This window comes from Anser cygnoides, chromosome 31 (genome assembly GCF_040182565.1).
Source record: "Anser cygnoides isolate HZ-2024a breed goose chromosome 31, Taihu_goose_T2T_genome, whole genome shotgun sequence".
NCBI classification, from domain to species: Eukaryota; Metazoa; Chordata; class Aves; order Anseriformes; family Anatidae; genus Anser; species Anser cygnoides.
The window spans coordinates 1,095,049-1,164,778 of record NC_089903.1 but is presented as its reverse complement, the minus strand read 5'-3'; the positions used below and the strand labels follow the sequence as shown (position 1 = coordinate 1,164,778).

Sequence of the window (69,730 nt, the reverse complement as noted above, 5' to 3'; positions counted from 1 at the left end):
CCCTATACAAAAATAATTCTAGAAATGCCTCATTTTGTCATTTTGTACCAGGATGCAAATAATCTCTTCTTGCTTTCCCAGGTCCTAGCAATGTGTTTGCTTGCAGAAGGTCAGCAGCTGTACCTGCACTGGAGTCACAAGGTGGGGAGAGGGTTTTCTGGTAACCCTAACCATGCTTTAAACCATCAGCCTGTGGTGTTTCCCTGCGTGCAAAACAGCTTAGATCATAGGAGAGAGGGAGGAGGTTAATCTTAGGAGGCTTTAAATATCCATACTAATGATATCTCCAAGTGAGCTAATCACCCCAAGCTCCCTGCGCGGTCAGATGAGGGAAATGAACCCTCTGAGGATGCAAATCATCCAGCTGGTCATAGACACTTAAATTGAGATGAGATGAATCACACCTAAAGTACCTTTTTTCCCCACTGGCTCTAAAAGGAGCCCGTGGTGACTCACTGAGGTGAGGATGTCTGCATTTAACATGTCTACATGTGGTTGCATGTAGACAAAGGCAAAGTTTCCATGAGGAGCACAGCGTAAGTCCCTGTAGCAGGACCCAACAGCTTTAAAAACAGTGGCCGCTTCCTCTGCAGAACAGAAACCTGGCTTTTCCAAGGCATTCTGGTGCCCCGTGTCTTTTGGTCTTGGGGTGGTTTTGGAAAAGCCACGTGGAGTTTGGAAGGCATAGAAACAACTCCTCAGAGAGCTGTTGCTGCAAAATGATGCTTTAGAAACCACCTTTCTTAAGAACTTCTTGAAAGCCAGGTGAGGCTTTTAAAAAAAGAGCCATGAAGCTTAGGGGAAAGCGTAATAAGATTGCAAATCTTGCAGTGGAGTGGAATAGTTGAATGTCAAAATACTCGATCCTCTGTTTCTTCATTTACACAGTGGAAACGATCAATTTTACTATCAAAAATGGGCTTCCAGAAGATCCAGAAAGCTGTAGAGCAATTTGTGGAAAACACCAACGCTGCATCCCTATGTGGAAGAGATTAGGGACTGATTATTAGGATGCTGATCTGTAGGATCTCCCTGAAGACTGGTTAGGGCCTTGGTCCAATTTCTACTCGTGTTTAGTTCTCAGCAGGCAAATAAGGTTCCAAGAAGAGCCTGCCATCATAACTGCTTGGTACCAACCTGGGCAAGAAGCCACAGCACGGAATGAGCTACCCCTTCGCTTTTTTTTAGTTAAAGATTAAATTCTTATTTCTGAACTACAGAAATGTTTGCAGTTGCTGAAGCCTCTTCCAAAGCAACTCAGCATAAGGAAGCTGTGCTGATGTCTCTTTTGGGTTTAACTTGGTGTTTCTGAGTTCAGCCAACTACAGAATTTAACGATAGTTGTTCATCTAGGCTCCATCTGCATCAACAGACAGAGAGAGGCATCCCTTATCATAAAGCAAGTGGAAATGGATCACCTCTGTAAATTCCTCTCTTTCTCCCGTGACTAGAGAGGGAGCCTTGAGGGCTGACTCAGGTTAGGTACTTAACTTGTAAAATCAGTTTTGCCATGCAGAAAATCCAATTTATAGCACTGTGGGTCTGGTTTTAGTCCCATTAGATCTCTTTGTCTATGAAGTGGCACAGCCAAGCTTGTGCATCCCGAATGTATTGAGTCCAAGCTGATTAAAGAAGCCTGTTAGGCAACTAGATTGCACACCCTATGCAGAAATGCCAAAGCTTATTAATGTCCTTTGTATCTCCCCAGATTGGGACTTTTCTTGTCCTGGGCTTCTCTATCACAGCCCTCTTCATATTACCTGTACTCTGGGGAGATCAGTGGAAAACAGTCCGCCTCTCGTTCCAGGTAAGAGGCTTGTTTGAAAGGAGGTTCTTTGAAAAAAACAACTGGTTTCTTGAAGTATTGTGTGGCAATCAGTGGAAAATATTCCATACGTGAAATGGTTTTCACATGGGTTTTCCTGGCAGTCTGTGCAGTTTTGTATAAACTTTTATTAAGACTTAACATTTCCCGTAGGGAGGAAGGAAGCCAAGACCTGAGGTTTGGTATCAAGCTATCTGTTTGATGTAACATGTCTCCTTTGGGGAAGTTGTATCTTTTTTTTCCCTTTTTTTTTGGCAAACTTGTTGTAAGTGCACTGTTAATTAGCAGGTGCTGAGGGCAAGTAAATCAGATCCCTTTGGCTGGTGGGGTTACTGGAGTGAGAATTCAATCCCTACTCAGCTCATGCCAGCTCAGCAGCTTTTAGCATTAGTCCAATTTCAGTCTCCTACAACCCAGAAGAGCTTCATCCCCTGAGGATGGGAATCAGGGCTAATGCACTGGCAAAGGTTAAGAGAAAGTGTCAGCTTCTCCTCCCTTTTGCAGACTCTAGGGGAGGAGGATGGGGAGAAGGAGACACAAAATCTTTTGGGTTTCCCACAGGTGTGGTTTATTTGGGGTGTTCATGCCCTTTGTGATGCTTCAGCTGGCCTCCTGCTGCTGTTCCCAAAGGACACCAGTCTTTAACAAATCCTGTGTCCTCTCCACTAGCCCTGCATAACTATCTCAAATATCCTGGACGTCTCAGGTGGCACCTTTGTTTATGCAACTGCATCCTGCTTCTGGTCAAAAGCAGTTGGGATCAGGTGTCCAGGGCAGACAGTCTCACACACAATGACATCTCTCAATGACTTCTGCTTTTCTTCAACCCTTACATCTTAAGAGAGTTGGCCAAGCGATAGGAAAGGCTGAGGAAATTCGAGTTTGTTGACATTAGATTGATGATTTAGTTGCAGTGGAGATGACTGTTACATGGATAAGATTGGATTGGAGTAGATTGGATTAAAACTGGTGCTCTCTGGAAGGTGTTCACAGGTTATGATGTAGTAGTAAATGTGATTGTTTGCCAAGCCATCCTGGACAAGGACAGACTCGTCCCTTTTGGCTGTTTGAGAGGAAAGGAGAGCTTTATACTGAAGTGAGGAGCACTCCTCAGAGCAGGGAACCAGCCTGGCACATCTCTCTCCCCTGACTCAAGATGAGTTTTGTGGATCCAGCCTGGGTGTGGGAGATAATGAACTGCTGGTGTCCACAGCAGGAGCCCACCTATGAGGGAGGCTGCAGCTGTGTTGGGGCTTGTTTCTGTCTGTATCCACACTTCATCCTTTGAATAAAATCCCTTTTTCTCCTTTCTGATTCAAAATAAAGTTAATAAGAATCATTTAAGGAATAAGAAGTCTTTGATGTACCAGTCCATACTAGAGTAAAGGTATCACTTCTTTCTTGCAAAAAAAATGTAGAGTTGGCTGTCCAGCAGTGATGTAAAGATCCAGTATGAAAACAGTAATTCCCCTTGTCCTTTTTGGCATCAGCCAGAGTAGAAATGGACTGGCTGCAGGAATTGCTAAATTGCTGAGTAACCGATGATGAATAAGTGGCTTTCCCCTTTATTTCAATGGGGGATTAAAATGATTGACGTTGGTGCTGGCAGGTTTCTAGGGGACTCTTGTAGTAATGCTCTACTTCTTGCATTTCCTTCCCTGCAGGTTGCAACCAAACAGATGAATTTGCAGCAGCAGCCCAAGAAAGAAGTGATTATCAATGAAATCCTGGTAATGAGGGAAAACAAAAACCCCAACATCGTCAACTACTTGGACAGGTACGTCGTGATTTGAAGGGTTCACCGAGGGGCTCTGGAAAACACTTCCTTGCCACTGTCTTAAGTGATCCATCTCAGCTCAATGTAGATCTAGGACGATCTTGCATTGCTTAATGGATGTGGCAAGGTTGGGGTGTGGGTCGCTTAGTGGTCTCCATCTATATCCTAGGAGAAACAAGTGTCTGAATTGGTATTAATGGAGTATTTAGGCTCTCTTTAGAGATGCTGACAGCAATGGCATTAGCAGCATGCTGTCAGGACCCCATTTTCCAAGGCGCTCTACCAAATTTCACCCGACAAGCCATTTCCTTCCTGATGCTACAGGAGAAATGGGAATCCCTTGAACTGTGTTATTTGTTTTCCTCTTCCTCTTCTTTCCTCCTCCCTGAGCAATACTAACGTTCTGCTTGCAGAGGAGTAACCCTTCAATGTTCAGATGGTAATCGTGTCCCTGTGGCTGTCCACGTAAGGGAGGAAAGGAGAGGTGGCACAGAGTGGAATAGTCCTGATAGGCACTAGGATAGACACTGATGCATTGTGTCAAGCCTGGATCATTCACCTTATGCTCAAGCTAGTTGCAGTGGAGCTGCAGCAGGGTTTCCAGCCTGCTGCCCTCGTCAGAAACAAGCAGTCTTGATTAACTACAAGTTTGGCTTTTTGTAGGGAAAACTGTGCCTAGATGGGTGAGCTTCAGACTTTAATCTTGGCAGCTCATCTTCTGAAGATGGAACGGAGGGATGTGACCCAGAATGTCTTCTGGGAATCGGAGAGAGAGAATTTGGACACTCGCTTGCTCTGCATGGATATCAAAAGCCTATCAACTGTTGCCTTAACATCTTCCTCTGATGTCCTAGCTAAAAAAAGTACTTCTCATGCTGCAGCATCCACTGTGGTGCTGAATTTATATGGTGCTGTGTTCCGTGTTATAAGCACGGATGTAAAGAGCTGCCTTATCGAAAGGACAAAGCCTGCTGGTGAAATTTTGAGGAAGGGGTGCGTTTGTGCAGGGAAAGTGGTGCTGGGCACTCTTAGAAACGGCAGAAATTACCTGTGCAAAATGAGCAAAGCAGAAAAGAACATTTAAGGATTGCATGTGGGCTGAAAGTGTGTATTTCTCCAGGCTGATCAGAGGCTTTGTTTTGGGAAAACTGTTTGAGATGCATGTTCTTCCTTTAGAGAGAACATCCCCGTGTACATGCACATGCCTTGTCTAGCCAATACATCCCAGCTGTAGGGTAGCTGCACGTCCTGCTGTCTTGTTTAAACTTCCAGCAACAAGAGCCGCTTCTTTCGTCCTCGACTTTCTCTCGCTAAGCTTTTTCAGGGGGATTAGCTTTTGTTCGAGTGCAGCAAATGGACAGAACAGCAACGAGGGTGAACGCTGGGGGTTCTTGTGCCTATTGTGGGGCTTTGCAAGCGCAGGATCTTGCTGCTGGGCAGCTGCATCCCTCCTGCCTGCCCTAATGTGCCTGCTGGTTTCCTGAGTGCTGAGTGAAGCTGGTGTTTGAGCGCTGCTTGCTGGCTTCCACCTACTGCTGTCACAGAAGGAAGGATGTGCTGGCCGCTGTGGGACCTGTTTCCTTTTTTGTGGTTCTTTTTTGACAGTGCAGACAGGTACTCCCCCCCTTCTGAGTACCTACTGGAAGCTGCAAGATGCTCACCAGTATAAACCAGCCCTCCCATCCCTCTGCCTCAGCTCCTGGCCTTATGCAAGGGTTTCCAGTGTCTCTTACCTGCCTTTACCTCTCTTACCTACTTCCTAGTAGTTACGAGGTCTTACTAGATGTTAAGAGGTCTGGCTGGCTCACAGGCCCCCAAACACCACCGTGCAAATGGGGCATTTAGGATTCAGGCAGTGCTCTGCTGCCCTGTGTGGCACAAAGGTGTGCTGGGAAGCTTAAGCCCTAACTCAGCTGTACTTTTATTGCTGAGTGTAGAAGCATGCGTATCTGAAGACAGTGACCCTGCACAGACAAGCAGCCACTTGTGCTGAATTACCTTCTGGTCCTGCCTGTGTTTTTCTCCCGTGTGAAAGAGGCCCTCAGAGACCTGTTTCTAAATGTAGGCACCTAAAGTTAGAGGATGCCCAGCGTGAGGCAGAGCAAAGTTCTGCCTCGGGGTTTCTTTTGGAAGAGGAACCCTCGTTAACCTAACAAACCCCACAAATCCTCATTTTAGGTGATAGCCACTGTTACGGAACTGCGCTTCCCAGTAACCCCAACTCCCAGCTTGTATGTGTCGACTTCTTGATGAATTCTCCTGCCAGCAGGCAGAAGCTTGCAATTTGATTCTCTGCCGCCTCTCTCGACTCATCCGTCTGCTCCTTTCCAAACGGGGCAGATAAGCTGTGAAGGTGGGGTTTATGGTTTTCAAGCTGATGGTTCCTTCCTTCGGGAATGTGTCATCCTGATGCATCTGTTGTGAAAGGTTGTGTTGATTTTTTTCTGGATGGGCCCAAGAAGGCAGAAGTGGTTGGTGATGATTTTTTTTTACATGAGTTAATGCTGGTGCCTTCAACCCAGGTCTTCTGCTTCTAGGCATGAGCACACGTGCTCCCAGCAGAGAACAATATCCCAAATGGATGTGAAAAGTCACCCTCATCTCAGCTTTTTCCTATTTATCTTCCTACAGGCTTCCTACAGATGAGATTTTTCAAATGCACGATGCTTAAAAAATGGTGTTCTTGAAAAAGACCTGAAAAGTTGTACGTGGGCAACCACCCAGGACTGTCCGTGTGCCTGGGCAAGGGTAGGCCGTTGCTTCGGGTAGGAGGATGCCAGTGGTGTCAGAACAGCCCACAGCCACCTTTTTCAGTGCAAGAGCCCTTGAAAAATCATGCTGTGCACCAGCTGTTTAGGGATGCATGCTTGGACCCCGTCCTTTCCTGGTATCTCTTTCCTCTCTCTCCCAGTGTTGGAAGGAATCGTGAGCTTGTCTCTTTCTTAGCCTGGGCCCTTCCCATGGCAGAAGAAATCAGCCTTGCTTTTGTGGGCAGGAAACTTTGAACCTGCTCTTCCATCACCTCAGCCCTGTTTTCTCCTCAGCTTTCTGCACTCACCCTTTGTCTGCTCTTTCAGGTTGTGGTCAGATCCTCCAACACACAGAAGTTGCCATGAGTACCTGGTGCCCCAGTACATTTCAATATTCTGTTCAAGCCTCATGTTTCCCTGCACTTCTAAGATAGCTTTAAAACCCAGTGCGTTCTGACTCAGGAAACGGTGACATGCTCATATTTGCTTGTTCTAAAAGCTGTTTTTGGCACTTCAGCTACCTTGTAGGAGAAGAGCTCTGGGTCGTCACGGAGTACTTGGCAGGAGGCTCCCTAACAGATGTTGTGACAGAGACCTGCATGGACGAAGGACAAATCGCAGCTGTGTGCCGAGAGGTAAAGCTGCACCCACAGCCTGGGCGAGCTGTGAGGAGGAAGGGGACAGGGCTTTCTCTGATGTATTCTGCTGGAGGAGCTGTCTACAGCTTCTCTACTGCTGCAGTCATCTTCTCAGAGGATGGATTTCACTGGGGAGGTGGTGGCATGCTCCTGTTAGCTTTCACCCTAGAGTGAGGACTGCAAAATGGGGCTGGAATCCTTGCGGTTACGCCTGTTTTCTTCAGGGCTAACCTGTCCTCCTGCTGGTCCCAGTGGGGATGTCTCTGTAGCCCTGCACATACTGGATATAGAAAAGGCTCTAAAAAGCTAAGCCCGTGCTACTCAAAATGCACATTGTTAGAGTCCATAGCTGGCTAAATGTACTTAATGCACAGTAAGAACCTCGTCCTTTCTTTTTTCAGTGTCTCCAGGCTCTGGAATTCCTCCACTCGAACCAAGTTATTCACAGAGACATCAAGAGTGACAACATCCTGCTGGGCATGGACGGCTCCGTCAAACTAAGTATGAGGGGAAGAGCGCTGGTGGTGACTTTAGTTATCAACCCAGGCTTCTTCCCTGCTACGGGACAGGCCTGGTGGGGAGATGGGTGCTTGAGATGCTTGGTGCTGTGGTGGTGGAGGGTGTGTAGAAATGCTGCAGTAGGTATTTTTGTGGCATCTGTTTCAATGGAGATTGGCAAGCATAAATCCCTGTGAACTGCTAACAGACGTGCAATGAGATTTGGTGTTCATTTAGCCTTGGGCCATCTATTTGTGTTGTGTGAAGTAACAGGATTTTAATGCACCTCCGGTCTAGAAAGCTGGGTTTTTAGGTGGAGGGTGACAAGCCTTTCTCCGTTTGTGATCCGTCGAGTCTTGAAAATACTGCAGGTACTTGGGTGATGGAGGTGGGTGGAGGGGAAGTTGCAATCTGTTCAGCTAGAAAGCATTTAATCTTACAAACCCAGTGTGTAGTAGTGTGTAAGCGATTAGAGGTGTCTAATTTCTTATATTAGGAGTGAGTTTCTATAGCTGAGTAATTGGTAACGACAGACACGGAGAAGGCTGAGGTACTCAGCAACTTCTTTGCCTCCGTCTGCGCTGGTAGATGGGCTTCCCAAGTCTTTCATTTCCCTGAACCCGTAGGTGGAGGCTGGGGGAGCAAAGTCCCACCGACTGTAAGTGCAGAGCAGGTTCGAGACCACCTGCTGAATGTAAACAGGTCCAGGTCTATGGGACCTGATGACATGAATCCCAGGGTCCTGAGGGAACTGGCTGATGGGGTTGCCAAGCCTCTCTCCATCACAGTTGAAAAGTCCTGGCAGTCGGGCGATGTCACTGGTGAGTGGAAAAATGGAAACGTCATGCCCCTACTCTTCAACAATCAAAACAAAGAACTGAACAAAGAGCGCTACTCTTCACCAATTAAAACAATTAGGAGACTTTTCTTCTCAGCAAGAGCGGTCAGGCACTGGGACGCGTTGCCCAGGGAGGTGGTGGAGTCCCTGTCCCTGGGGGTGTTCAAGGCAAGGTTGGACGTGGTGCTTGGGGACGTGGTTCCGTGGGTGACATTGTTCGTAGGGGGATGGTTGGACCAGGTGATCTTGGAGGGCTTTTCCAACCTTAATTTTTCTGTGATTCTATGATTCTGTGATCTTTTGGAAAGTCAAATGCAAATAAGACAGGGCCAAGCAATTTCCACAGGAAGGCTCTCCAGCTTTCTGTCTTCTCAAAGAAAATAATAAGTACCAAATAGGGAACTTAAATTTATTCTGAACACAGTATTTGCTCTAGAAAGCAAATCGTGTTTGAGAGATGGTACATCTTCTGGGGAAATATTATCTCTGGGACTGAAAATACGACCAGATAATACTGGTGGGTGTGGGTGGAGGGGGGACAGACTGGGCATTGCTTTCTGTTTTCACAGACCCAGGAACAGGCTTGAGAGCATGTGTTACACAGTGTATTACAGCTGCAAAATGCTGCAGTGCCACGTTTCACAGCATCCATGTACAGCTCTTTACTGATCACCAGCCTTCACATCGACAAGTGAGCAGCTCTGTGATGTTGATGGCCTCAGCGAGTCAGATTTAGAAGCTTACTCCTGAACACCTTGTTAACCACAAAAGCAGGCCTCCTTTGCAGCAGCAATGTAGCAGGCAGTGCAACAGGCTAGCTTGTACCACAGCTGTGGCATCAGTACGTGTTGTTTTTGGAGAAACCTGCTGATTTCTAACTTTTTCTTCCCTCCTGCTTTGCTTTTCCAGCTGACTTTGGCTTCCGCGCCGAGATCGCTCCCGAACAGAGCAAGCGCAGCACCGTGGTGGGGACCCCGTACTGGATGGCGCCTGAAGTGGTGACACGAAAAGCCTCCGGGCCCAAAGTGGACATCTGGTCACTGGGGATAATGGCCATCGAGATGATCGAAGGAGAACCCCCCTACCTCAATGAAAACCCCCTGAGAGTAAGCGAGTGCCTTTTTTTGCCCTCAGGCCTTCGCTGAGCCTGCTGGTTAACCTAGGCTCTGGAGGAGGCAGGTGAACCTCCGCTGTGGTTTCATCACATGCAGCTACACGTCTCCTTGGATGCTGTAGTGAGAAGATTGTGGTCATTTAAGTTAGAAGCCATGGCTGGTTCTGGGTGGCAGAGGGCACAGGCTCTTCCTGTTGCAGACCTTCAGGTAGGGTCTGAGTTAATCCTGTGGTGCATCCATAATTCCCCCCCTTCTGGAGAGGCTGACAGGGGCACCTTCTGGCCCCAGAGTGCCTGGCTTCTTAAATCCTTGTGAGTGGGGAAGAGAGCTGTCCTTGAATTCGAAGAATACCACGTTACTCTTTTACAAACAGGGCTTTTTCTTGCTGGTGCATTGTTCTTCTTGGCATGCTCCCAGTAAAGCTCCAGGTTTAACAAGCCTTTAGTCAGGCTTTGCCCCTGCTGGTGTCTTTCCCTTCGTATTCTTTAATGAAAGGGGAAATTCTGTCAGTTTGTAAGAATGCGGCTGTTCTTGGTGTAAGCCAGTTTTATGGCTTTTTTTCCTAAGCTAAACAGGACGAAGGGATCTAGAACAGTTCTGTTTAACTTGTTTCCGCCTCTTTGACTGGAGGTGATTTTGGGAGAGAAGTGCAGCAGTGAAGAAATGCGAAAGGAAAATGTTGGTGTGGAGTTAAATGAGGATGGCTAAGCAACGGGGTGCTTTGCTCTCATTTAACTTAACTTGTTGCAGTTCCCAGGCTATCAGACCTCTACCTTGAGATGTGATGAGCGATGAGCTCAAAAGGCCTCTGCCAGATGTCTGTTTCCTTTTAAAAGGCATCTAGCGATTTTCTTTTAAGAATAAAATTTTGCAGTGGATGAATTCTGAATTTCCTGATTCTTAGAAAATTCTTCATTCGCAAGCAGCAGCAAAACGACTCCACTCGTTTCTGTAGGGTGTTAAGTGCTGCTTGAGAACCTACTGGCCATCTTTTGTAAGGGACCAACTGCATCTTTAGAGTATTGACTTTTGAGGCCTTGTGCAGTTGGGCAAAGTATCGAGAGAACAAAGCCTCCTGATTATTCAGGGGTACCTTCCCATGAGGATATAGTTATTGCAGGAGTCGAGCACTGGCAGAGCTGTGCCAGCCAACTTCCCTATGTAAACACAGTCTGGACTGCTGGTTTTGTCCTCTTAATCCCTTGAGAGGGCTGCAGGATCCAAACCCAGATTACGAGGGTAAAGCAAGAAAGGATTGGATCCCATCCACATAAAAATAAGGCCGGCAGCTCTTCTCTTTGCTGAAACTTAAGCATTTCTTCGTCACCCTGATAAGGGTTTTTGTTTTGGTTTTGTTTTTCCCCATTGAACTGTGGGGAGGGAGAGGAAAAATGGGTGCCTCTGTGAACCGCAGCTGGAGTCTGACCTTCGTAACCTCCTGTTTCTTTGGTGCTTGCTTTGCTTTAGGCCCTGTATCTCATTGCTACTAACGGGACTCCGGAACTGCAGAATCCAGAAAAGCTTTCACCCATATTCCGAGACTTCTTAAATCGCTGTCTTGAAATGGACGTGGAAAAAAGAGGTTCTGCAAAAGAGCTGCTCCAGGTAAGTGCTGGGGAACAGGACGGAATTCAGCATTCTAGAGTGAGAATAGGCACGCGGAGAAATGTCATTTGGGGTCTTAAATACTGCGTCATCTGAAGTCACAAGCACAGCAGAGATGATTTACCATGAAGAAACGAACAAAAAAACCCAAAACGAACCAACCAAAAAACCCCAAATCCATACCGAAGCGTTTACAGAGTACTTTCCTTTTTGTGCTGTACTTGCTACTGGCAGCAGCTGTGCAGCGTGTTCTGTAACCAACCTCAAATAATTGCCGTGCCCCGAGCCTGCCAACTGCTGAGCCCCTTAATTCCCGTGGCTTCTGCACGCAGCTCACCCTAACATCTGGCTGTGGTGTTGCGGTCTGGCCATGCTTGTTCCCATTTGGATAACAGGAGGGCTTCCAGCTATCGAATGCTCTGGTTGTCTCCCTTCTGGGGGAGAGTTCCCAAAGCTTTTTGGAAGGGGCACGTCTTGCACTAACTGCAGCAGTTTGGCGTGAACACATTTTGCCAGATACAGCTCTTCCTGCAGAGGTGATGGAACCAAGCTTGTGAGAAATCCTCAGTTATTTCACTGAAAACCTGGTGTCTTTGTCTGGACTCCTGGTGAAAGTGAAGGACGAAGCTGCCAGGCTTTTTACCAACACAGATGAGGAGTGTTCATGTGTTTCCTTTTGTCAAACCTCCCACGGGGGTGGAAAATGTGCTTCAGCTCTTTGTAAAATAAATCTGTGATGATGGGGCCCTCAGACCTCGACTGTGAGACAGTTGTCTCTTTTTTGGTGTTCCTTTCTTTCCTTTAGTTTGTCTACTGGGTTCAGCTTTGGGAGTGCTGCTGCCGTTCTGAGACTCTAAAGAAGCATTAATCAGCGGCAGAAAGAATGGCAGTAGATGAAAGCTGACTTTTTCTCCTGGACTTGCCAACTCCAGAGTATCAGAGAGCAGCAGTGCTGTGTCCCTTGGGGCAGGAGAACATTGGGACTGCAGCATTTCTGCCTGCCTTTACCTTTTGGCCTCGGATTTTTCCACCTCTGAAGTGTGTTCAGATTGGGTGGTTGATCCCTTCTGGTGCTCAGAAATCCTGGGGGACTTAGGGTGATTTCCCTTTGGTGAACTTGACCCATTTCTCCATCAACACAAGCAAAGCTGTGCCAGTATTGGTTATGTGGAAGCTGAGTTTTGTTATTTGACAGCAGGGAAGTATGGAGATCTGAGTCTTGTAGTGGTGATGTGTTGTCAAAGTAGAGTTATTCCTCTAACCCTGAACTGTAAAGCTCATGAGAAGAAGGGAAACATTATCACTAAAGCTGCCTTGATTCTCTCTGCCTTGCTGGAGGGTTTGTCTCCAGTTGGAGACTGCAGATGTGGTCACAAAACACTCCTTAAATTTATGCCCAAAGAGGTTTATGTTCCTGAGGTCTTCACTTTTCCAAATCGCATTAAATTTTCCCCACTTTCCGTCTCATTCCTGCTCCAGCTTTCATTTTGAGATGCCAGGTGCTGAGGTTGAGCTTGTGGCTTTGACTCACCTCTGTGACCAAGGCAACTGGCTTTTATCATCAGTTCCTGCTGCTCCTACCCGTTCATTGACGTCTCATCATATAACCAGCCTGTAAATTGCCCGTGGCAGGGAACCTCTCTTAGCCTTGCTCATGCAGTGCCCAACACAACAGGTTTCCGAGGTCCTTTGTCCCTGCTGAAGTACAAATAAATAGTGATTTTATTTCAGTGCTAGCAATAAAATAACAAAGTGAGAAATAGGACAGCTGCTTGGCCATGCTACAAGCAATCAATAGCATTATAAAAGCTGTGGAATAACTTCTCTCTAAGTAGGACAAATAACAATATTTAATTACAAGGATTTTGAGGTGTGCTGGTGGCTGTAGAGCTTAATCTCTGTTATTTAGCTAGGTCTACCTAGCTTTCCTGGTGTTAATGGATCAGTGTGGGTAGTTTGGAGGTTGCAACGTTACTTTGGGCAACTCTGAGCTTTGGCAAAGATGCATGTGCGGTCAGGATCCGTTTGCTCCTCATCTTCATGAAGCTGTTAAGTAACCCACCTAAAGTCACTGGGTATTTCTAAGGGCACTTGCCCTGCTTGCTTGCATCGCTATGTCCATCATGTCTAATTTGGCAAGACTCCTGCATGCACTGATGTTAAGTTCTGGGAGGCACAAGGCTGTTCATGCTCCTGCTATCTCAAAATGTGCAGTGGCTTTCCACAGGGGCAAAAGAAGCAGGGCATGGCTACAGCAAGTCAGGGACCTCCCACCTTGGGGTGCATCAGGCTACTGCTATCCTACCAAAAACATTCATCTCCAGAGGTTCAGCACTCTTGAGCAACCACAGCCAGCTGGCACTTCCCTGAGCACTTCTCCCTCCTACCCAAGTGATGTTCAGGGGGCGTAACACAGCAGAAATACCTTCTGCATTGAGCCACTGGTGGTTCCTGTGATGTGTGACTTCCCTACAAGACTGTTGGTATCACGCATCATAGCTAGACTTAGGTTAAACCATGGTCTGTTCTTCACCAGGTCTTAGGAGCACGTAGAGACCCTTTTTGAACCATGGTGGGCTGTGACCATGTTGGCTCCGTGTGAAAACTTGCGTTTGCCTTGTTTCCTAAGAGGCTGGCTGTGCTGCCTGCCTGTTATTTCTCAACAGTTTTTGGCTGAATCAGCGAATTTCAATCACCTGGGACAGACATCCTGACCTGCAGGGACATGGGATGGGGATGTGGAGGAGGGAGGATTCCACGTGTTGCAGGAAGGACCAGAGATCTTCACCCAGGCAATGCTTCCTTGTGATGTTTTACATCAGCAGCCCAACATGTCAGAAAGCTGAGCACGCTGATGCCCTTGCTGGAGCAGAGTTTTTACAGCAAGCAGTGCTTGGCGTGGTTTTGTTTGTGAGCATCGTAGTCTCTTCCTCCACCCAGCTGAGGCCTGGAGGCCTCCTTCCACGTCCTTATTGTGAACTACTGAAGCAAACACTCTTCTGCCCAGCAGCCACCAGTGGCTGAACAAAGTGCTGCACGACAAAGCACTTGCTGTCTGTGCAAAGGCTCTCTCCGCCTGCACGCATCAGGGTTATTTTCTTCAGACAATCAGTTTCAATGAATTTAATTGTTATCACTCCCAAGGCAATCTTCTCATCCCCATTAGAGCTAAAAGGTTAAGCTGCGGGGTCTTGTTGTAGGACAGTTCAGGCTCAGGGGAGAAGAAAAATACTTTCTTGTTCAGTCTTTCAAACACAGAAGATGATATTTGCCTCTCTGCAGTTAAACACATTCATTCCAAGGGGTTTTGGGGAGGTAACTCGTGACTGTATAATGTAAAGGGGTTCAGATGTGCTGGGGCCTCTGCATTCATACACTAAGAAGACGACTCAAAATTGTACGTTGGTAGTGAAGTCCAAAGAGTGACCTCAAGCCTTCATCCCTGAGGGACTGGGGTATCATGGAAGCTCTGAAAGCCTGCATTTTTTTTTGCCAGAAAGTGAATGTAGAAACCTGGCTTGTGCTGTCAAGCCCCCATTGCAGTGAATCCCAGGGTATGTGTAGGAGCAGTTTGGAGGAGCCAGACCTGCTGGTGGTGGTTGTCCTTTGGCCTGAAGAAGTCTTGCTGTAGGTGGAACTGTGTGAGACACTGCTAAACGCAGCTGCTCTCCATGGAAGAGCAGATCAGACAGGTCCTGAGGCAGCTTTTGAGGAGCCAGAGCACACAGAGGACAGATCTTGTCCACATCACATCATCTCACCGGTCCATCAAGACGTGTTCTCCTCCACTGACCAGTGGAGCAACTGCGAGAGTTCCTCCTTCACCATCCGGGGATGAAAATTGGTGATTATACTTCTTGTAAGCTGGTAATGAGCTGTTACCTCTATCCATAAAAACGAGCTTTTCCTCCAATGGCATCCCCAAATATGCTGCATCTTTTGTAAGAAAGTTACACAGGAGTAGCAGGGGAGAGTCTAGTTGAGCACGGCCTCTGAAGTAGGTGTTTGGATGCACCTTAGGCAAGGACCAAGTCTTCGTAACATTGCTTGCCGAAAAGGGGAGATTTTGAAAGTGTCTTTTCCCTTCATTTTTCTAAAATGGCTTATTTAAATGTGCCTGGTTTAAGATCTTCAGCAGTAATTCAGTTCTCTGTGAACTGCTCCCGCGGTTACTCATCATGTCCTAGGTGTAGGATTCAATTAAAGGAGGCTGACATGTCAAGTAGCCCTTAAAGGCTGATCTGTATTCTCTGCTGAGCTTATCTTGCCTCAAATCAGCATCATCCTGGAAGGAGAGGGTATTTGTAGCTGGGTCAGAAACACCTTACATTCCTTTATAGTTGGGTTTCAGGAGAACAGCTCCCCTTCCCAGCACATTATTGCCCTAAATCTCTTTGTCCTGCTTTCACACAGTCCCACTGTGTTACAGTCTGCAAGGACCTGGATTATAAATTATCATCTCAGTGGAGCACTGATGACTGCTAACAGATGTTTTTTCTCTAAACCCTCACAGGTTTGCACAGCAGCAAGGCATCTGGGCTGGTGAAACTCATCACAAGGCACCTGGGCTGGTGAAACTTGTCACCAGGTTCATCAGTTGTCTGTGACAACCTGAAGCTAGTCTCCAGAAGAGCCACGGACTGGTTTTCCTCATCCTTTACTTGGTGTTCAGGGCATCTCAGGTTGTCCCCTGCCCTGGCTGGGGTTTTTGCTGTCCTTAAGGGACCCTGATCCCCAAGGGCTCCAACCTGCCAGCAGGGAAAGGAACACACCAGCCATAGGGCCACAGCTGGGGATTAAAAATTAACCTAATACAAACCAGAGGTTTTGAATCTCCAAGGCAGTTTTCCATGTTCTGAGACGTGCATTTCTTGCATTTCTTGCAATTACTGTCACTGTGTGCCTTCCTTTGCTCTCTGCTCTGTTTGTTTGTTTGTTTTGTGTTTTTGTTTTTTTTTGAGACTTTTATTCCCTGAGCTGTCCCCCATGGATGATGTGCCTTTAGTGACAACAAATACATAGAAAAAAAGTAAGGTTGCTGCTCTATTTTTCATGTCATGGCTGCTGGCCCAGGCCATATTCTATCTCTCAGAGTGCAGTCACAAAGTGTGTACCCCAAAATGCTCAACTATCTGTCACCCATGAGGAGGTTTTGACCCTACAAGGCAGTTTTGGTGAGTGCTTGGCCATTTCAGGAATGTATTTACTGTAGCAATAACCGCTTCTCTCCACCCACCTGTCCTGCCTTGCCATTGTGCAGAAAGGCCTAGAGTAAAGTGACTTCCCTATACAAAAATAATTCTAGAAATGCCTCATTTTGTCATTTTGTACCAGGATGCAAATAATCTCTTCTTGCTTTCCCAGGTCCTAGCAATGTGTTTGCTTGCAGAAGGTCAGCAGCTGTACCTGCACTGGAGTCACAAGGTGGGGAGAGGGTTTTCTGGTAACCCTAACCATGCTTTAAACCATCAGCCTGTGGTGTTTCCCTGCGTGCAAAACAGCTTAGATCATAGGAGAGAGGGAGGAGGTTAATCTTAGGAGGCTTTAAATATCCATACTAATGATATCTCCAAGTGAGCTAATCACCCCAAGCTCCCTGCGCGGTCAGATGAGGGAAATGAACCCTCTGAGGATGCAAATCATCCAGCTGGTCATAGACACTTAAATTGAGATGAGATGAATCACACCTAAAGTACCTTTTTTCCCCACTGGCTCTAAAAGGAGCCCGTGGTGACTCACTGAGGTGAGGATGTCTGCATTTAACATGTCTACATGTGGTTGCATGTAGACAAAGGCAAAGTTTCCATGAGGAGCACAGCGTAAGTCCCTGTAGCAGGACCCAACAGCTTTAAAAACAGTGGCCGCTTCCTCTGCAGAACAGAAACCTGGCTTTTCCAAGGCATTCTGGTGCCCCGTGTCTTTTCGTCTTGGGGTGGTTTTGGAAAAGCCACGTGGAGTTTGGAAGGCATAGAAACAACTCCTCAGAGAGCTGTTGCTGCAAAATGATGCTTTAGAAACCACCTTTCTTAAGAACTTCTTGAAAGCCAGGTGAGGCTTTTAAAAAAAGAGCCATGAAGCTTAGGGGAAAGCGTAATAAGATTGCAAATCTTGCAGTGGAGTGGAATAGTTGAATGTCAAAATACTCGATCCTCTGTTTCTTCATTTACACAGTGGAAACGATCAATTTTACTATCAAAAATGGGCTTCCAGAAGATCCAGAAAGCTGTAGAGCAATTTGTGGAAAACACCAACGCTGCATCCCTATGTGGAAGAGATTAGGGACTGATTATTAGGATGCTGATCTGTAGGATCTCCCTGAAGACTGGTTAGGGCCTTGGTCCAATTTCTACTCGTGTTTAGTTCTCAGCAGGCAAATAAGGTTCCAAGAAGAGCCTGCCATCATAACTGCTTGGTACCAACCTGGGCAAGAAGCCACAGCACAGAATGAGCTACCCCTTCACTTTTTTTTAGTTAAAGATTAAATTCTTATTTCTGAACTACAGAAACGTTTGCAGTTGCTGAAGCCTCTTCCAAAGCAACTCAGCATAAGGAAGCTGTGCTGATGTCTCTTTTGGGTTTAACTTGGTGTTTCTGAGTTCAGCCAACTACAGAATTTAACGATAGTTGTTCATCTAGGCTCCATCTGCATCAACAGACAGAGAGAGGCATCCCTTATCATAAAGCAAGTGGAAATGGATCACCTCTGTAAATTCCTCTCTTTCTCCCGTGACTAGAGAGGGAGCCTTGAGGGCTGACTCAGGTTAGGTACTTAACTTGTAAAATCAGTTTTGCCATGCAGAAAATCCAATTTATAGCACTGTGGGTCTGGTTTTAGTCCCATTAGATCTCTTTGTCTATGAAGTGGCACAGCCAAGCTTGTGCATCCCGAATGTATTGAGTCCAAGCTGATTAAAGAAGCCTGTTAGGCAACTAGATTGCACACCCTATGCAGAAATGCCAAAGCTTATTAATGTCCTTTGTATCTCCCCAGATTGGGACTTTTCTTGTCCTGGGCTTCTCTATCACAGCCCTCTTCATATTACCTGTACTCTGGGGAGATCAGTGGAAAACAGTCCGCCTCTCGTTCCAGGTAAGAGGCTTGTTTGAAAGGAGGTTCTTTGAAAAAAACAACTGGTTTCTTGAAGTATTGTGTGGCAATCAGTGGAAAATATTCCATACGTGAAATGGTTTTCACATGGGTTTTCCTGGCAGTCTGTGCAGTTTTGTATAAACTTTTATTAAGACTTAACATTTCCCGTAGGGAGGAAGGAAGCCAAGACCTGAGGTTTGGTATCAAGCTATCTGTTTGATGTAACATGTCTCCTTTGGGGAAGTTGTATCTTTTTTTTCCCTTTTTTTTTGGCAAACTTGTTGTAAGTGCACTGTTAATTAGCAGGTGCTGAGGGCAAGTAAATCAGATCCCTTTGGCTGGTGGGGTTACTGGAGTGAGAATTCAATCCCTACTCAGCTCATGCCAGCTCAGCAGCTTTTAGCATTAGTCCAATTTCAGTCTCCTACAACCCAGAAGAGCTTCATCCCCTGAGGATGGGAATCAGGGCTAATGCACTGGCAAAGGTTAAGAGAAAGTGTCAGCTTCTCCTCCCTTTTGCAGACTCTAGGGGAGGAGGATGGGGAGAAGGAGACACAAAATCTTTTGGGTTTCCCACAGGTGTGGTTTATTTGGGGTGTTCATGCCCTTTGTGATGCTTCAGCTGGCCTCCTGCTGCTGTTCCCAAAGGACACCAGTCTTTAACAAATCCTGTGTCCTCTCCACTAGCCCTGCATAACTATCTCAAATATCCTGGACGTCTCAGGTGGCACCTTTGTTTATGCAACTGCATCCTGCTTCTGGTCAAAAGCAGTTGGGATCAGGTGTCCAGGGCAGACAGTCTCACACACAATGACATCTCTCAATGACTTCTGCTTTTCTTCAACCCTTACATCTTAAGAGAGTTGGCCAAGCGATAGGAAAGGCTGAGGAAATTCGAGTTTGTTGACATTAGATTGATGATTTAGTTGCAGTGGAGATGACTGTTACATGGATAAGATTGGATTGGAGTAGATTGGATTAAAACTGGTGCTCTCTGGAAGGTGTTCACAGGTTATGATGTAGTAGTAAATGTGATTGTTTGCCAAGCCATCCTGGACAAGGACAGACTCGTCCCTTTTGGCTGTTTGAGAGGAAAGGAGAGCTTTATACTGAAGTGAGGAGCACTCCTCAGAGCAGGGAACCAGCCTGGCACATCTCTCTCCCCTGACTCAAGATGAGTTTTGTGGATCCAGCCTGGGTGTGGGAGATAATGAACTGCTGGTGTCCACAGCAGGAGCCCATCTATGAGGGAGGCTGCAGCTGTGTTGGGGCTTGTTTCTGTCTGTATCCACACTTCATCCTTTGAATAAAATCCCTTTTTCTCCTTTCTGATTCAAAATAAAGTTAATAAGAATCATTTAAGGAATAAGAAGTCTTTGATGTACCAGTCCATACTAGAGTAAAGGTATCACTTCTTTCTTGCAAAAAAAATGTAGAGTTGGCTGTCCAGCAGTGATGTAAAGATCCAGTATGAAAACAGTAATTCCCCTTGTCCTTTTTGGCATCAGCCAGAGTAGAAATGGACTGGCTGCAGGAATTGCTAAATTGCTGAGTAACCGATGATGAATAAGTGGCTTTCCCCTTTATTTCAATGGGGGATTAAAATGATTGACGTTGGTGCTGGCAGGTTTCTAGGGGACTCTTGTAGTAATGCTCTACTTCTTGCATTTCCTTCCCTGCAGGTTGCAACCAAACAGATGAATTTGCAGCAGCAGCCCAAGAAAGAAGTGATTATCAATGAAATCCTGGTAATGAGGGAAAACAAAAACCCCAACATCGTCAACTACTTGGACAGGTACGTCGTGATTTGAAGGGTTCACCGAGGGGCTCTGGAAAACACTTCCTTGCCACTGTCTTAAGTGATCCATCTCAGCTCAATGTAGATCTAGGACGATCTTGCATTGCTTAATGGATGTGGCAAGGTTGGGGTGTGGGTTGCTTAGTGGTCTCCATCTATATCCTAGGAGAAACAAGTGTCTGAATTGGTATTAATGGAGTATTTAGGCTCTCTTTAGAGATGCTGACAGCAATGGCATTAGCAGCATGCTGTCAGGACCCCATTTTCCAAGGCGCTCTACCAAATTTCACCCGACAAGCCATTTCCTTCCTGATGCTACAGGAGAAATGGGAATCCCTTGAACTGTGTTATTTGTTTTCCTCTTCCTCTTCTTTCCTCCTCCCTGAGCAATACTAACGTTCTGCTTGCAGAGGAGTAACCCTTCAATGTTCAGATGGTAATCGTGTCCCTGTGGCTGTCCACGTAAGGGAGGAAAGGAGAGGTGGCACAGAGTGGAATAGTCCTGATAGGCACTAGGATAGACACTGATGCATTGTGTCAAGCCTGGATCATTCACCTTATGCTCAAGCTAGTTGCAGTGGAGCTGCAGCAGGGTTTCCAGCCTGCTGCCCTCGTCAGAAACAAGCAGTCTTGATTAACTACAAGTTTGGCTTTTTGTAGGGAAAACTGTGCCTAGATGGGTGAGCTTCAGACTTTAATCTTGGCAGCTCATCTTCTGAAGATGGAACGGAGGGATGTGACCCAGAATGTCTTCTGGGAATCGGAGAGAGAGAATTTGGACACTCGCTTGCTCTGCATGGATATCAAAAGCCTATCAACTGTTGCCTTAACATCTTCCTCTGATGTCCTAGCTAAAAAAAGTACTTCTCATGCTGCAGCATCCACTGTGGTGCTGAATTTATATGGTGCTGTGTTCCGTGTTATAAGCACGGATGTAAAGAGCTGCCTTATCGAAAGGACAAAGCCTGCTGGTGAAATTTTGAGGAAGGGGTGCGTTTGTGCAGGGAAAGTGGTGCTGGGCACTCTTAGAAACGGCAGAAATTACCTGTGCAAAATGAGCAAAGCAGAAAAGAACATTTAAGGATTGCATGTGGGCTGAAAGTGTGTATTTCTCCAGGCTGATCAGAGGCTTTGTTTTGGGAAAACTGTTTGAGATGCATGTTCTTCCTTTAGAGAGAACATCCCCGTGTACATGCACATGCCTTGTCTAGCCAATACATCCCAGCTGTAGGGTAGCTGCACGTCCTGCTGTCTTGTTTAAACTTCCAGCAACAAGAGCCGCTTCTTTCGTCCTCGACTTTCTCTCGCTAAGCTTTTTCAGGGGGATTAGCTTTTGTTCGAGTGCAGCAAATGGACAGAACAGCAACGAGGGTGAACGCTGGGGGTTCTTGTGCCTATTGTGGGGCTTTGCAAGCGCAGGATCTTGCTGCTGGGCAGCTGCATCCCTCCTGCCTGCCCTAATGTGCCTGCTGGTTTCCTGAGTGCTGAGTGAAGCTGGTGTTTGAGCGCTGCTTGCTGGCTTCCACCTACTGCTGTCACAGAAGGAAGGATGTGCTGGCCGCTGTGGGACCTGTTTCCTTTTTTGTGGTTCTTTTTTGACAGTGCAGACAGGTACTCCCCCCCTTCTGAGTACCTACTGGAAGCTGCAAGATGCTCACCAGTATAAACCAGCCCTCCCATCCCTCTGCCTCAGCTCCTGGCCTTATGCAAGGGTTTCCAGTGTCTCTTACCTGCCTTTACCTCTCTTACCTACTTCCTAGTAGTTACGAGGTCTTACTAGATGTTAAGAGGTCTGGCTGGCTCACAGGCCCCCAAACACCACCGTGCAAATGGGGCATTTAGGATTCAGGCAGTGCTCTGCTGCCCTGTGTGGCACAAAGGTGTGCTGGGAAGCTTAAGCCCTAACTCAGCTGTACTTTTATTGCTGAGTGTAGAAGCATGCGTATCTGAAGACAGTGACCCTGCACAGACAAGCAGCCACTTGTGCTGAATTACCTTCTGGTCCTGCCTGTGTTTTTCTCCCGTGTGAAAGAGGCCCTCAGAGACCTGTTTCTAAATGTAGGCACCTAAAGTTAGAGGATGCCCAGCGTGAGGCAGAGCAAAGTTCTGCCTCGGGGTTTCTTTTGGAAGAGGAACCCTCGTTAACCTAACAAACCCCACAAATCCTCATTTTAGGTGATAGCCACTGTTACGGAACTGCGCTTCCCAGTAACCCCAACTCCCAGCTTGTATGTGTCGACTTCTTGATGAATTCTCCTGCCAGCAGGCAGAAGCTTGCAATTTGATTCTCTGCCGCCTCTCTCGACTCATCCGTCTGCTCCTTTCCAAACGGGGCAGATAAGCTGTGAAGGTGGGGTTTATGGTTTTCAAGCTGATGGTTCCTTCCTTCGGGAATGTGTCATCCTGATGCATCTGTTGTGAAAGGTTGTGTTGATTTTTTTCTGGATGGGCCCAAGAAGGCAGAAGTGGTTGGTGATGATTTTTTTTTACATGAGTTAATGCTGGTGCCTTCAACCCAGGTCTTCTGCTTCTAGGCATGAGCACACGTGCTCCCAGCAGAGAACAATATCCCAAATGGATGTGAAAAGTCACCCTCATCTCAGCTTTTTCCTATTTATCTTCCTACAGGCTTCCTACAGATGAGATTTTTCAAATGCACGATGCTTAAAAAATGGTGTTCTTGAAAAAGACCTGAAAAGTTGTACGTGGGCAACCACCCAGGACTGTCCGTGTGCCTGGGCAAGGGTAGGCCGTTGCTTCGGGTAGGAGGATGCCAGTGGTGTCAGAACAGCCCACAGCCACCTTTTTCAGTGCAAGAGCCCTTGAAAAATCATGCTGTGCACCAGCTGTTTAGGGATGCATGCTTGGACCCCGTCCTTTCCTGGTATCTCTTTCCTCTCTCTCCCAGTGTTGGAAGGAATCGTGAGCTTGTCTCTTTCTTAGCCTGGGCCCTTCCCATGGCAGAAGAAATCAGCCTTGCTTTTGTGGGCAGGAAACTTTGAACCTGCTCTTCCATCACCTCAGCCCTGTTTTCTCCTCAGCTTTCTGCACTCACCCTTTGTCTGCTCTTTCAGGTTGTGGTCAGATCCTCCAACACACAGAAGTTGCCATGAGTACCTGGTGCCCCAGTACATTTCAATATTCTGTTCAAGCCTCATGTTTCCCTGCACTTCTAAGATAGCTTTAAAACCCAGTGCGTTCTGACTCAGGAAACGGTGACATGCTCATATTTGCTTGTTCTAAAAGCTGTTTTTGGCACTTCAGCTACCTTGTAGGAGAAGAGCTCTGGGTCGTCACGGAGTACTTGGCAGGAGGCTCCCTAACAGATGTTGTGACAGAGACCTGCATGGACGAAGGACAAATCGCAGCTGTGTGCCGAGAGGTAAAGCTGCACCCACAGCCTGGGCGAGCTGTGAGGAGGAAGGGGACAGGGCTTTCTCTGATGTATTCTGCTGGAGGAGCTGTCTACAGCTTCTCTACTGCTGCAGTCATCTTCTCAGAGGATGGATTTCACTGGGGAGGTGGTGGCATGCTCCTGTTAGCTTTCACCCTAGAGTGAGGACTGCAAAATGGGGCTGGAATCCTTGCGGTTACGCCTGTTTTCTTCAGGGCTAACCTGTCCTCCTGCTGGTCCCAGTGGGGATGTCTCTGTAGCCCTGCACATACTGGATATAGAAAAGGCTCTAAAAAGCTAAGCCCGTGCTACTCAAAATGCACATTGTTAGAGTCCATAGCTGGCTAAATGTACTTAATGCACAGTAAGAACCTCGTCCTTTCTTTTTTCAGTGTCTCCAGGCTCTGGAATTCCTCCACTCGAACCAAGTTATTCACAGAGACATCAAGAGTGACAACATCCTGCTGGGCATGGACGGCTCCGTCAAACTAAGTATGAGGGGAAGAGCGCTGGTGGTGACTTTAGTTATCAACCCAGGCTTCTTCCCTGCTACGGGACAGGCCTGGTGGGGAGATGGGTGCTTGAGATGCTTGGTGCTGTGGTGGTGGAGGGTGTGTAGAAATGCTGCAGTAGGTATTTTTGTGGCATCTGTTTCAATGGAGATTGGCAAGCATAAATCCCTGTGAACTGCTAACAGACGTGCAATGAGATTTGGTGTTCATTTAGCCTTGGGCCATCTATTTGTGTTGTGTGAAGTAACAGGATTTTAATGCACCTCCGGTCTAGAAAGCTGGGTTTTTAGGTGGAGGGTGACAAGCCTTTCTCCGTTTGTGATCCGTCGAGTCTTGAAAATACTGCAGGTACTTGGGTGATGGAGGTGGGTGGAGGGGAAGTTGCAATCTGTTCAGCTAGAAAGCATTTAATCTTACAAACCCAGTGTGTAGTAGTGTGTAAGCGATTAGAGGTGTCTAATTTCTTATATTAGGAGTGAGTTTCTATAGCTGAGTAATTGGTAACGACAGACACGGAGAAGGCTGAGGTACTCAGCAACTTCTTTGCCTCCGTCTGCGCTGGTAGATGGGCTTCCCAAGTCTTTCATTTCCCTGAACCCGTAGGTGGAGGCTGGGGGAGCAAAGTCCCACCGACTGTAAGTGCAGAGCAGGTTCGAGACCACCTGCTGAATGTAAACAGGTCCAGGTCTATGGGACCTGATGACATGAATCCCAGGGTCCTGAGGGAACTGGCTGATGGGGTTGCCAAGCCTCTCTCCATCACAGTTGAAAAGTCCTGGCAGTCGGGCGATGTCACTGGTGAGTGGAAAAATGGAAACGTCATGCCCCTACTCTTCAACAATCAAAACAAAGAACTGAACAAAGAGCGCTACTCTTCACCAATTAAAACAATTAGGAGACTTTTCTTCTCAGCAAGAGCGGTCAGGCACTGGGACGCGTTGCCCAGGGAGGTGGTGGAGTCCCTGTCCCTGGGGGTGTTCAAGGCAAGGTTGGACGTGGTGCTTGGGGACGTGGTTCCGTGGGTGACATTGTTCGTAGGGGGATGGTTGGACCAGGTGATCTTGGAGGGCTTTTCCAACCTTAATTTTTCTGTGATTCTATGATTCTGTGATCTTTTGGAAAGTCAAATGCAAATAAGACAGGGCCAAGCAATTTCCACAGGAAGGCTCTCCAGCTTTCTGTCTTCTCAAAGAAAATAATAAGTACCAAATAGGGAACTTAAATTTATTCTGAACACAGTATTTGCTCTAGAAAGCAAATCGTGTTTGAGAGATGGTACATCTTCTGGGGAAATATTATCTCTGGGACTGAAAATACGACCAGATAATACTGGTGGGTGTGGGTGGAGGGGGGACAGACTGGGCATTGCTTTCTGTTTTCACAGACCCAGGAACAGGCTTGAGAGCATGTGTTACACAGTGTATTACAGCTGCAAAATGCTGCAGTGCCACGTTTCACAGCATCCATGTACAGCTCTTTACTGATCACCAGCCTTCACATCGACAAGTGAGCAGCTCTGTGATGTTGATGGCCTCAGCGAGTCAGATTTAGAAGCTTACTCCTGAACACCTTGTTAACCACAAAAGCAGGCCTCCTTTGCAGCAGCAATGTAGCAGGCAGTGCAACAGGCTAGCTTGTACCACAGCTGTGGCATCAGTACGTGTTGTTTTTGGAGAAACCTGCTGATTTCTAACTTTTTCTTCCCTCCTTCTTTGCTTTTCCAGCTGACTTTGGCTTCCGCGCCGAGATCGCTCCCGAACAGAGCAAGCGCAGCACCGTGGTGGGGACCCCGTACTGGATGGCGCCTGAAGTGGTGACACGAAAAGCCTCCGGGCCCAAAGTGGACATCTGGTCACTGGGGATAATGGCCATCGAGATGATCGAAGGAGAACCCCCCTACCTCAATGAAAACCCCCTGAGAGTAAGCGAGTGCCTTTTTTTGCCCTCAGGCCTTCGCTGAGCCTGCTGGTTAACCTAGGCTCTGGAGGAGGCAGGTGAACCTCCGCTGTGGTTTCATCACATGCAGCTACACGTCTCCTTGGATGCTGTAGTGAGAAGATTGTGGTCATTTAAGTTAGAAGCCATGGCTGGTTCTGGGTGGCAGAGGGCACAGGCTCTTCCTGTTGCAGACCTTCAGGTAGGGTCTGAGTTAATCCTGTGGTGCATCCATAATTCCCCCCCTTCTGGAGAGGCTGACAGGGGCACCTTCTGGCCCCAGAGTGCCTGGCTTCTTAAATCCTTGTGAGTGGGGAAGAGAGCTGTCCTTGAATTCGAAGAATACCACATTACTCTTTTACAAACAGGGCTTTTTCTTGCTGGTGCATTGTTCTTCTTGGCATGCTCCCAGTAAAGCTCCAGGTTTAACAAGCCTTTAGTCAGGCTTTGCCCCTGCTGGTGTCTTTCCCTTCGTATTCTTTAATGAAAGGGGAAATTCTGTCAGTTTGTAAGAATGCGGCTGTTCTTGGTGTAAGCCAGTTTTATGGCTTTTTTTCCTAAGCTAAACAGGACGAAGGGATCTAGAACAGTTCTGTTTAACTTGTTTCCGCCTCTTTGACTGGAGGTGATTTTGGGAGAGAAGTGCAGCAGTGAAGAAATGCGAAAGGAAAATGTTGGTGTGGAGTTAAATGAGGATGGCTAAGCAACGGGGTGCTTTGCTCTCATTTAACTTAACTTGTTGCAGTTCCCAGGCTATCAGACCTCTACCTTGAGATGTGATGAGCGATGAGCTCAAAAGGCCTCTGCCAGATGTCTGTTTCCTTTTAAAAGGCATCTAGCGATTTTCTTTTAAGAATAAAATTTTGCAGTGGATGAATTCTGAATTTCCTGATTCTTAGAAAATTCTTCATTCGCAAGCAGCAGCAAAACGACTCCACTCGTTTCTGTAGGGTGTTAAGTGCTGCTTGAGAACCTACTGGCCATCTTTTGTAAGGGACCAACTGCATCTTTAGAGTATTGACTTTTGAGGCCTTGTGCAGTTGGGCAAAGTATCGAGAGAACAAAGCCTCCTGATTATTCAGGGGTACCTTCCCATGAGGATATAGTTATTGCAGGAGTCGAGCACTGGCAGAGCTGTGCCAGCCAACTTCCCTATGTAAACACAGTCTGGACTGCTGGTTTTGTCCTCTTAATCCCTTGAGAGGGCTGCAGGATCCAAACCCAGATTACGAGGGTAAAGCAAGAAAGGATTGGATCCCATCCACATAAAAATAAGGCCGGCAGCTCTTCTCTTTGCTGAAACTTAAGCATTTCTTCGTCACCCTGATAAGGGTTTTTGTTTTGGTTTTGTTTTTCCCCATTGAACTGTGGGGAGGGAGAGGAAAAATGGGTGCCTCTGTGAACCGCAGCTGGAGTCTGACCTTCGTAACCTCCTGTTTGTTTGGTGCTTGCTTTGCTTTAGGCCCTGTATCTCATTGCTACTAACGGGACTCCGGAACTGCAGAATCCAGAAAAGCTTTCACCCATATTCCGAGACTTCTTAAATCGCTGTCTTGAAATGGACGTGGAAAAAAGAGGTTCTGCAAAAGAGCTGCTCCAGGTAAGTGCTGGGGAACAGGACGGAATTCAGCATTCTAGAGTGAGAATAGGCACGCGGAGAAATGTCATTTGGGGTCTTAAATACTGCGTCATCTGAAGTCACAAGCACAGCAGAGATGATTTACCATGAAGAAACGAACAAAAAAACCCAAAACGAACCAACCAAAAAACCCCAAATCCATACCGAAGCGTTTACAGAGTACTTTCCTTTTTGTGCTGTACTTGCTACTGGCAGCAGCTGTGCAGCGTGTTCTGTAACCAACCTCAAATAATTGCCGTGCCCCGAGCCTGCCAACTGCTGAGCCCCTTAATTCCCGTGGCTTCTGCACGCAGCTCACCCTAACATCTGGCTGTGGTGTTGCGGTCTGGCCATGCTTGTTCCCATTTGGATAACAGGAGGGCTTCCAGCTATCGAATGCTCTGGTTGTCTCCCTTCTGGGGGAGAGTTCCCAAAGCTTTTTGGAAGGGGCACGTCTTGCACTAACTGCAGCAGTTTGGCGTGAACACATTTTGCCAGATACAGCTCTTCCTGCAGAGGTGATGGAACCAAGCTTGTGAGAAATCCTCAGTTATTTCACTGAAAACCTGGTGTCTTTGTCTGGACTCCTGGTGAAAGTGAAGGACGAAGCTGCCAGGCTTTTTACCAACACAGATGAGGAGTGTTCATGTGTTTCCTTTTGTCAAACCTCCCACGGGGGTGGAAAATGTGCTTCAGCTCTTTGTAAAATAAATCTGTGATGATGGGGCCCTCAGACCTCGACTGTGAGACAGTTGTCTCTTTTTTGGTGTTCCTTTCTTTCCTTTAGTTTGTCTACTGGGTTCAGCTTTGGGAGTGCTGCTGCCGTTCTGAGACTCTAAAGAAGCATTAATCAGCGGCAGAAAGAATGGCAGTAGATGAAAGCTGACTTTTTCTCCTGGACTTGCCAACTCCAGAGTATCAGAGAGCAGCAGTGCTGTGTCCCTTGGGGCAGGAGAACATTGGGACTGCAGCATTTCTGCCTGCCTTTACCTTTTGGCCTCGGATTTTTCCACCTCTGAAGTGTGTTCAGATTGGGTGGTTGATCCCTTCTGGTGCTCAGAAATCCTGGGGGACTTAGGGTGATTTCCCTTTGGTGAACTTGACCCATTTCTCCATCAACACAAGCAAAGCTGTGCCAGTATTGGTTATGTGGAAGCTGAGTTTTGTTATTTGACAGCAGGGAAGTATGGAGATCTGAGTCTTGTAGTGGTGATGTGTTGTCAAAGTAGAGTTATTCCTCTAACCCTGAACTGTAAAGCTCATGAGAAGAAGGGAAACATTATCACTAAAGCTGCCTTGATTCTCTCTGCCTTGCTGGAGGGTTTGTCTCCAGTTGGAGACTGCAGATGTGGTCACAAAACACTCCTTAAATTTATGCCCAAAGAGGTTTATGTTCCTGAGGTCTTCACTTTTCCAAATCGCATTAAATTTTCCCCACTTTCCGTCTCATTCCTGCTCCAGCTTTCATTTTGAGATGCCAGGTGCTGAGGTTGAGCTTGTGGCTTTGACTCACCTCTGTGACCAAGGCAACTGGCTTTTATCATCAGTTCCTGCTGCTCCTACCCGTTCATTGACGTCTCATCATATAACCAGCCTGTAAATTGCCCGTGGCAGGGAACCTCTCTTAGCCTTGCTCATGCAGTGCCCAACACAACAGGTTTCCGAGGTCCTTTGTCCCTGCTGAAGTACAAATAAATAGTGATTTTATTTCAGTGCTAGCAATAAAATAACAAAGTGAGAAATAGGACAGCTGCTTGGCCATGCTACAAGCAATCAATAGCATTATAAAAGCTGTGGAATAACTTCTCTCTAAGTAGGACAAATAACAATATTTAATTACAAGGATTTTGAGGTGTGCTGGTGGCTGTAGAGCTTAATCTCTGTTATTTAGCTAGGTCTACCTAGCTTTCCTGGTGTTAATGGATCAGTGTGGGTAGTTTGGAGGTTGCAACGTTACTTTGGGCAACTCTGAGCTTTGGCAAAGATGCATGTGCGGTCAGGATCCGTTTGCTCCTCATCTTCATGAAGCTGTTAAGTAACCCACCTAAAGTCACTGGGTATTTCTAAGGGCACTTGCCCTGCTTGCTTGCATCGCTATGTCCATCATGTCTAATTTGGCAAGACTCCTGCATGCACTGATGTTAAGTTCTGGGAGGCACAAGGCTGTTCATGCTCCTGCTATCTCAAAATGTGCAGTGGCTTTCCACAGGGGCAAAAGAAGCAGGGCATGGCTACAGCAAGTCAGGGACCTCCCACCTTGGGGTGCATCAGGCTACTGCTATCCTACCAAAAACATTCATCTCCAGAGGTTCAGCACTCTTGAGCAACCACAGCCAGCTGGCACTTCCCTGAGCACTTCTCCCTCCTACCCAAGTGATGTTCAGGGGGCGTAACACAGCAGAAATACCTTCTGCATTGAGCCACTGGTGGTTCCTGTGATGTGTGACTTCCCTACAAGACTGTTGGTATCACGCATCATAGCTAGACTTAGGTTAAACCATGGTCTGTTCTTCACCAGGTCTTAGGAGCACGTAGAGACCCTTTTTGAACCATGGTGGGCTGTGACCATGTTGGCTCCGTGTGAAAACTTGCGTTTGCCTTGTTTCCTAAGAGGCTGGCTGTGCTGCCTGCCTGTTATTTCTCAACAGTTTTTGGCTGAATCAGCGAATTTCAATCACCTGGGACAGACATCCTGACCTGCAGGGACATGGGATGGGGATGTGGAGGAGGGAGGATTCCACGTGTTGCAGGAAGGACCAGAGATCTTCACCCAGGCAATGCTTCCTTGTGATGTTTTACATCAGCAGCCCAACATGTCAGAAAGCTGAGCACGCTGATGCCCTTGCTGGAGCAGAGTTTTTACAGCAAGCAGTGCTTGGCGTGGTTTTGTTTGTGAGCATCGTAGTCTCTTCCTCCACCCAGCTGAGGCCTGGAGGCCTCCTTCCACGTCCTTATTGTGAACTACTGAAGCAAACACTCTTCTGCCCAGCAGCCACCAGTGGCTGAACAAAGTGCTGCACGACAAAGCACTTGCTGTCTGTGCAAAGGCTCTCTCCGCCTGCACGCATCAGGGTTATTTTCTTCAGACAATCAGTTTCAATGAATTTAATTGTTATCACTCCCAAGGCAATCTTCTCATCCCCATTAGAGCTAAAAGGTTAAGCTGCGGGGTCTTGTTGTAGGACAGTTCAGGCTCAGGGGAGAAGAAAAATACTTTCTTGTTCAGTCTTTCAAACACAGAAGATGATATTTGCCTCTCTGCAGTTAAACACATTCATTCCAAGGGGTTTTGGGGAGGTAACTCGTGACTGTATAATGTAAAGGGGTTCAGATGTGCTGGGGCCTCTGCATTCATACACTAAGAAGACGACTCAAAATTGTACGTTGGTAGTGAAGTCCAAAGAGTGACCTCAAGCCTTCATCCCTGAGGGACTGGGGTATCATGGAAGCTCTGAAAGCCTGCATTTTTTTTTGCCAGAAAGTGAATGTAGAAACCTGGCTTGTGCTGTCAAGCCCCCATTGCAGTGAATCCCAGGGTATGTGTAGGAGCAGTTTGGAGGAGCCAGACCTGCTGGTGGTGGTTGTCCTTTGGCCTGAAGAAGTCTTGCTGTAGGTGGAACTGTGTGAGACACTGCTAAACGCAGCTGCTCTCCATGGAAGAGCAGATCAGACAGGTCCTGAGGCAGCTTTTGAGGAGCCAGAGCACACAGAGGACAGATCTTGTCCACATCACATCATCTCACCGGTCCATCAAGACGTGTTCTCCTCCACTGACCAGTGGAGCAACTGCGAGAGTTCCTCCTTCACCATCCGGGGATGAAAATTGGTGATTATACTTCTTGTAAGCTGGTAATGAGCTGTTACCTCTATCCATAAAAACGAGCTTTTCCTCCAATGGCATCCCCAAATATGCTGCATCTTTTGTAAGAAAGTTACACAGGAGTAGCAGGGGAGAGTCTAGTTGAGCACGGCCTCTGAAGTAGGTGTTTGGATGCACCTTAGGCAAGGACCAAGTCTTCGTAACATTGCTTGCCGAAAAGGGGAGATTTTGAAAGTGTCTTTTCCCTTCATTTTTCTAAAATGGCTTATTTAAATGTGCCTGGTTTAAGATCTTCAGCAGTAATTCAGTTCTCTGTGAACTGCTCCCGCGGTTACTCATCATGTCCTAGGTGTAGGATTCAATTAAAGGAGGCTGACATGTCAAGTAGCCCTTAAAGGCTGATCTGTATTCTCTGCTGAGCTTATCTTGCCTCAAATCAGCATCATCCTGGAAGGAGAGGGTATTTGTAGCTGGGTCAGAAACACCTTACATTCCTTTATAGTTGGGTTTCAGGAGAACAGCTCCCCTTCCCAGCACATTATTGCCCTAAATCTCTTTGTCCTGCTTTCACACAGTCCCACTGTGTTACAGTCTGCAAGGACCTGGATTATAAATTATCATCTCAGTGGAGCACTGATGACTGCTAACAGATGTTTTTTCTCTAAACCCTCACAGGTTTGCACAGCAGCAAGGCATCTGGGCTGGTGAAACTCATCACAAGGCACCTGGGCTGGTGAAACTTGTCACCAGGTTCATCAGTTGTCTGTGACAACCTGAAGCTAGTCTCCAGAAGAGCCACGGACTGGTTTTCCTCATCCTTTACTTGGTGTTCAGGGCATCTCAGGTTGTCCCCTGCCCTGGCTGGGGTTTTTGCTGTCCTTAAGGGACCCTGATCCCCAAGGGCTCCAACCTGCCAGCAGGGAAAGGAACACACCAGCCATAGGGCCACAGCTGGGGATTAAAAATTAACCTAATACAAACCAGAGGTTTTGAATCTCCAAGGCAGTTTTCCATGTTCTGAGACGTGCATTTCTTGCATTTCTTGCAATTACTGTCACTGTGTGCCTTCCTTTGCTCTCTGCTCTGTTTGTTTGTTTGTTTTGTGTTTTTGTTTTTTTTTGAGACTTTTATTCCCTGAGCTGTCCCCCATGGATGATGTGCCTTTAGTGACAACAAATACATAGAAAAAAAGTAAGGTTGCTGCTCTATTTTTCATGTCATGGCTGCTGGCCCAGGCCATATTCTATCTCTCAGAGTGCAGTCACAAAGTGTGTACCCCAAAATGCTCAACTATCTGTCACCCATGAGGAGGTTTTGACCCTACAAGGCAGTTTTGGTGAGTGCTTGGCCATTTCAGGAATGTATTTACTGTAGCAATAACCGCTTCTCTCCACCCACCTGTCCTGCCTTGCCATTGTGCAGAAAGGCCTAGAGTAAAGTGACTTCCCTATACAAAAATAATTCTAGAAATGCCTCATTTTGTCATTTTGTACCAGGATGCAAATAATCTCTTCTTGCTTTCCCAGGTCCTAGCAATGTGTTTGCTTGCAGAAGGTCAGCAGCTGTACCTGCACTGGAGTCACAAGGTGGGGAGAGGGTTTTCTGGTAACCCTAACCATGCTTTAAACCATCAGCCTGTGGTGTTTCCCTGCGTGCAAAACAGCTTAGATCATAGGAGAGAGGGAGGAGGTTAATCTTAGGAGGCTTTAAATATCCATACTAATGATATCTCCAAGTGAGCTAATCACCCCAAGCTCCCTGCGCGGTCAGATGAGGGAAATGAACCCTCTGAGGATGCAAATCATCCAGCTGGTCATAGACACTTAAATTGAGATGAGATGAATCACACCTAAAGTACCTTTTTTCCCCACTGGCTCTAAAAGGAGCCCGTGGTGACTCACTGAGGTGAGGATGTCTGCATTTAACATGTCTACATGTGGTTGCATGTAGACAAAGGCAAAGTTTCCATGAGGAGCACAGCGTAAGTCCCTGTAGCAGGACCCAACAGCTTTAAAAACAGTGGCCGCTTCCTCTGCAGAACAGAAACCTGGCTTTTCCAAGGCATTCTGGTGCCCCGTGTCTTTTCGTCTTGGGGTGGTTTTGGAAAAGCCACGTGGAGTTTGGAAGGCATAGAAACAACTCCTCAGAGAGCTGTTGCTGCAAAATGATGCTTTAGAAACCACCTTTCTTAAGAACTTCTTGAAAGCCAGGTGAGGCTTTTAAAAAAAGAGCCATGAAGCTTAGGGGAAAGCGTAATAAGATTGCAAATCTTGCAGTGGAGTGGAATAGTTGAATGTCAAAATACTCGATCCTCTGTTTCTTCATTTACACAGTGGAAACGATCAATTTTACTATCAAAAATGGGCTTCCAGAAGATCCAGAAAGCTGTAGAGCAATTTGTGGAAAACACCAACGCTGCATCCCTATGTGGAAGAGATTAGGGACTGATTATTAGGATGCTGATCTGTAGGATCTCCCTGAAGACTGGTTAGGGCCTTGGTCCAATTTCTACTCGTGTTTAGTTCTCAGCAGGCAAATAAGGTTCCAAGAAGAGCCTGCCATCATAACTGCTTGGTACCAACCTGGGCAAGAAGCCACAGCACAGAATGAGCTACCCCTTCACTTTTTTTTAGTTAAAGATTAAATTCTTATTTCTGAACTACAGAAATGTTTGCAGTTGCTGAAGCCTCTTCCAAAGCAACTCAGCATAAGGAAGCTGTGCTGATGTCTCTTTTGGGTTTAACTTGGTGTTTCTGAGTTCAGCCAACTACAGAATTTAACGATAGTTGTTCATCTAGGCTCCATCTGCATCAACAGACAGAGAGAGGCATCCCTTATCATAAAGCAAGTGGAAATGGATCACCTCTGTAAATTCCTCTCTTTCTCCCGTGACTAGAGAGGGAGCCTTGAGGGCTGACTCAGGTTAGGTACTTAACTTGTAAAATCAGTTTTGCCATGCAGAAAATCCAATTTATAGCACTGTGGGTCTGGTTTTAGTCCCATTAGATCTCTTTGTCTATGAAGTGGCACAGCCAAGCTTGTGCATCCCGAATGTATTGAGTCCAAGCTGATTAAAGAAGCCTGTTAGGCAACTAGATTGCACACCCTATGCAGAAATGCCAAAGCTTATTAATGTCCTTTGTATCTCCCCAGATTGGGACTTTTCTTGTCCTGGGCTTCTCTATCACAGCCCTCTTCATATTACCTGTACTCTGGGGAGATCAGTGGAAAACAGTCCGCCTCTCGTTCCAGGTAAGAGGCTTGTTTGAAAGGAGGTTCTTTGAAAAAAACAACTGGTTTCTTGAAGTATTGTGTGGCAATCAGTGGAAAATATTCCATACGTGAAATGGTTTTCACATGGGTTTTCCTGGCAGTCTGTGCAGTTTTGTATAAACTTTTATTAAGACTTAACATTTCCCGTAGGGAGGAAGGAAGCCAAGACCTGAGGTTTGGTATCAAGCTATCTGTTTGATGTAACATGTCTCCTTTGGGGAAGTTGTATCTTTTTTTTCCCTTTTTTTTTGGCAAACTTGTTGTAAGTGCACTGTTAATTAGCAGGTGCTGAGGGCAAGTAAATCAGATCCCTTTGGCTGGTGGGGTTACTGGAGTGAGAATTCAATCCCTACTCAGCTCATGCCAGCTCAGCAGCTTTTAGCATTAGTCCAATTTCAGTCTCCTACAACCCAGAAGAGCTTCATCCCCTGAGGATGGGAATCAGGGCTAATGCACTGGCAAAGGTTAAGAGAAAGTGTCAGCTTCTCCTCCCTTTTGCAGACTCTAGGGGAGGAGGATGGGGAGAAGGAGACACAAAATCTTTTGGGTTTCCCACAGGTGTGGTTTATTTGGGGTGTTCATGCCCTTTGTGATGCTTCAGCTGGCCTCCTGCTGCTGTTCCCAAAGGACACCAGTCTTTAACAAATCCTGTGTCCTCTCCACTAGCCCTGCATAACTATCTCAAATATCCTGGACGTCTCAGGTGGCACCTTTGTTTATGCAACTGCATCCTGCTTCTGGTCAAAAGCAGTTGGGATCAGGTGTCCAGGGCAGACAGTCTCACACACAATGACATCTCTCAATGACTTCTGCTTTTCTTCAACCCTTACATCTTAAGAGAGTTGGCCAAGCGATAGGAAAGGCTGAGGAAATTCGAGTTTGTTGACATTAGATTGATGATTTAGTTGCAGTGGAGATGACTGTTACATGGATAAGATTGGATTGGAGTAGATTGGATTAAAACTGGTGCTCTCTGGAAGGTGTTCACAGGTTATGATGTAGTAGTAAATGTGATTGTTTGCCAAGCCATCCTGGACAAGGACAGACTCGTCCCTTTTGGCTGTTTGAGAGGAAAGGAGAGCTTTATACTGAAGTGAGGAGCACTCCTCAGAGCAGGGAACCAGCCTGGCACATCTCTCTCCCCTGACTCAAGATGAGTTTTGTGGATCCAACCTGGGTGTGGGAGATAATGAACTGCTGGTGTCCACAGCAGGAGCCCACCTATGAGGGAGGCTGCAGCTGTGTTGGGGCTTGTTTCTGTCTGTATCCACACTTCATCCTTTGAATAAAATCCCTTTTTCTCCTTTCTGATTCAAAATAAAGTTAATAAGAATCATTTAAGGAATAAGAAGTCTTTGATGTACCAGTCCATACTAGAGTAAAGGTATCACTTCTTTCTTGCAAAAAAAATGTAGAGTTGGCTGTCCAGCAGTGATGTAAAGATCCAGTATGAAAACAGTAATTCCCCTTGTCCTTTTTGGCATCAGCCAGAGTAGAAATGGACTGGCTGCAGGAATTGCTAAATTGCTGAGTAACCGATGATGAATAAGTGGCTTTCCCCTTTATTTCAATGGGGGATTAAAATGATTGACGTTGGTGCTGGCAGGTTTCTAGGGGACTCTTGTAGTAATGCTCTACTTCTTGCATTTCCTTCCCTGCAGGTTGCAACCAAACAGATGAATTTGCAGCAGCAGCCCAAGAAAGAAGTGATTATCAATGAAATCCTGGTAATGAGGGAAAACAAAAACCCCAACATCGTCAACTACTTGGACAGGTACGTCGTGATTTGAAGGGTTCACCGAGGGGCTCTGGAAAACACTTCCTTGCCACTGTCTTAAGTGATCCATCTCAGCTCAATGTAGATCTAGGACGATCTTGCATTGCTTAATGGATGTGGCAAGGTTGGGGTGTGGGTCGCTTAGTGGTCTCCATCTATATCCTAGGAGAAACAAGTGTCTGAATTGGTATTAATGGAGTATTTAGGCTCTCTTTAGAGATGCTGACAGCAATGGCATTAGCAGCATGCTGTCAGGACCCCATTTTCCAAGGCGCTCTACCAAATTTCACCCGACAAGCCATTTCCTTCCTGATGCTACAGGAGAAATGGGAATCCCTTGAACTGTGTTATTTATTTTCCTCTTCCTCTTCTTTCCTCCTCCCTGAGCAATACTAACGTTCTGCTTGCAGAGGAGTAACCCTTCAATGTTCAGATGGTAATCGTGTCCCTGTGGCTGTCCACGTAAGGGAGGAAAGGAGAGGTGGCACAGAGTGGAATAGTCCTGATAGGCACTAGGATAGACACTGATGCATTGTGTCAAGCCTGGATCATTCACCTTATGCTCAAGCTAGTTGCAGTGGAGCTGCAGCAGGGTTTCCAGCCTGCTGCCCTCGTCAGAAACAAGCAGTCTTGATTAACTACAAGTTTGGCTTTTTGTAGGGAAAACTGTGCCTAGATGGGTGAGCTTCAGACTTTAATCTTGGCAGCTCATCTTCTGAAGATGGAACGGAGGGATGTGACCCAGAATCTCTTCTGGGAATCGGAGAGAGAGAATTTGGACACTCGCTTGCTCTGCATGGATATCAAAAGCCTATCAACTGTTGCCTTAACATCTTCCTCTGATGTCCTAGCTAAAAAAAGTACTTCTCATGCTGCAGCATCCACTGTGGTGCTGAATTTATATGGTGCTGTGTTCCATGTTATAAGTACGGATGTAAAGAGCTGCCTTACCGAAAGGACAAAGCCTGCTGGTGAAATTTTGAGGAAGGGGTGCGTTTGTGCAGGGAAAGTGGTGCTGGGCACTCTTAGAAACGGCAGAAATTACCTGTGCAAAATGAGCAAAGCAGAAAAGAACATTTAAGGATTGCATGTGGGCTGAAAGTGTGTATTTCTCCAGGCTGATCAGAGGCTTTGTTTTGGGAAAACTGTTTGAGATGCATGTTCTTCCTTTAGAGAGAACATCCCCGTGTACATGCACATGCCTTGTCTAGCCAATACATCCCAGCTGTAGGGTAGCTGCACGTCCTGCTGTCTTGTTTAAACTTCCAGCAACAAGAGCCGCTTCTTTCGTCCTCGACTTTCTCTCGCTAAGCTTTTTCAGGGGGATTAGCTTTTGTTCGAGTGCAGCAAATGGACAGAACAGCAACGAGGGTGAACGCTGGGGGTTCTTGTGCCTATTGTGGGGCTTTGCAAGCGCAGGATCTTGCTGCTGGGCAGCTGCATCCCTCCTGCCTGCCCTAATGTGCCTGCTGGTTTCCTGAGTGCTGAGTGAAGCTGGTGTTTGAGCGCTGCTTGCTGGCTTCCACCTACTGCTGTCACAGAAGGAAGGATGTGCTGGCCGCTGTGGGACCTGTTTCCTTTTTTGTGGTTCTTTTTTGACAGTGCAGACAGGTACTCCCCCCCTTCTGAGTACCTACTGGAAGCTGCAAGATGCTCACCAGTATAAACCAGCCCTCCCATCCCTCTGCCTCAGCTCCTGGCCTTATGCAAGGGTTTCCAGTGTCTCTTACCTGCCTTTACCTCTCTTACCTACTTCCTAGTAGTTACGAGGTCTTACTAGATGTTAAGAGGTCTGGCTGGCTCACAGGCCCCCAAACACCACCGTGCAAATGGGGCATTTAGGATTCAGGCAGTGCTCTGCTGCCCTGTGTGGCACAAAGGTGTGCTGGGAAGCTTAAGCCCTAACTCAGCTGTACTTTTATTGCTGAGTGTAGAAGCATGCGTATCTGAAGACAGTGACCCTGCACAGACAAGCAGCCACTTGTGCTGAATTACCTTCTGGTCCTGCCTGTGTTTTTCTCCCGTGTGAAAGAGGCCCTCAGAGACCTGTTTCTAAATGTAGGCACCTAAAGTTAGAGGATGCCCAGCGTGAGGCAGAGCAAAGTTCTGCCTCGGGGTTTCTTTTGGAAGAGGAACCCTCGTTAACCTAACAAACCCCACAAATCCTCATTTTAGGTGATAGCCACTGTTACGGAACTGCGCTTCCCAGTAACCCCAACTCCCAGCTTGTATGTGTCGACTTCTTGATGAATTCTCCTGCCAGCAGGCAGAAGCTTGCAATTTGATTCTCTGCCGCCTCTCTCGACTCATCCGTCTGCTCCTTTCCAAACGGGGCAGATAAGCTGTGAAGGTGGGGTTTATGGTTTTCAAGCTGATGGTTCCTTCCTTCGGGAATGTGTCATCCTGATGCATCTGTTGTGAAAGGTTGTGTTGATTTTTTTCTGGATGGGCCCAAGAAGGCAGAAGTGGTTGGTGATGATTTTTTTTTACATGAGTTAATGCTGGTGCCTTCAACCCAGGTCTTCTGCTTCTAGGCATGAGCACACGTGCTCCCAGCAGAGAACAATATCCCAAATGGATGTGAAAAGTCACCCTCATCTCAGCTTTTTCCTATTTATCTTCCTACAGGCTTCCTACAGATGAGATTTTTCAAATGCACGATGCTTAAAAAATGGTGTTCTTGAAAAAGACCTGAAAAGTTGTACGTGGGCAACCACCCAGGACTGTCCGTGTGCCTGGGCAAGGGTAGGCCGTTGCTTCGGGTAGGAGGATGCCAGTGGTGTCAGAACAGCCCACAGCCACCTTTTTCAGTGCAAGAGCCCTTGAAAAATCATGCTGTGCACCAGCTGTTTAGGGATGCATGCTTGGACCCCGTCCTTTCCTGGTATCTCTTTCCTCTCTCTCCCAGTGTTGGAAGGAATCGTGAGCTTGTCTCTTTCTTAGCCTGGGCCCTTCCCATGGCAGAAGAAATCAGCCTTGCTTTTGTGGGCAGGAAACTTTGAACCTGCTCTTCCATCACCTCAGCCCTGTTTTCTCCTCAGCTTTCTGCACTCACCCTTTGTCTGCTCTTTCAGGTTGTGGTCAGATCCTCCAACACACAGAAGTTGCCATGAGTACCTGGTGCCCCAGTACATTTCAATATTCTGTTCAAGCCTCATGTTTCCCTGCACTTCTAAGATAGCTTTAAAACCCAGTGCGTTCTGACTCAGGAAACGGTGACATGCTCATATTTGCTTGTTCTAAAAGCTGTTTTTGGCACTTCAGCTACCTTGTAGGAGAAGAGCTCTGGGTCGTCATGGAGTACTTGGCAGGAGGCTCCCTAACAGATGTTGTGACAGAGACCTGCATGGACGAAGGACAAATCGCAGCTGTGTGCCGAGAGGTAAAGCTGCACCCACAGCCTGGGCGAGCTGTGAGGAGGAAGGGGACAGGGCTTTCTCTGATGTATTCTGCTGGAGGAGCTGTCTACAGCTTCTCTACTGCTGCAGTCATCTTCTCAGAGGATGGATTTCACTGGGGAGGTGGTGGCATGCTCCTGTTAGCTTTCACCCTAGAGTGAGGACTGCAAAATGGGGCTGGAATCCTTGCGGTTACGCCTGTTTTCTTCAGGGCTAACCTGTCCTCCTGCTGGTCCCAGTGGGGATGTCTCTGTAGCCCTGCACATACTGGATATAGAAAAGGCTCTAAAAAGCTAAGCCCGTGCTACTCAAAATGCACATTGTTAGAGTCCATAGCTGGCTAAATGTACTTAATGCACAGTAAGAACCTCGTCCTTTCTTTTTTCAGTGTCTCCAGGCTCTGGAATTCCTCCACTCGAACCAAGTTATTCACAGAGACATCAAGAGTGACAACATCCTGCTGGGCATGGACGGCTCCGTCAAACTAAGTATGAGGGGAAGAGCGCTGGTGGTGACTTTAGTTATCAACCCAGGCTTCTTCCCTGCTACGGGACAGGCCTGGTGGGGAGATGGGTGCTTGAGATGCTTGGTGCTGTGGTGGTGGAGGGTGTGTAGAAATGCTGCAGTAGGTATTTTTGTGGCATCTGTTTCAATGGAGATTGGCAAGCATAAATCCCTGTGAACTGCTAACAGACGTGCAATGAGATTTGGTGTTCATTTAGCCTTGGGCCATCTGTTTGTGTTGTGTGAAGTAACAGGATTTTAATGCACCTCCGGTCTAGAAAGCTGGGTTTTTAGGTGGAGGGTGACAAGCCTTTCTCCGTTTGTGATCCGTCGAGTCTTGAAAATACTGCAGGTACTTGGGTGATGGAGGTGGGTGGAGGGGAAGTTGCAATCTGTTCAGCTAGAAAGCATTTAATCTTACAAACCCAGTGTGTAGTAGTGTGTAAGCGATTAGAGGTGTCTAATTTCTTATATTAGGAGTGAGTTTCTATAGCTGAGTAATTGGTAACGACAGACACGGAGAAGGCTGAGGTACTCAGCAACTTCTTTGCCTCCGTCTGCGCTGGTAGATGGGCTTCCCAAGTCTTTCATTTCCCTGAACCCGTAGGTGGAGGCTGGGGGAGCAAAGTCCCACCGACTGTAAGTGCAGAGCAGGTTCGAGACCACCTGCTGAATGTAAACAGGTCCAGGTCTATGGGACCTGATGACATGAATCCCAGGGTCCTGAGGGAACTGGCTGATGGGGTTGCCAAGCCTCTCTCCATCACAGTTGAGAAGTCCTGGCAGTCGGGCGATGTCACTGGTGAGTGGAAAAATGGAAACGTCATGCCCCTACTCTTCAACAATCAAAACAAAGAACTGAACAAAGAGCGCTACTCTTCACCAATTAAAACAATTAGGAGACTTTTCTTCTCAGCAAGAGCGGTCAGGCACTGGGACGCGTTGCCCAGGGAGGTGGTGGAGTCCCTGTCCCTGGGGGTGTTCAAGGCAAGGTTGGACGTGGTGCTTGGGGACGTGGTTTCGTGGGTGACATTGTTCGTAGGGGGATGGTTGGACCAGGTGATCTTGGAGGGCTTTTCCAACCTTAATTTTTCTGTGATTCTATGATTCTGTGATCTTTTGGAAAGTCAAATGCAAATAAGACAGGGCCAAGCAATTTCCACAGGAAGGCTCTCCAGCTTTCTGTCTTCTCAAAGAAAATAATAAGTACCAAATAGGGAACTTAAATTTATTCTGAACACAGTATTTGCTCTAGAAAGCAAATCGTGTTTGAGAGATGGTACATCTTCTGGGGAAATATTATCTCTGGGACTGAAAATACGACCAGATAATACTGGTGGGTGTGGGTGGAGGGGGGACAGACTGGGCATTGCTTTCTGTTTTCACAGACCCAGGAACAGGCTTGAGAGCATGTGTTACACAGTGTATTACAGCTGCAAAATGCTGCAGTGCCACGTTTCACAGCATCCATGTACAGCTCTTTACTGATCACCAGCCTTCACATCGACAAGTGAGCAGCTCTGTGATGTTGATGGCCTCAGCGAGTCAGATTTAGAAGCTTACTCCTGAACACCTTGTTAACCACAAAAGCAGGCCTCCTTTGCAGCAGCAATGTAGCAGGCAGTGCAACAGGCTAGCTTGTACCACAGCTGTGGCATCAGTACGTGTTGTTTTTGGAGAAACCTGCTGATTTCTAACTTTTTCTTCCCTCCTTCTTTGCTTTTCCAGCTGACTTTGGCTTCCGCGCCGAGATCGCTCCCGAACAGAGCAAGCGCAGCACCGTGGTGGGGACCCCGTACTGGATGGCGCCTGAAGTGGTGACACGAAAAGCCTCCGGGCCCAAAGTGGACATCTGGTCACTGGGGATAATGGCCATCGAGATGATCGAAGGAGAACCCCCCTACCTCAATGAAAACCCCCTGAGAGTAAGCGAGTGCCTTTTTTTGCCCTCAGGCCTTCGCTGAGCCTGCTGGTTAACCTAGGCTCTGGAGGAGGCAGGTGAACCTCCGCTGTGGTTTCATCACATGCAGCTACACGTCTCCTTGGATGCTGTAGTGAGAAGATTGTGGTCATTTAAGTTAGAAGCCATGGCTGGTTCTGGGTGGCAGAGGGCACAGGCTCTTCCTGTTGCAGACCTTCAGGTAGGGTCTGAGTTAATCCTGTGGTGCATCCATAATTCCCCCCCTTCTGGAGAGGCTGACAGGGGCACCTTCTGGCCCCAGAGTGCCTGGCTTCTTAAATCCTTGTGAGTGGGGAAGAGAGCTGTCCTTGAATTCGAAGAATACCACATTACTCTTTTACAAACAGGGCTTTTTCTTGCTGGTGCATTGTTCTTCTTGGCATGCTCCCAGTAAAGCTCCAGGTTTAACAAGCCTTTAGTCAGGCTTTGCCCCTGCTGGTGTCTCTCCCTTCGTATTCTTTAATGAAAGGGGAAATTCTGTCAGTTTGTAAGAATGCGGCTGTTCTTGGTGTAAGCCAGTTTTATGGCTTTTTTTCCTAAGCTAAACAGGACGAAGGGATCTAGAACAGTTCTGTTTAACTTGTTTCCGCCTCTTTGACTGGAGGTGATTTTGGGAGAGAAGTGCAGCAGTGAAGAAATGCGAAAGGAAAATGTTGGTGTGGAGTTAAATGAGGATGGCTAAGCAACGGGGTGCTTTGCTCTCATTTAACTTAACTTGTTGCAGTTCCCAGGCTATCAGACCTCTACCTTGAGATGTGATGAGCGATGAGCTCAAAAGGCCTCTGCCAGATGTCTGTTTCCTTTTAAAAGGCATCTAGCGATTTTCTTTTAATAGTAAAATTTTGCAGTGGATGAATTCTGAATTTCCTGATTCTTAGAAAATTCTTCATTCGCAAGCAGCAGCAAAACGACTCCACTCGTTTCTGTAGGGTGTTAAGTGCTGCTTGAGAACCTACTGGCCATCTTTTGTAAGGGACCAACTGCATCTTTAGAGTATTGACTTTTGAGGCCTTGTGCAGTTGGGCAAAGTATCGAGAGAACAAAGCCTCCTGATTATTCAGGGGTACCTTCCCATGAGGATATAGTTATTGCAGGAGTCGAGCACTGGCAGAGCTGTGCCAGCCAACTTCCCTATGTAAACACAGTCTGGACTGCTGGTTTTGTCCTCTTAATCCCTTGAGAGGGCTGCAGGATCCAAACCCAGATTACGAGGGTAAAGCAAGAAAGGATTGGATCCCATCCACATAAAAATAAGGCCGGCAGCTCTTCTCTTTGCTGAAACTTAAGCATTTCTTCGTCACCCTGATAAGGGTTTTTGTTTTGGTTTTGTTTTTCCCCATTGAACTGTGGGGAGGGAGAGGAAAAATGGGTGCCTCTGTGAACCGCAGCTGGAGTCTGACCTTCGTAACCTCCTGTTTCTTTGGTGCTTGCTTTGCTTTAGGCCCTGTATCTCATTGCTACTAACGGGACTCCGGAACTGCAGAATCCAGAAAAGCTTTCACCCATATTCCGAGACTTCTTAAATCGCTGTCTTGAAATGGACGTGGAAAAAAGAGGTTCTGCAAAAGAGCTGCTCCAGGTAAGTGCTGGGGAACAGGACGGAATTCAGCATTCTAGAGTGAGAATAGGCACGCGGAGAAATGTCATTTGGGGTCTTAAATACTGCGTCATCTGAAGTCACAAGCACAGCAGAGATGATTTACCATGAAGAAACGAACAAAAAAACCCAAAACGAACCAACCAAAAAACCCCAAATCCATACCGAAGCGTTTACAGAGTACTTTCCTTTTTGTGCTGTACTTGCTACTGGCAGCAGCTGTGCAGCGTGTTCTGTAACCAACCTCAAATAATTGCCGTGCCCCGAGCCTGCCAACTGCTGAGCCCCTTAATTCCCGTGGCTTCTGCACGCAGCTCACCCTAACATCTGGCTGTGGTGTTGCGGTCTGGCCATGCTTGTTCCCATTTGGATAACAGGAGGGCTTCCAGCTATCGAATGCTCTGGTTGTCTCCCTTCTGGGGGAGAGTTCCCAAAGCTTTTTGGAAGGGGCACGTCTTGCACTAACTGCAGCAGTTTGGCGTGAACACATTTTGCCAGATACAGCTCTTCCTGCAGAGGTGATGGAACCAAGCTTGTGAGAAATCCTCAGTTATTTCACTGAAAACCTGGTGTCTTTGTCTGGACTCCTGGTGAAAGTGAAGGACGAAGCTGCCAGGCTTTTTACCAACACAGATGAGGAGTGTTCATGTGTTTCCTTTTGTCAAACCTCCCACGGGGGTGGAAAATGTGCTTCAGCTCTTTGTAAAATAAATCTGTGATGATGGGGCCCTCAGACCTCACCTGTGAGACAGTTGTCTCTTTTTTGGTGTTCCTTTCTTTCCTTTAGTTTGTTTACTGGGTTCAGCTTTGGGAGTGCTGCTGCCGTTCTGAGACTCTAAAGAAGCATTAATCAGCGGCAGAAAGAATGGCAGTAGATGAAAGCTGACTTTTTCTCCTGGACTTGCCAACTCCAGAGTATCAGAGAGCAGCAGTGCTGTGTCCCTTGGGGCAGGAGAACATTGGGACTGCAGCATTTCTGCCTGCCTTTACCTTTTGGCCTCGGATTTTTCCACCTCTGAAGTGTGTTCAGATTGGGTGGTTGATCCCTTCTGGTGCTCAGAAGTCCTGGGGGACTTAATTATTTTGGGTTTTCAGAACAGCTTGTGGGCTTCAGGCCTTCACTCGTCTGATTAGCTGTCTTGTGTCAGTCTCTGTCCTCAACCTAGACTTCCTCTGCGAGGCTGGAGTATTGCAAGCTTTCCACTTAACCCTGAACACAGGGAAAACTCCTTCCTCTGTTCCAGATGTTGTGTTTTAAACCTTGCCCCCGAAACAAACTCCACATGTCCTGCAAGAAGCACTTTGTGACACCACCTACTGCTTGTTGCATGCTGGATAATCCATATTGTTTAACAGAACAGAGCACCTGGTATAGGAGATGGCCTGACTGGTCCTGTTGTGAATTCCCTGCTGTGCTCCTCAGTCCCAGCTGTTCTGAAAATTTCTAATAGCTTTAGAAGGCCAAGGCAATGTTTTCAGCAGATCTGTGGTGACAGGAAAGAAAGAATGGAGAGATGATTGCTTCAGGAAGCCCTGTGCAATGTTTTGGAACTGCACAGGTTGCTTTTACTTACACCTCCCTTCCACAAAGAATTTCCCTGCAGATTTTGCATGAATTTATTTCCTGGGAGAACTTGCTTGGTCTTGGGAGTGTATAAACTTTGGAGAAATTAGGATGTGTTGGGTGCAAAGCTCTTTATCAGTTCAGGTGAGGCCCAAAAGTCACGGTGAACTTTCTTGCTCATCGTGTCTTTTTTGTTTCACCTGCTTGGAGGTTGTTGGAGTTCATACAGGTCTAGGTCCTGATATTTTGTGTAAACACCAGGCTTTTGGGACGTGTTCTGAGAAATGTAACCTTTTTTTTTCCTTTTTCCTCTTCCTAGCACCAGTTCCTGAAAATTGCAAAGCCTCTTTCTAGTCTCACTCCTCTGATTATTGCTGCTAAAGAAGCAGCAAAGAACAGCCATTAAAGCGGGGGAGCCAGCACAGCCGTCGTGTCAAGCCTTTTAGATGTTCCCTACAGAAACCGAATTACCTGTCCCTGTCCCCTCCTGCTCCTCCTTCACAGGGGTGTTCTTAGAACTTTGATCTGCCTTGAAGGGTAGCAGATGTATCGTTTGCTGAATGTGGGAGGGCACGCAACAGGTACGCTGCTGATCTTGCGTAGTGAACTGTCTTTCCATCCTCCTTGATGGGCACGGTAGGGGAAGGGTATATTTTATGGCTGGGAAGATCTTCTGAGAACATCTGAACCTGACCTACCCGTAGCAAAGCCAGTTTGTTCTTGTATTTCTTACTGTGTTTATTTTTAAAGATAATGTGGAGCCTTTAGACCATGTTTATCTTAATAAATTAAATCTTCTGCTGGCTGGACTCTTCCTGCTTCTGCCAAGCTGCTCTTCCAGCACTGAGGCTGCTCTCTGCTTCGGATGACTTGAGGAGGGAAGGAAGCAGGCAGCAGCAATCGGAACAGCTAAAACAACTGGAAGGGGAACGAGGGCAGGACCATGCAGCCCTCCGGCAGCACCGCTGGATGCTTCCAGGGAGCAAAGAGAAAGCCTGTGTGTGCTTCTTGCAGCTGTTGGACAACTCGTGATCTTTTTGCCAAATTGTGTGAATCAAGGTCCTTCCCCGCACACTTTAGTTTCAACTCAAGTAATCAAACAGCTTTCAAAGAGTTCTGATATTCTAGAAGAATCACAGGAAAAATCAACTGGGATTTCTTTTAGGGTTATTTTATTAGTGCTGTCAGGCTTCGTGGAGACCTGCCCTGTGAGAGAAAGCAAACAGAACAATTGCTCTTATGAAGATAAGGTCTGCCTGCAAGATGATGTTGAAAACTCTTGCTTCTTAGACCAAGGCCAACAGAAAACAACCTGATCACGGACAGTGTTTTCTTGGAAGCATAGGGGCATTCATTTTTTTGTTGTTTTGAAATGAGCGAGTGAACTGATATCTTTATGCTACTGACTCCTTTGGTTGCTAATGATGCGTAAAACAACAGCAACCCTGGAACTACTAGAGAGATTGGGTGTAAACACTGGCGTCGTGTTGAACTGTATCCTGATTTTTAATAAAAGGACTGCCGCATTTCTTAACTCGGGACTGAGGGAGGGTTGGAGAATTCACTGTCACCAGACGATTCTGTCGGATGGGAGGGGTTTTCATGTTATCGTCACTGGGTGCTTACAAGTGATGCATTAAGTGATACAAGCTTCTGTGGTCCTGTGGGATAGCGAGTGGCTCTGAAGAGGAGTAACTGCACACAGAGGGAACGGATAAAAGATCTTGCTTTCTCTGTACGTATCGCTTTGGTCATTTCCAGGGTGAGTTTAATCCAGTTCTCCTCTCCCCAAAGCACTTGTGTTGCACAGAAACTCATTCCTGCTTCTTGCTGAGACCTGCTGCTGGATCAGTCCTTTCCTCCCTGCCCTGGGCTTGTGATTGAAACATATACATATATTTGTCTTTTTTGGTGTCTTCTCCCATCCTTCAGGCTACAGGGTGGCCACTGTCTGACGTGAGGCTGTAACGTCTGAAGTCCATTGCCAAATCTTCTGCCTTCCTCCCCTTGTGTACATTCTTCATCTTCATGTAATATGGAGAGTTTCCCCTCGCAAGATGAATTCCTTGGGCAGAGCAGCAAAGCTGCCAGCCCTGGGGGGAACCTGATCTCTTGATGAGCTCCTCTGCTCGGGGCTGGGGTGGAGATCGGGAAAGGGAAGGCCACTACCCTCGGATAATTCTCTTTGGTGAGGAGTTTGGTTTTATTTTCTGTGCAAGTCTCAAATGCCATGCGTGGGGTAGATGGGAAGGAATGATGGGCTAGATCTCACTAGGTCTAAAATCTAATGTGGCTCTGGTCTTACTGACCCATCAATTGCCTTTTTTTGACAGCATAGGATTAAACCTGATCCATGAATGTACTGAGTGTTGCTGACTTCCCTTCGCCTTCCCTTCGCGCTCCATCCTTGGCACCGCTTTGAGATGGGAGTGGTAATGCAGATGTGCCCTACCTGCGAGCAAATCCGTCAGCTTATTTTTCTGCAGGAGGAAAAATGGTAAAAAGGGTGACTTGTGTTTAAGTTACTCTCCTGGATTCTCTGTTGCCTATTGGAAAGCAATCTGCAGGAGTGACTATTTCTCCATATCCTTAAGCTCATGATGTGCTTCTGTCTCATTGACTTCAACTGTGAATTGGTCCTTACTGGTTTGGTAAGGACTGAGAGCTGTGCACTGGGAAGCTGTAAGACAGCGGCTGTAGCCCTGTCACCTTCTCCTGTTTTTATTTTACCATCCTGCGATGCGAAAGAAGTTGACTTGCTACTGTGTGCCTAGCCCCAGTTCCAAGTTAACAGACGCATCGTGTTTTCATGGTCTCAGAAATCTTAAATAAAAAGATAAATAAAAGAATGTAGTTAGTTTAGGAGAATGAGATGCATTTTTTTGTCCAGAGATAGATCCTTTTCTCTACTCTTAGGTTCATCTGGGCATCGCTCAGCTCCAGCACTGGTGGCAGCTGCTGCATAGCCTTTTACAGCACTTTCTGGTCACTACAGAGAGCTGTTAGCACAAGTGTCTGACATAATAATTCCTTTTTTTTTCTGAGAACATCTTTTCTGCTGGGATTTGAACACAACTTCCAACTAAAGAACTGATTTGGTAGCATTTTAAAATATATTTTAATATACCTACATATTTAATATACCTATTTAATAATATACCTACATTTTAATATACCTATTTAATATATCTACAGTGACTGTAGACATGTCATCGGTTTTATTTTATTTTTTACCTGCCTATGATGCGAAAGAGTTTGACTTGCTACTTTGTACCTAGCCCCAATTCCAAGTTAACAGACACATCATGTTTTCACGTTCTCAGAAATCTTAAAAACATAAATAAAATTTAGTTAGCTTAGGAGAATGAGGTATATATTTTTTTCTGAGAGATGGATCCTTTTCTCTACTCTTAGGTTCATCTGGGCATCGCCCAGCTTCAGCACTGGTGGCAGCTTTTGGATAGCCTCTTCCAGCACTTTCTGGTCACTACAGAGAGCTGTTAGCACAAGTGTCTGACTTAAAAATTTTCCTCTGTGGCCAAGAAGAATGGTACGTATCTGAACGCCTTTCTTAATTACGAGCTTACAGATTCCCCAGCATCTTTCGTATGGGAGCTGTCAAAGGTGAAGGCTGAATCTGTTTGTCTCCCTAGCATAAAATACGGAGACTTTTCAATGGCTTATTTTGACAGTAATAGAGAACATGTGGATGTATTTTGGGGTTGTAAACACACTGGATTGAGCGTAAAGATAATGTCCTAGGGCGGATCTCATGGTTTGCTGCTAATGACAGCCCTCAGAATCAAGGCTGGGGTCTTGGAGAAGCAGGGAGCTGCCGCTGGTGGTGGCAGAACAGCGATGCCGGCGGGGGCTGGATGGAAACTTGCAGCCGAAATGGATGCCCCCAGGAAAGGGGTGGGAGGGCAACAGAGGATGGTGTTGCTCTGAGGAAGAAGATGGGTGCTGGGGTAGGTGGAAGCAAAAGGTAAAAGCTCAGTTTCCCACCTGCTGAGGGAATTTGGAGGGTGCTGGAGCAGCCTGCGCTGGATTGAGGCATCCTGTTTGGGAGCAGAAAGGAGCGGGGGGCTCCTGTGCAATGAAGGGGTGCTCAGAGTGAGGTCTGAGGCTTATGTCTTTGAGGAACAACCCATGCTAAGTGAGCTGGAGCTAATCTGACCTGCTGCCAGGTGTCTGTGTGTCTTGTCCTGCTGGGAAATTGCAAGGGCCTTTTCTGTTTTAAAATCAGCTGGAAAACGTGTTTCTCTTTCTTTGTACTGCCTTGGTGTAACTCTCCGGTAGTGCCCGGTTTGTTGGGGTCAGCTCAGCCATTTAGAAAGCAAAACTGAAACCTTAAATAAAACCTGAATGAATGACCTGCTTCTCCTCCCCTTTGTTTCAATGAGGCTTGCAGAAATGAATGGGGGGGTGCTTGAAGGAGTTGTGTTTCTCTGATCTGTTTTAATTAGATCTTACTTGATAGAGCAAAGTGACTTTACGCTGAAAGCTGATGCAGAAAGTGTGATTTCTACTGCTTATTTTAACCTGTTTGGAAGTCATTAATGCTCTGAGAAAGACCAGTCTGGAAGCAGGATGTAGAGCCCTCTTTTTGGGCCTCTTCCAGAGAGAGAGGGGCTTGTGGATTCGGTCCGCAGACCCCTTCAGGTTACGTACCCGAGAACATTGGCCAAAGCTGTCAGGTACCTACCCTGAAGCGATCTGAGGAGAGGATCCCAAACTAAATCTGTATGTGGAGGTAGCCACAAAGCTCTGGCCAACAAGATCCGCCAGCTGTGTGGCATCCAGGGCAGCATTCGTAGCACAGACGGTTTGTATGTGGTCTTGGACGCTGGCTACATGTGTCTTTATGGTGTCTGGGAGACCACCTGCCTGCGACCATAGAGACGCGGTCCTCCCGGCCTGCTAGAGCGGCCCCCCGCGGTCCGCCAGAATCCCAGCGTCCCTTGCGCGCTCCCGCCCGGCCTCAGCGGCTTCCGGCGGCGGCAGAGCAGGGGCGGCGGGAGCAGCGAGGCGGCGGTAGCCGCGGCGTAGCGCGGGCAGGGCCAGAAGGTGCAGACGGTGATGGTGCAGCCCATCGTAGCCTTCCTGCGGCCGGGGGGCGACGGGGGAGCGGGTGGGGGGCGGCCCGGGCCTCAGGGGTCTCGGCCCGGGCCTTGAGGCCTTGTTCCGGGCCTGGAGCTCTTGTCCCCGTGCTGAGCCCTTCACGCAGCGCCGCAGAACCTCATCTTCTGCTACCTGCAGAGCGTGAGTAGCGCAGGGAGAGGACGGGGAGGGGATGGGGATGGGGATTTGGGGGAGGGGTGGGGGGAGCGGGGAGGGTCCGGGGATCCCCCTCGCTGAGTTTTCGGCTCTCACCGGTTGCTCGGGGCAGGTTTGTGGGGAATGGAGAGCTGTGCGGCGTGCTGGTGGGTACAAGGAGCTGCTGCGCAGCGCGGCGTTGCCCCCTCGTGTTAACGGGAGTGGGATCGTGCAGCCGGGCGTGCAGGAGTGTTCCCTTGTGACTGGAAACGTGTTCTTCAGCAAACGTGTAGTATTCACCCGGTCCTATAACACTCTAAAATGTCAGACTGTTAATTGAAAGTGCCCCTGAGAGTTGCTCCTTGGAGTGTTTGGGAGCTCTAGCGGCTATGGTTAGCGGGTATTTCTGAACACATGAGAGAGAACAGAACTACTCGCGGTGTTTGTGTGCCTATTTACTCTCCTCCTTCATTCTGCAGAGGTCGAGGATCCAGGTGTGGCTTTCCGAGCAAGTGAACATGTGGATAGAAGGCTGCATCATCGTGAGTATCAGCACGACCCCGCGTTACGTCGTTAGTTTGTTTTCCCTCATTCACAATCCTATTTTTTCTTGTCAAGAGAAGCTAGCACAAGGGAAAAAAAAAATCGCTAACAATTAGTCTTCATTGTCCAGCCTGGGTCAGCAAAGCTGACGATGGTTTGTGTTGTTGCTGAACTAATTGCCACTGTTGCTGATTTCTAGGGCTTTGACGAGTACATGAATTTGGTGCTGGACGACGCAGAGGAGATTCACTCCAAGACAAAATCAAGGAAACAGCTGGGTGTGTCGTGTGTCTGTGCAACCCGAGCGACGCGCGGTCTGAAACCTGCCTGGGTGAGCCTTCTAGGTAGCAGCACTGAGAGGTACCAACCGTGATGGGCAAAACCCTGCTCAACCACAGGAAATACTTTCTGAAAACGCGAGATTATTCTCAGGTTCTGGGCTCTCTCTAATCCCCTCTTTCCCTTCTCTGTGCTGCAGGCCGGCTCATGTTAAAAGGGGACAACATCACTCTTCTACAGAGCGTTTCTAACTAGAATTTGCCATCCTTAGAACAAAGGTGGCTGCCGTGCTGCGGAGTGACTGAGTGCCAGGGGAACGCGGCCCGCTGGTAGATAGGAAGTTATTTGTAACTGGGGTTGCATGCTGAGGTCAAAAGTCCTTCCTTTGTGGACTTCCTTTTCTTTTTGCTGTGGATCTGATAAGTTTCGCTAACGGTATGTGCTTTCTCGAACATTACATCTGCATTATGCGGCCAGGGTGGACTCGTTCAGGGCACGGAAGCCCCACACGGTCCTTGAGCTAGCAGGGTGCTAAGGAGGGTGTTGGAGATTTTGCATACAATTGCAGCCCTTTGTTGCTGCAGTGACAGGTTCCTCAGATTCTTTCTAAACGGGGTTTAACTTGTTGAGAATCTTTTTGGGAGTGTTTATTGTGGATCAATCAGTAAAAGTATCTTAGTGGGCCCGTGAGGGATTTGGGGCTGTGGTGCAGTAACCCAGCGTTTACAAGTGTTACTGCTACGCATGCCTGTCCAATAACGTCTCCAGATCAGAGAGTGAGAGCGGGCAACTGGTTTGGATTAAATCTGTCACTTCTTGCTGCTTTGGACAGAGCCTGTAGATTAAACCCTTGTGCTGTTCAATAAGCTGGGGTATCAGATGTGTCGGTTGGGTTTTTATCACTTGATTTATTTTTTTTATCCATCTGGAGATCTGTCTGTTCTATTTAAGTTTCCCCAGGAGAGCTGAGTTGCTTGGTGCATCGACCAAAGATCAGTTCCCTGGCTGACTTGGGACAACCAGTCCCCTCGTTTTTCTGAGCACAAAAAAAAAAAAAAATTGACTGTAACTGTAACTCAGAAACTAAGATTACCTGAATGGAGAGAAATGAATTTTGATGCACAGGCTGTGCTAGAAATCTGTTAATCAACATTCAGTTTTTCAAAACTTCAATTTGTGTATCACCATCATGAAAATTAGTAAATTCAAGGTGGGAGATCCTTTCCTGAAAGGGAAGGACAGAAATACGAGTCTTGCTGTGGGGCCTACCCAGCGCAGTTCTGCCATTCCGAGAAGTAATACGTCAGGAGTGTCACAGCAGACGTTCCCAGGAAGAAACCTTTGAGGGGCAGCATGACACACTTTATTGGCTAAAGCAGCTTCAGCTGTACAGCCTGCTGCCGGGATGGGGAATTCTAAGTTGTGTTCAAGTTGCTGAGTTCCTTTCAGCATGTAGTAAAGATGTAACGTGCCGATGTGGTTTGGGAACAGGAGGCATTACGTGTCACCAGCAGTGGGCACACAGGGAACAAAATAGTATCTTACGAGGTCCTCCACATCCGCCTTTCATTTTGTCCTTGGTTTGCCAGCTGGAGCTTTCAGGAGGTGAGGAAGGATGCTGTCCCAGTGAGTAGTTCAGGTGTTGCAGGGTATTTGTGATGCAGTGCTTGTAAAATTTACCTGCCCGCATCTCCTGTTACAGGCAGCCCCCCCCGGGCCCTGTGAGACGGGGAGCTGCTGCCCGGGGTTAGGCCCAAGGTGCCCTGTCAGGCCCAGGGCCGCCCTTGCCCTTGCCCTCGCCCTGCCCTTCCCTCCCGCTCCTCAGCCCTTCCTCAGGCCTTTTGGGCCGTCCGTCCCACCGCCCTGCCCCGTCCCTGCCGTCTCCCGAGGGAAGCAAAGAGTCCCTGGGCGGCCTTCAGGGAGGAGGTTCTGCTGAGGAAATTAAAGCTTCCCCCTTAACGGGCGCCTTGCGAGTTATTGAGTTCCAACCTTCTGCCTTCCTTTCGTAGCAGTGCCTCTGAGGGGTGTGCTGTAAGGTAGCCGTCATCTGGCGCGCTGCTCCTCCGTTTCCCAAAGGAGCTGCCCTCAGGATCTGACTAACTCTGGATGCACCCGGTTGTCACCTTAATTTCTCCGTTAGTTTGCTGGAAACAACCTGCTTGGGTGACCGTTGTGTTTGTTTCTTAAACCTTGGGTCGAGGAGGTCTCTGTTTCCTTATGCTGATGTTCACGAGGAAAGTGCAGAAGGGATGCTTACTGTTGCCCGGGTCGGTACTGTTGCCAGGATGGGAATGTTTAGCCTACCGGCCCTCTGGTGCTGTTAGGCTGCACTCGGAGTGTGAGCTCTGGGCCTTATTTGGAAAAGACTGCGTTATTCGAGTGTACAAACCCGAGATATTCTGTGGATAGGTGATTCTCGAACCACGTCAGAACCACTGCTGGAGTCGGACGCGCGTTTGACTGATCAGGCGGAGCAGGTGAACTGAATTTGTTGCTGGATGGCGAGGTGTTCTGGGGGAAGAGCTAGTCTAAGGAAAACTTCCTCTTACTGCCCCTTCCCATCTCAAATGGCCACTGCCTGGGGAAATTGCTTCTTTATGAGATTAACTACAACGTTACAGTGAGGATGAGGAATCATCATTACTCCCATAGTTATTTGCTGCCAGGCCGCAGCGTTGATTTCAGAGATGTTTTTTTTAAAAAAAAAAGGAAAAAAGAAAGGAAGTATGTATTCTTTTACATACTCTCTTTTTCCCGAGAGTAAATGTTGTAGCTTCAGCAGTACCCTTCCTCTGGAAACGATTCCCAGTGCCTGCTCAGACACTGGGGAGGAAAATGACCGAGAGAGCAATGGAGGAGAGCCACCCGATATAAAGAAAGGAAAAAAGGGGTTATGGATGAAGGGAAAGCCACTACATAAAAAATTGGTGCTATCTAAAAATTGGTTAAGGGTTTGGGACCTGCAGGTGCTGCCTACACGTGCGTGTGTTGCAGTCGTGCCTGTTGCCACTGCGCAAAATGGAGAGAGCTTCTTTGTCGAATGCAGCATGAAAGCATGCGCCATTGCCTGGAAGAAAAGCACGGCCTTCCCTCGTGTGGGACTTCTTCCCTATTGATCTGTGGTTTACCTGAAGGTTTACCATAACCTGCATCATATGTTTCAAAACAAAAACAAAACCCAACACCAACATTAAAGGGTGGCAAGGCAGATGCTCATCTGGGGACTGCTGGGACTGACAGGCATTGCTCCGCACCGGTCCTGACAGCAGCACCAGCTGCAGCGGCGGTGGTGGAAGCATGGTGCGAGTGTGGGGAGCCACGGCCCCTGCCTGCGTCCTCTTCCTCCTGCTGGTGGCCCTGTGTGCCCGGGGTGCCCAGGCTGCGCCATGGCGACCACCGGGAGCAGGTGGGTGGGCAGGGCCGGGGCCAACACCAAACCCTGGGCGGCATGGTGCTGCGCGGCACGCGTATGGATGGAGGGGACGGGGACGGGATGGCAGCAGGGCCGGGCGGGCACCGCGGGCAGGGGGCAGGCAGGAGGCAGAAGCCCCGCAGGGTGGCACGGTGGGGCCGTGGCTGCTGCGGGGTTGTTTCCTGCCGGGGGGGCCGGGAGCGGCGCTGGGGCCGAGAAGCCCGGGTCTGAGCCCCTGTGGGGCTGAGGCCGCTGGCCCCTCTTGGGAAATTTCCACCTGCATCTTTGTCCCGTGACATTGCCTCAGCCCCCTCAGTCACTGCAGGGTGCTGGGGAAGAGGGAGAGCACAGCATGCCATGGCAACGTCTCTCATCTCTGCTTGATTTTAGATGATGACGGTGTTGGCTCTCGATATCCAGCTTCTCAGCTGGATCATGGTTTGGAGCCTCAGGAGGATCCCCGAGGTACGTTGCGAGTGTGCTTCCTTGAAGGAAGATGGCTAATGGGCTGTAATAGTTTATTCAGGGTCTTCCAAGCGCGTTTGTGCCGTGAGGGGGCTTGCACAAATGAGCCCTGAATATTTCTTCACTTGGAGAGATGCCACCCCTGCCCCTCTCCACAGAGAGGGAAGAACCCAGGCTTTTCTTCCTGTTTGGGCCATGTCATTACCTGAGCCCCAGCCAGTGCCTCCCGGTCACTGAGGAAGAGGCAGGCCCCAAGAGGCAATGGAAGCTCCCCTTACCTGTGTCTGATCCCACTTGTGCCCACAGGCAGTACTGGTCAAGTGCCTCCATGGAATCCTGCTCCTGAGCCTGCCAGTATGGGTCCCACAGGTGGTAAGTTGTCCGTGTTCATTTCCTTGCTGTTTGTTAAGGGTTTGTTGAGCTAGCTCAGCAAGGGTTCAGCTGCTCACTGGCCAGGGGGCTTCTCCATGACAAACATGGATGATCATTTTTCCCGGGGTCTGCACGCTCCCCCTGCAGTGGGGTCTTCCTTTGTGTCCAGCAGAGATCTTCCCGTAAGAAACACCTGAGGGGCCACATCTTTGGCGGCGTGGTCCCTGCGGGGTGTTGCGCACAGCCTGGAGAGAGGATTTGGGAAGAGGCCAAGAGGGAGCCTCCAGCTCAGCAGGCCCCTTTGCGGCTTTGGAAATCCTGGCTCGTGTCTGGGTCCCACATCCTTGCCTGAGCCCCCTCCAGTCGCTGCAGGTCACTAAGGAAGAGGTAGATCACACCATGCACGGGGAATGTTTCTCTTCTGTGCTTGATTGCAGCAGTTCTCGTAGGCTCTGGCTACTCGACACCTCAGCCTGATGTGGACCACGAGCCTCAGGTTAATCTGCCAGGTAAGTCAGCGGAAGGCAGGAGCATCTAGGTGCTGCAGAGCCAGCAGGCACCTTGCGCTTGAGTTGAGACCTGGGGTGGGCACGGGGAGGGCCCTTCTCCGGGCAGCTCCACGCACGCTTAGTTTGTACCAGCACGGTGCCACTGCAGGCACCCAGCAACTGTTTGCAAGATGCTCTGGAGTGGCAGGGAGAGACGAGTGCCGTGGAGCAGTCCCCTCTTTGAACCGCATTCTCTGTCACTCTGGTCAGGAGTATGTTGGCGTAGTTCACAGGAGGGACTCCACTTGTGTTTACAGATGGGACCGAAGGCGAAGGTGATCCAGGCTCCCAGATGGGTTCCAGGACTGAAGCTCTGGGAGATGGCCTGGGTAAGTTGTGGCTTTTGACTTCCTTTGAGAGCTGCCAGCTCAAAGCCCAAACGTCAGCCAGGCATCTCTGCAGGTGGGAGGGTATAGACCGGCACGTGTGTGTGCCCTGTCAAGGCACGAGCCCTGGTATGCTCTCCTACTGAGCTATTGATGTAGATGGCGCTGGGACAGAAACTTCTCACGGGGCTTTGGTTGCAGAAGTGTCCCCAGGGAGGGCTTTGCCAGACCCTCGGCTGCTTCCTGCGCTGGAGCCCAGCTGGTATCCCAGGGGTGGGAAGTCATTTCACTGACTTCACAAACGAAGCCCTGGTCCTCCAAATTGCACTGGTGCCAAAGTTAACTTCCTACTTTCTGTTCAGGTCCTCTAACAGCGAAGGACAATGCTGAAATAAGAAAATCTTCCCCAACATCCCCTGACATCGTAGAGGAGATCATAAAGGAGTTAGAGGAGGCAGCACCTGGTGGGTATATTTCACTCTGTCCGCCATAAGACTTGGGAAGCTGAGGTTCTAAATCCATGTGTGGACACACCGTAACCTGCACAGCAGGAAGGGATGGATCAGAGCGGAGACACTCAATTTCACACCTGGCAGGCAGTGGTGAGCCTCAGAGAAGGCCGAGAGCCTCTGCTGCCGCTTGTGGGTCACGCCGTGTCCCAGGGGCAGCTGCTAGCCCAGCACTACCATAAGTGGTCCGAGCTGTTCCGTGCAAACATTGGTATCCAGCCAGCAGCATGGTGTGTGCTTGCAGCTGTGCCCAGAATATGGTTCAAGGAGGAGCAGTTCCTTGTAGTCACACTGTCCTGCTTTCTTTCTAAAGAGCTGGTTAGAGAGACTGTGCCGAAGGAGGTGCTTTGGCGAGGAAGCGGTCGCAAGCTGCCACTCCCTGGCAAAATTACAGGGGCAACACAGGCAACTGCCCCACCAGGTAAAGGCTGTTTCTTGGTCATCCGCTGTCACCAACCAGAACCAGCATGCGTGTGCAGGTTCTTGCCCTGGTACCCGCTCTTGCAGCTCATGTCAGCAGCCAAACCCAAGAGTGTCAGTAGGCAGCAAGTGTTGCAGAGGAAGGCAGGAGTGGCTCCCTGAGGATGGCTGTCTTCCCCGGGCTGTGACAGCATGTGAGAGCAGTGCAGCGGAGAGACGCTCACAAAGCTCTGTGGCTGTGGCTAGAGAGGGGTCACCTCCCAGCGCACCCAGTTGCCAGGGATTTTGGAACCTTGCTCTTGGGGGAACGAGGCCGTCAGAAGCCCACTGAGCAGACGATGGGAAACGGGACCCCTCCTGTGAGCTGAGGCCCAGAGTGATGCCCTGACCCAGTGCAGATGGGGCACTGCCTCACTGGCACTCCTGGGCTCCCGAATTTTGTTCAGTTTTGTCCCTAAGGCTCCGAGTGTGCCTCGAGCAGCGAAGGTGGGCAAGCGCCTAAGACCTTTTAGAACTCCAAAGAGCTGGGGGAGCAAACCTGAGACACTGGGCCCTCAGCATTATGGCAGGGGAAACAAAGGATGGAGGGAAAACAAAGCTGAGAGGCAAAAGGGAGGCTCCAGAGTGCCTTGAGTTGCAGTGCCTTTGGCAGATTCCCCAGCTTCTGCTGAACCTCAGGAAGCATTGCGGCCTGAGGATTTTCACTTGCTCAAAGATGCTAACCAAATGAAACAGAACACTTCCTGGCAATGTCAGACCTCCGGTGAGATTACCAGTAGTGCGCAGGACACAGCAATGTCCACAATTGTTCTTGCAGGCGTGGATGGGGAGAACAATGCAAACACTGTGAAGCGCCAATATTTCCTAAGTTCCTGCATAGCAGGCACTGTGGCATTCTCGGCTCCCCTCCTGTTTTTGATAGTTGTGTGCTGCGTGCGTGCTTATCCGGCGTTGGAGGCAGAAAAATCAGTGAGTTGTTGTTCCCCCGCTCCCTCTCCTCCTCTCCCCCTCCCAAATTCGTTACCGTATCTTTGTCAACGTTATTATGTGGCTGCTGCCAGCCAGGAAGCAGTTGTCGTTAGCGTATTGTGAAGTGAGCAGTTAGTTTTTGACCAGACTCTTCTGAAATTTCTGCTGTCCAGTGCTTTAGGTGGCCTCTAATTCCTGGGCATTCTGTTCTGGAGCCCATTTTTCTGTTGCTGGTCTTAGCGAAGCTTGGCCCTTCCGCAGCAAGAGCAGAGCCAGGGACAGCCGTAGGCAAAGCAAGGTGTCCTGGTTCCAGTTAGGACAGAGTTAAGTAGCTCATAGTAGCTGGTAGGGTGCTATGTTTTGGATTAGGATGAGAAGAGCGCTGATAACATGCTGATGTTTTAATTGTTGCAGAGCAGTGTTTACACCAGGCCAAGGACTTTTCGGCTTCTCGCTCTGTCCTGCCAGCGAGCAGGCTGGGGGTGCAGCAGGAGCTGGGAGGGGACAGACCCAGGACAGCTGACCCAAACTGGCCAAAGGGGTATTCCATACCATCTGACGTCATGCTAAACAATATATAGGGGTGGCTGGCCGGGGTGGGGGGCCGGCTGCTCGGGAATAGGCTGGGCATCGGTCAGCGGGTGGTGAGCAATCCCATTGTGCATCACTTGTTTTCTTACACATTATTATTGTTCATACTATTACCATTATCACTATTATTATTATTATTGTTATTATTATTTTCCAGTCTTAATAAACTGTCTTTATCTCAACTCACAGGCTTCACTTTCCCGTTTCTCTCCCCCATCCCAGAGAGGGAGGGGGGAGGGTGAGCGAACGGCTGTGTGGTGTTTAGCTGCCAGCCGGGTTAAACCACAACAGTCCTTTTGGCACCCAACGTGGGGCCCGAAGGGTTGAGATATCGACAAATCTGACCAGAGTGTGTTAAACTAAAATTGGTATAAGTATTGGACCTGCTTAATAGTTGCTAGTCACGATGTTGATTGCCTTAATCTCCAGTCTGCTGTACCTGTATTCCAAATTGAGTTTTATGGTGCGTTACTTTCTGTATGTGCTCCCTGTTGCACTGTTTATCCTTTCCGGGCCCTGGTTTAAGATTGTTATGGTACTGTGCGGTGTAGCAATGGCTTATGAAATGATGAAATATCTGGTCACGACTTTAACCTGGTATTTGTACTCAGCACTGACGTCGACTCTATACTTTGGAACCCATATCTCGGAAACTATTAGCAATTACACCTATTGCCTGTTTTCGTTAGGGAGCCAATCTGTGAAGGGGACAGGGGAAGACATGTTTCCCTACCTGTTCACTCTCCCTTTCTCCTTCACCACCACCCTCTTATCCCCCGAGTTAGTTACGGTGGTTCTCCGAGATGTTGAATATCCTTGGGATACTCAGACCAGCCTGCTCTTGTTGTTATGTCTCCTGAATGCGCTTCAGATTTTGTGGAGGGTTAAACAACTACTTAGGAATCTCATCCGGAGATCTGTCTTGAGGCGGGGTAGTTGCGAGTGGCAGGGAGTGTGGGAGGATATGGGCAGGTTTCTAGAGCAGTGGTCACCTCCAGTGTTTTGGACATTCACCCCTGAACAACTGCAAAATCCTAAAAAGCTGGCAGAATGCTTGAAAAAAAGGTGTCATGACTCTGGCAGTTCCAAAGTGACACAAATCACTGTAGCGTGCTGGGGTCTGGCTTGTGCCTATCGAGCTGCAATTGATGCTATTAGCAACCTAGCTCCAGCTCCTGCAGCCGCTCCAGCTGCAGCTCCTGCAGCCGCTCCAGCTGCAGCTCCTGCAGCCGCTCCAGCTGCAGCTCCTGCAGCTGCTCCAGCTCCAGCTCCTGCAGCCGTTCCGGCTCCTGCAGCCGCTCCAGCTCCTGCAGCCGCTCCAGCTCCAGCTCCTGCAGCCGCTCCAGCTCCAGCTCCTGCAGCCGCTCCAGCTCCAGCTCCTGCAGCCGCTCCAGCTCCAGCTCCTGCAGCCGCTCCAGCTCCTGCAGCCGTTCCAGTTCCAGCTCCTGCAGCCGCTCCAGCTCCAGCTCCTGCAGCCGCTCCAGCTCCTGCAGCTGTTCCGGCTCCTGCAGCCACTCCAGCTCCAGCTCCTGCAGCCGCTCCAGCTCCAGCTCCTGCAGCCGCTCCAGCTCCAGCTCCTGCAGCCGCTCCAGCTCCTGCAGCCGCTCCGGCTCCAGCTCCTGCAGCCGCTCCGGCTCCAGCTCCTGCAGCCGCTCCAGCTCCTGCAGCCGTTCCGGCTCCTGCAGCCGTTCCGGCTCCTGCAGCCGCTCCAGCTCCAGCTCCTGCAGCCGCTCCAGCTCCAGCTCCTGCAGCCGCTCCAGCTGCAGCTCCTGCAGCCGCTCCAGCTCCAGCTCCTGCAGCCGCTCCAGCTCCTGCAGCCGCTCCAGCTCCAGCTCCTGCAGCCGCTCCAGCTCCAGCCCCTGCAGCCGCTCCAGCTCCTGCAGCTGCCCCAGCTCGTGCAGCTGCTCCCACTCCTGTGGCTGGGTCAGAGAAACGAGCTGTAGCAGTGCAAGTTGACCCCGCAGAGGGTATTCCAACCCCTGTGGCAGACCCTGTGTCTGGGTCAGAGAAACGAGCTGTAGCAGTGCAAGTTGCCCCTGTAGACAAGGTGAAAAAATGGTATAGAGGCTCAGGTCGTTTAAAACGCAGACAGTCTTCTGCTAAGTCTGGGCGTAGTGAGGACGAGGCTGGGCCATCAAAGGTGCAGGAGACTGAAGATGAGGATGAGGATGGCGAAAAATCAACAGTAACTACCCGGACTCCATACCAGCCATCAAAGGTGCAGGAGACTGAAGATGAGGATGAGGATGTCGGAAAATCAACAGTAACTACCCGGACTCTATACCAGCGTGAGCTACGAGATGTGCGAAAAGATTTTGGTCGCTGTATAGGCGAGCAGCTTGTCACCTGGCTGCTCCGGTGCTGGGACACGGGAGCCAATTATGTGGAATTGGAGGGCAAGGAAGCCAGGCGGCTGGGATCCCTTGCTAGGGACGCATGCATTGACAAAGCAATTGGAGATGGAGCACAATCTCGCAGCCTCTGGAGGCGTCTCCTGTCAGCTGTGAAGGAAAGGTATCCCTTCAAGGAAGAACTTGTATGTTTACCAAGCAAATGGACCACCATGGAGAAGGGAATTCAGTACCTGAGGGAATTGGCCGTACGGGAAGTAATTTATAAGGACCTAGACGACGCACAAACATCCGCAGATCCAGATGCAGTCCGGTGTACACTACCCATGTGGCGGAAGTTTGTACAGAGTTCCCCATCATCATATGCCAACTCATTGGCAATACTAGCCTGGAAAACGGAGGAGAATCCCACAGTGAATGAAGTGACTAAAATACTCCGGCAGTACGAAGGAAATCTCTCCTCTTCCCTAAAGGCCTGTGTCTCAGCTGTGGAGAAACTCTCTGAAGAGGTCCACCAACTTAAGAGGTCCCAACAGGAGGGACTCCACTTGTGTTTACAGATGGGACCGAAGGCGAAGGTGATCCAGGCTCCCAGATGGGTTCCAGGACTGAAGCTCTGGGAGATGGCCTTGATTAAGTTGTGGCTTTTGACTTCCTTTGAGAGCTGCCAGCTCAAAGCCCAAACGTCAGCCAGGCATCTCTGCAGGTGGGAGGGTATAGACCGGCACGTGTGTGTGCCCTGTCAAGGCACGAGCCCTGGTATGCTCTCCTACTGAGCTATTGATGTAGATGGCGCTGGGACAGAAACTTCTCACGGGGCTTTGGTTGCAGAAGTGTCCCCAGGGAGGGCTTTGCCAGACCCTCGGCTGCTTCCTGCGCTGGAGCCCAGCTGGTATCCCAGGGGTGGGAAGTCATTTCACTGACTTCACAAACGAAGCCCTGGTCCTCCAAATTGCACTGGTGCCAAAGTTAACTTCCTACTTTCTGTTCAGGTCCTCTAACAGCGAAGGACAATGCTGAAATAAGAAAATCTTCCCCAACATCCCCTGACATCGTAGAGGAGATCATAAAGGAGTTAGAGGAGGCAGCACCTGGTGGGTATATTTCACTCTGTCCGCCATAAGACTTGGGAAGCTGAGGTTCTAAATCCATGTGTGGACACACCGTAACCTGCACAGCAGGAAGGGATGGATCAGAGCGGAGACACTCAATTTCACACCTAGCAGGCACTGGTGAGCGCCAGAGAAGGCCGAGAGCCTCTGCTGCCGCTTGTGGGTCACGCCGTGTCCCAGGGGCAGCTGCTAGCCCAGCACTACCATAAGTGGTCCGAGCTGTTCCGTGCAAACATTGGTATCCAGCCAGCAGCAACTGGTGTGTGCTTGCAGCTGTGCCCAGAATATGGTTCAAGGAGGAGCAGTTCCTTGTAGTCACACTGTCCTGCTTTCTTTCTAAAGAGCTGGTTAGAGAGACTGTGCCGAAGGAGGTGCTTTGGCGAGGAAGCGGTCGCAAGCTGCCACTCCCTGGCAAAATTACAGGGGCAACACAGGCAACTGCCCCACCAGGTAAAGGCTGTTTCTTGGTCATCCGCTGTCACCAACCAGAACCAGCATGCGTGTGCAGGTTCTTGCCCTGGTACCCGCTCTTGCAGCTCATGTCAGCAGCCAAACCCAAGAGTGTCAGTAGGCAGCAAGTGTTGCAGAGGAAGGCAGGAGTGGCTCCCTGAGGATGGCTGTCTTCCCCGGGCTGTGACAGCATGTGAGAGCAGTGCAGCGGAGAGACGCTCACAAAGCTCTGTGGCTGTGGCTAGAGAGGGGTCACCTCCCAGCGCACCCAGTTGCCAGGGATTTTGGAACCTTGCTCTTGGGGGAACGAGGCCGTCAGAAGCCCACTGAGCAGACGATGGGAAACGGGACCCCTCCTGTGAGCTGAGGCCCAGAGTGATGCCCTGACCCAGTGCAGATGGGGCACTGCCTCACTGGCACTCCTGGGCTCCCGAATTTTGTTCAGTTTTGTCCCTAAGGCTCCGAGTGTGCCTCGAGCAGCGAAGGTGGGCAAGCGCCTAAGACCTTTTAGAACTCCAAAGAGCTGGGGGAGCAAACCTGAGACACTGGGCCCTCAGCATTATGGCAGGGGAAACAAAGGATGGAGGGAAAACAAAGCTGAGAGGCAAAAGGGAGGCTCCAGAGTGCCTTGAGTTGCAGTGCCTTTGGCAGATTCCCCAGCTTCTGCTGAACCTCAGGAAGCATTGCGGCCTGAGGATTTTCACTTGCTCAAAGATGCTAACCAAATGAAACAGAACACTTCCTGGCAATGTCAGACCTCCGGTGAGATTACCAGTAGTGCGCAGGACACAGCAATGTCCACAATTGTTCTTGCAGGCGTGGATGGGGAGAACAATGCAAACACTGCGAAGCGCCAATATTTCCTAAGTTCCTGCATAGCAGGCACTGTGGCATTCTCGGCTCCCCTCCTGTTTTTGATAGTTGTGTGCTGCGTGCGTGCTTATCCGGCGTTGGAGGCAGAAAAATCAGTGAGTTGTTGTTCCCCCGCTCCCTCTCCTCCTCTCCCCCTCCCAAATTCGTTACCGTATCTTTGTCAACATTATTATGTGGCTGCTGCCAGCCAGGAAGCAGTTGTCGTTAGCGTATTGTGAAGTGAGCAGTTAGTTTTTGACCAGACTCTTCTGAAATTTCTGCTGTCCAGTGCTTTAGGTGGCCTCTAATTCCTGGGCATTCTGTTCTGGAGCCCATTTTTCTGTTGCTGGTCTTAGCGAAGCTTGGCCCTTCCGCAGCAAGAGCAGAGCCAGGGACAGCCGTAGGCAAAGCAAGGTGTCCTGGTTCCAGTTAGGACAGAGTTAAGTAGCTCATAGTAGCTGGTAGGGTGCTATGTTTTGGATTAGGATGAGAAGAGCGCTGATAACATGCTGATGTTTTAATTGTTGCAGAGCAGTGTTTACACCAGGCCAAGGACTTTTCGGCTTCTCGCTCTGTCCTGCCAGCGAGCAGGCTGGGGGTGCAGCAGGAGCTGGGAGGGGACAGACCCAGGACAGCTGACCCAAACTGGCCAAAGGGGTATTCCATACCATCTGACGTCATGCTAAACAATATATAGGGGTGGCTGGCCGGGGTGGGGGGCCGGCTGCTCGGGAATAGGCTGGGCATCGGTCAGCGGGTGGTGAGCAATCCCATTGTGCATCACTTGTTTTCTTACACATTATTATTGTTCATACTATTACCATTATCACTATTATTATTATTATTGTTATTATTATTTTCCAGTCTTAATAAACTGTCTTTATCTCAACTCACAGGCTTCACTTTCCCGTTTCTCTCCCCCATCCCAGAGAGGGAGGGGGGAGGGTGAGCGAACGGCTGTGTGGTGTTTAGCTGCCAGCCGGGTTAAACCACAACAGTCCTTTTGGCACCCAACGTGGGGCCCGAAGGGTTGAGATATCGACAAATCTGACCAGAGTGTGTTAAACTAAAATTGGTATAAGTATTGGACCTGCTTAATAGTTGCTAGTCACGATGTTGATTGCCTTAATCTCCAGTCTGCTGTACCTGTATTCCAAATTGAGTTTTATGGTGCGTTACTTTCTGTATGTGCTCCCTGTTGCACTGTTTATCCTTTCCGGGCCCTGGTTTAAGATTGTTATGGTACTGTGCGGTGTAGCAATGGCTTATGAAATGATGAAATATCTGGTCACGACTTTAACCTGGTATTTGTACTCAGCACTGACGTCGACTCTCTACTTTGGAACCCATATCTCGGAAACTATTAGCAATTACACCTATTGCCTGTTTTCGTTAGGGAGCCAATCTGTGAAGGGGACAGGGGAAGACATGTTTCCCTACCTGTTCACTCTCCCTTTCTCCTTCACCACCACCCTCTTATCCCCCGAGTTAGTTACGGTGGTTCTCCGAGATGTTGAATATCCTTGGGATACTCAGACCAGCCTGCTCTTGTTGTTATGTCTCCTGAATGCGCTTCAGATTTTGTGGAGGGTTAAACAACTACTTAGGAATCTCATCCGGAGATCTGTCTTGAGGCGGGGTAGTTGCGAGTGGCAGGGAGTGTGGGAGGATATGGGCAGGTTTCTAGAGCAGTGGTCACCTCCAGTGTTTTGGACATTCACCCCTGAACAACTGCAAAATCCTAAAAAGCTGGCAGAATGCTTGAAAAAAAGGTGTCATGACTCTGGCAGTTCCAAAGTGACACAAATCACTGTAGCGTGCTGGGGTCTGGCTTGTGCCTATCGAGCTGCAATTGATGCTATTAGCAACCTAGCTCCAGCTCCTGCAGCCGCTCCAGCTGCAGCTCCTGCAGCCGCTCCAGCTGCAGCTCCTGCAGCCGCTCCAGCTGCAGCTCCTGCAGCCGCTCCGGCTCCAGCTCCTGCAGCCGTTCCGGCTCCTGCAGCCGCTCCAGCTCCTGCAGCCGCTCCAGCTCCAGCTCCTGCAGCCGCTCCAGCTCCAGCTCCTGCAGCCGCTCCAGCTCCAGCTCCTGCAGCCGCTCCAGCTCCAGCTCCTGCAGCCGCTCCAGCTCCTGCAGCCGTTCCAGTTCCAGCTCCTGCAGCCGCTCCAGCTCCAGCTCCTGCAGCCGCTCCAGCTCCTGCAGCTGTTCCGGCTCCTGCAGCCACTCCAGCTCCAGCTCCTGCAGCCGCTCCAGCTCCAGCTCCTGCAGCCGCTCCAGCTCCAGCTCCTGCAGCCGCTCCAGCTCCTGCAGCCGCTCCGGCTCCAGCTCCTGCAGCCGCTCCGGCTCCAGCTCCTGCAGCCGCTCCAGCTCCTGCAGCCGTTCCGGCTCCTGCAGCCGTTCCGGCTCCTGCAGCCGCTCCAGCTCCAGCTCCTGCAGCCGCTCCAGCTCCAGCTCCTGCAGCCGCTCCAGCTGCAGCTCCTGCAGCCGCTCCAGCTCCAGCTCCTGCAGCCGCTCCAGCTCCTGCAGCCGCTCCAGCTCCAGCTCCTGCAGCCGCTCCAGCTCCAGCCCCTGCAGCCGCTCCAGCTCCTGCAGCTGCCCCAGCTCGTGCAGCTGCTCCCACTCCTGTGGCTGGGTCAGAGAAACGAGCTGTAGCAGTGCAAGTTGACCCCGCAGAGGGTATTCCAACCCCTGTGGCAGACCCTGTGTCTGGGTCAGAGAAACGAGCTGTAGCAGTGCAAGTTGCCCCTGTAGACAAGGTGAAAAAATGGTATAGAGGCTCAGGTCGTTTAAAACGCAGACAGTCTTCTGCTAAGTCTGGGCGTAGTGAGGACGAGGCTGGGCCATCAAAGGTGCAGGAGACTGAAGATGAGGATGAGGATGGCGAAAAATCAACAGTAACTACCCGGACTCCATACCAGCCATCAAAGGTGCAGGAGACTGAAGATGAGGATGAGGATGTCGGAAAATCAACAGTAACTACCCGGACTCTATACCAGCGTGAGCTACGAGATGTGCGAAAAGATTTTGGTCGCTGTATAGGCGAGCAGCTTGTCACCTGGCTGCTCCGGTGCTGGGACACGGGAGCCAATTATGTGGAATTGGAGGGCAAGGAAGCCAGGCGGCTGGGATCCCTTGCTAGGGACGCATGCATTGACAAAGCAATTGGAGATGGAGCACAATCTCGCAGCCTCTGGAGGCGTCTCCTGTCAGCTGTGAAGGAAAGGTATCCCTTCAAGGAAGAACTTGTATGTTTACCAAGCAAATGGACCACCATGGAGAAGGGAATTCAGTACCTGAGGGAATTGGCCGTACGGGAAGTAATTTATAAGGACCTAGACGACGCACAAACATCCGCAGATCCAGATGCAGTCCGGTGTACACTACCCATGTGGCGGAAGTTTGTACAGAGTTCCCCATCATCATATGCCAACTCATTGGCAATACTAGCCTGGAAAACGGAGGAGAATCCCACAGTGAATGAAGTGACTAAAATACTCCGGCAGTACGAAGGAAATCTCTCCTCTTCCCTAAAGGCCTGTGTCTCAGCTGTGGAGAAACTCTCTGAAGAGGTCCACCAACTTAAGAGGTCCCAACAGGAGGGACTCCACTTGTGTTTACAGATGGGACCGAAGGCGAAGGTGATCCAGGCTCCCAGATGGGTTCCAGGACTGAAGCTCTGGGAGATGGCCTTGATTAAGTTGTGGCTTTTGACTTCCTTTGAGAGCTGCCAGCTCAAAGCCCAAACGTCAGCCAGGCATCTCTGCAGGTGGGAGGGTATAGACCGGCACGTGTGTGTGCCCTGTCAAGGCACGAGCCCTGGTATGCTCTCCTACTGAGCTATTGATGTAGATGGCGCTGGGACAGAAACTTCTCACGGGGCTTTGGTTGCAGAAGTGTCCCCAGGGAGGGCTTTGCCAGACCCTCGGCTGCTTCCTGCGCTGGAGCCCAGCTGGTATCCCAGGGGTGGGAAGTCATTTCACTGACTTCACAAACGAAGCCCTGGTCCTCCAAATTGCACTGGTGCCAAAGTTAACTTCCTACTTTCTGTTCAGGTCCTCTAACAGCGAAGGACAATGCTGAAATAAGAAAATCTTCCCCAACATCCCCTGACATCATAGAGGATATCATAAAGGAGTTAGAGGAGGCAGCACCTGGTGGGTATATTTCACTCTGTCCGCCATAAGACTTGGGAAGCTGAGGTTCTAAATCCATGTGTGGACACACCGTAACCTGCACAGCAGGAAGGGATGGATCAGAGCGGAGACACTCAATTTCACACCTGGCAGGCAGTGGTGAGCCTCAGAGAAGGCCGAGAGCCTCTGCTGCCGCTTGTGGGTCACGCCGTGTCCCAGGGGCAGCTGCTAGCCCAGCACTACCATAAGTGGTCCGAGCTGTTCCGTGCAAACATTGGTATCCAGCCAGCAGCATGGTGTGTGCTTGCAGCTGTGCCCAGAATATGGTTCAAGGAGGAGCAGTTCCTTGTAGTCACACTGTCCTGCTTTCTTTCTAAAGAGCTGGTTAGAGAGACTGTGCCGAAGGAGGTGCTTTGGCGAGGAAGCGGTCGCAAGCTGCCACTCCCTGGCAAAATTACAGGGGCAACACAGGCAACTGCCCCACCAGGTAAAGGCTGTTTCTTGGTCATCCGCTGTCACCAACCAGAACCAGCATGCGTGTGCAGGTTCTTGCCCTGGTACCCGCTCTTGCAGCTCATGTCAGCAGCCAAACCCAAGAGTGTCAGTAGGCAGCAAGTGTTGCAGAGGAAGGCAGGAGTGGCTCCCTGAGGATGGCTGTCTTCCCCGGGCTGTGACAGCATGTGAGAGCAGTGCAGCGGAGAGACGCTCACAAAGCTCTGTGGCTGTGGCTAGAGAGGGGTCACCTCCCAGCGCACCCAGTTCCCAGGGATTTTGGAACCTTGCTCTTGGGGGAACGAGGCCGTCAGAAGCCCACTGAGCAGACGATGGGAAACGGGACCCCTCCTGTGAGCTGAGGCCCAGAGTGATGCCCTGACCCAGTGCAAACAGGGCACTGCCATAGAGCTACTGATGTAGGTGTCGATGTGACAGAAACTTCTCACGGGTCTTTGGTTGCAGAATTGTCTCCAGGGAGGGCTTTGCCAGATCCTCGGCTGCTTCCTGCGCTGGAGCCCAGCTGGTATCCCAGGGGTGGGAAGTCATTTCACTGACTTCACAAACGAAGCCCTGCTTCTCCAAATTGCACTGGTGCCAAAGTTAACTTCCTACTTTCTGTTCAGGTCCTCTAAGAGCAAAGGATAAAGCTGAAAGAGTAAAACCTTCCCTGAGGTCCTCTCACATCACAGGGAAAATCAGAAAGTACTTCGAGAAGGCAGCACCTGGTGGGTATATTTCACTCTGTCCGCCATAAGACTTGGGAGGCTGAGGTTCTAAATCCATGTGTGGACACACCGTAACCTGCACAGCAGGAAGGGATGGATCAGAGCGGAGACACTCAATTTCACACCTGGCAGGCACTGGTGAGCGCCAGAGAAGGCCGAGAGCCTCTGCTGCCGCTTGTGGGTCACGCCGTGTCCCAGGGGCAGCTGCTAGCCCAGCACTACCATAAGTGGTCCGAGCTGTTCCGTGCAAACATTGGTATCCAGCCAGCAGCAACTGGTGTGTGCTTGCAGCTGTGCCCAGAATATGGTTCAAGGAGGAGCAGTTCCTTGTAGTCACACTGTCCTGCTTTCTTTCTAAAGAGCTGGTTAGAGAGACTGTGCCGAAGGAGGTGCTTTGGCGAGGAAGCGGTCGCACGCTGCCGCTCCCTGGCAAAAGGACAGAGCCAGTGAAGTCAACTGCCCCACCAGGTAAAGGCTGTTTCTTGGTCATCCGCTGTCACCAACCAGAACCAGCATGCGTGTGCAGGTTCTTGCCCTGGTACCCGCTCTTGCAGCTCATGTCAGCAGCCAAACCCAAGAGTGTCAGTAGGCAGCAAGTGTTGCAGAGGAAGGCAGGAGTGGCTCCCTGAGGATGGCTG

At 49.0% G+C, this 69,730-nt stretch overlaps 1 protein-coding gene across 13 annotated transcripts; it reads left to right on the top strand.

Annotated features, from left to right (window-relative positions):
* The first annotated feature begins 26,246 nt into the window (after window positions 1-26,246).
* On the top strand, window positions 26,247-69,430 carry LOC136787943 (uncharacterized). Of its 13 annotated transcripts, XR_010826990.1 has the most exons (10): window positions 45,690-47,021; window positions 47,620-47,783; window positions 48,701-48,836; window positions 51,022-51,084; window positions 51,285-51,416; window positions 55,167-55,241; window positions 55,548-55,613; window positions 56,051-56,122; window positions 56,419-56,490; window positions 68,991-69,430. XR_010826990.1 is itself a non-coding variant. In XM_066985377.1 (8 exons), exons 3-8 carry the CDS (start codon window positions 48,834-48,836, stop codon window positions 58,953-58,955), a joined length of 495 nt encoding a protein of 164 aa, XP_066841478.1. In that variant the 5' UTR covers window positions 45,690-47,021; window positions 47,620-47,783; window positions 48,701-48,833; the 3' UTR covers window positions 58,956-65,041. The 13 variants fall into 13 exon arrangements, 5 of the variants coding, with proteins under 5 accessions (XP_066841478.1, XP_066841480.1, XP_066841479.1 ...); XR_010826995.1 differs by having other exon boundaries at window positions 48,701-50,548; window positions 51,285-51,445; window positions 55,548-56,122; window positions 68,991-69,418; XM_066985377.1 differs by lacking the exons at window positions 56,051-56,122; window positions 56,419-56,490; window positions 68,991-69,430 and adding an exon at window positions 58,800-65,041.
* Window positions 69,431-69,730: the final 300 nt, after the last annotated feature.

Bases quoted from the DNA above. Each gene is read 5' to 3' on its own strand.
- LOC136787943 (XM_066985377.1), top strand. The intron at 51,085-51,284 runs GTGAGTATCAGC...GCTGATTTCTAG, and splicing joins GGATAGAAGGCTGCATCATC to GGCTTTGACGAGTACATGAA. The intron at 55,614-58,799 runs GTAAGTTGTCCG...TAATTGTTGCAG, and splicing joins CAGTATGGGTCCCACAGGTG to AGCAGTGTTTACACCAGGCC.